This window comes from Nuphar pumila, chromosome 8 (assembly GCF_984573655.1).
Source record: "Nuphar pumila chromosome 8, dmNupPumi1.hap1.1, whole genome shotgun sequence".
NCBI classification, from domain to species: Eukaryota; Viridiplantae; Streptophyta; class Magnoliopsida; order Nymphaeales; family Nymphaeaceae; genus Nuphar; species Nuphar pumila.
The window spans coordinates 100,168,506-100,240,594 of NC_143256.1; the positions used below are offsets into that span (position 1 = coordinate 100,168,506).

Here is a 72,089-nt window from a genome sequence, read left to right on the forward strand (position 1 = left end):
TATATATATATATATATATATATATATATATATGTGTGTGTGTGTGTGTGTGTGTGTGTGTGTGTGTGTGTGTGTGGAAATGCATATGTACATGAAAATAAAAAAAATAAAAGAAATGCACATGCAGATACATGTACTGTAATGAAGATGCTGCTAAGATGAAGGAAATTGCATATGCTGTCAGCATATGTATGTTGCTGAAATGAGAGTTGCCCACACTGTTGGATCGAAACATGATGTATATACCAAATGGAATTATTACATACAGGAAGCATAAGTGAGGAAAAAAATTGTATCTGCAGCAAATAAGCAGGTGACTGAGGTGTAAGCGCAAAAGTGCAAGTGCAGAGGTGGCAATCTGTTCTGTGCAAATGCAGGAGTGCAAGTGCAGAGGCGTGCGAATGTGCTATGTGCAAGTACAGTAGGTGTGCAAATGAAGGTGAGGCTATAGGTGCAACAGTGATGAAGAAGGTGTTGGTGTTGTGGAAGAGGTGTGTTGGAGGGCGCGATTGAAATGATGAAGTATGGTGCAGGAAAGTGCAGCTGGAGGCTGTTGTAGGTAGCATGGAGATGGTACAGTGCAGTGAGCTGATGGTGTAATGTTGTGAGTCAGCAAAGGAGGTGGGTGACAGGGGATGATTTCCTACAAAATGGTAGCAGCAATGCTACTGTAAAATGGGGATGGTGCAATACAGGGGTAATAGGAGAAGAGGGATTGGTGTAGAAGTGACAGTGTGAGTTTTTGCTGTGTAGCAGAAGGTAGAGGAAGTGTGGATGTAGTTGTTGTGACATACATATGTTGTGTAAATGCAAGTGAAGAAGAGCATGAGAAGGAAGGTGGACTTAGATTGTGGTGTGTTAGTGAAGCTGGAAGTAGGTATGAAGAGAGCACACTATTACAGTTAGGAAATGGGGCTGGTATGTGAGTGAAGTGAGGATGTAGTGAATTGATGTACATATGGGGAAAGGGAAATGACAATGCTATGAAGACTTAGCGACTGGAAGTGATAAAGTGTCAGTGAGAGTGTACTATAGCTTGTGATGGTGTTGCTGTAAAGGGGGTAATGAAGTGGGTTGTGGGTAGGTGCTATGTGGTGTCTAGTAGGGAGGTGGTCAAGGTAATGAGCCACAACAATATTTGTTACTGCTGTGAGTACATGGGATAGGGCCACATCAAGTTAGAAAGGTGGTGAATATAGAGGGGATGTTAGCAACTATGCAGCAAGTAGTTGCTATGCTGGATGCAAAGTGTGGCACCAAGACAATATCCCATCAGTGCAGGGGGGCGTAGTGACATACAAGTGGGATGTAAGGGAACGTATACTGTGTGAAGTGTACATGCAACAGTGAGTAAGTGCACAGGTAAGTGGGTGGCAATGGTGGCAAGTGCAGAAATATGTGAGATGGAACGTCTGCACAGGTGTTGTGATCTGGCATAAAGAGCTAAAAAAAAAGAATGTAGATGCTATTTACAGACTATAAATTCTTTGAAGTGGAATTCAGTGAGCAGGATATCTATTCTTGAGTCACATATTTAGTTGTAGGCACACGATCTTTGGAACCATTAACCACAGACCATGATGCTGCATGAAATGTTTGACTTTGATTCTCTTTTTTTTATCACTTTCGTGGAGATTGTTGCAATTTGACCCATCAATTGTAAAGGTGGTTGTTGATCCAGTTTCCCAATAACGATGTCTGAGAATTTTTGACACCCAAACAGGTGCATATCTTTTCAGAAATTGCCAAATGATCAAATCTTAGTCTTTGAAGTACCAATGCTACTTGATGGATCTTGATCCATAAGGGTCAATACCCATATCTTGCCAGAGAGAGTTTCCATCCATCCTCTGGGACGATGGCTTCATCTAATCCATCACCAGCTTCCCTTGAAACAACCTGAACTGCTTTACTGCAGATGAACTGTAGAATAACAATATGAAACTTCTTTGGATTGAGGCTATAGTACCCGCCAAATTCCTGTATGTGCACCAAAAGCTCTTTTGCACATGTTACAGAAGGCAGTTCTGACAGCCCTAGAACCTTCAAGATCTTCACAAATGGCGGATGTAGGGTGGGGAGCTCAAATACATCGCGATTGATACAAAATACAGCATGTGGGGATGATATGGTGAGACGAAAATAGGAATGATACATATAACCAATAGATTGAACAGGTGAAGCATCCCTAAATCACTAAGCAGAATATGATGAAGTATATGTCAAATGAGATGCATAATACCTATTATCAACATGAATTAAATCACATTCAACAACAACTCATTTTTGAAAATATAAGAACAAGATGGAAAGAGGACATTTATGCTATGATTATCTAAGTGCTGCGATGTCAAAAAAAACATAAAGGAACGAATTAGGGAAATGAACAACAGGTGGTGTTAGCTAGAGTGCTGCAAGAACCATAACCTATGGGTCGTGTGCTGCTACAGGGGATTAGTGGCATAAGGGGTAAGATGAAGGGACTTCATAACCATTGGAAATGCCTTCACGATGAATCAGGTTTTTCTTTCACAATAGCTCAAATCAACTGTGCAAATTCGCCTTGGCAACAAAACAGAATTGTCCTCACAACATATCAGATTGGTTATTCGTGTTTGCTCTAACAGTGACCCCCCATCTGCTGCTTGAGTTGGCTTATCTGATGGATTAGAAATCCATGGAGTTGGTCAACTGGTACATTTCAGTAAATCAAGAATTAAACTGCCGAAATATGGATGTTACCAAGAGGATGATATTAACAAAATGCGATGCAGAAGATATAATGAAATGAAAATGGATGATCTTATGAATGAATGGAGGAAGAATGTGATGGAAACAAAATCTTAGAAATCACAAGATGTAAACAAAGTGCAGAAAATGAAGCAGAGACGATGCTCTAAACAGGAACATAACAAAACAAGATGACAATAATGATAATCAAAGCAAAAAAAAATCAAACAGGAATGGGTAATCACAAAATAAAAACAGAAAATCCGAAAATCAAATGATGATCAAAATGCAGTCCAATTATCAAAGGAAATTCGACGTGAAAGAAAACTGAAACAAGGCAGAATGTAAATTGAAATCGCTAAAGACACAGTGATTCAGCTCACAATGAGGAAGTATGACAAAATTACAGGAAGAAACATGAGATCGATTGAAAATTTCTGCCAAATGAACCCGATCTGATACTGGATCAGATCGGATGTTATTGAAGAAGCCATTTCTAAAAACTAAAATGAAATTGAATTGAAAGGGACTGATAAAATTACATGGATGAAAGAAAGGAAGGAACGATGTACTGAAGCATAGAACATAAAATGTAAATACAGAAAATAATATAATGGTTCACAAAGGATATCAGATTTAACAAAGTAAACAGAAATTAAAATCAAATGGATAAACAAATGTTGGAATTGTTCATTTTGTTTGCTGTTGCACAAGAGAGGGGTTGATATTGCTATAAGCAACCCAACTTTCTCAAGGGCGCGTTAATGGAAGCCAAAACCAGAAAATCAAAAGTAAAGCAGAGAAAGTAAAGGAGAAAGAGTAAAATGAATGCAGAGATAAAATCAAAATCCAGATGAATCGGCGATGCCATTGCGAGGCATCATCAATCATCAATACGTAAGAAAAAATATTCACCGAAAAGAAAAAATCCACAGAAATAAACACTAGAAATCAAAATGCAAGTGAAGAATCATATGTAAATAGATGATGAAGAAAAAAAATAGAGGAAAATCAAACTCTAAATATGCGTTAAAATTCAAAGAAATCCGTGGATAAAAGATAAAAGGGGGAGGGGGTTCTTACCTTGGTTTTGCAGGAATTCTGAAGGAAGGAGGAGAGCTCTCTCTTCAGTAGCTCAAAGGGGAAGAAATTTGAGGGAAAAGGAGATAAGCGTGATTAGATGGAGAGGCGAAAGATGGATGAAGGCGCTAATCGATCTCTCGATCGTGAAAATGGATGCCTGACCCCCCTCCCTACGGTCTCTCTTTATAATGAGAGACCGTTAGAAAATTTTCATATTTGGTCCTAGAGCCTTTTGAAATTTTTTGAAATAGCGGTCCTCCCAAAAGTTTTTCTCAAGAGAGTGGTTTTCTCAAAACCCGATTTTCAAAAAGGTGCTTTTAAAAACTATATTTTTTGTATTTTCTTTTTTCTTTTCATTTTTTGTTCTTTTTTTTTGTATTTTCTATATTTTTTATGTTTTTGAAAATAGAAACTCTAAAACTATGGAAAAAATAAGGGATCTTAAACTATTTTGGTAAAATTTGAAAATATTTACAAAAGAAGGGTTTTCTGAGAATTCAAGGCTATTCTTTGGAAATTTCTTCAGAATACGGGTTTAGATCTGGGATTTTGGAGAATTATTCAAGTTTTAAACCTCGAATCGAGAAATACAAAATGGTGGATCCAAATGGATATTGGATGAACTGTCTGAGCCATTTAGAAAATATTTTTAGATTTTTATAAATTCGATTTAAAAATTGGATAACGAGGCTCAAATTTGAATTCTAATACTGGATCCGGATCTAAAATTGAGTCAGATATAGAAAATGGGTTTGATTTCAATAAAATCTGAGAAAAAACTGGAATTTAGATTGAAACTGACTTAATTATTCAGAAAATGGGGGCCAAGGGCAAAAAGAGATTTTTTTACAAAATTTTGAAAAATTTGAGGTGTTCACACATGGGCAAACATGTGTAGCAATATTATGGACACCTTAAATAACATAACCTAGGTTGTTGGGCAATAGGCTACAACCATGCAACAGATGAACGCCAATCTACAATAAGTGGCGCAAGAGAAAATGATTGTAGGAGGAGCTCCTAAAAAAAGTTCATGAACATGGACCCTCCTGCCTTTCTAGAAAAGATTGATCCAGAAGCAACTGAGAACTGGTTGAGAGAAATCAAGCGGATCTTTCAAGTGCTCAAAGTTTCAAAGGACCGCCAGGTCAATTTTGGAACGTACTGCATGAAGGAGCATGAACAGAAGTGGTGGGAGACCACTCGTGATGTAAGGTTCCAAAATGGTCTGGTGACTTAGGCTCAGTTCGTAGAGGTATTTAATGTCATGTATTTTTTGAAGCACAAGCAAACCAAGAAGATACAATAATTGTTGGACTTGCAGCAGGGGGAGTCATCGTTGGCGGATTATAGCACTAAGTTGCATAGCTTGGAACAATATTGTCCGGATGTGTACAAGACCGATGAGGACAGGGCAATAAAATTTGCCCATGGACTGAAGGTGGGTTTGATGAACCATCTATATACCAGAAGGCCAAAAACTCTGAATGAATCCATACAGGTAATAAAGGCATATATTTTAGCCTGTTAATTCCAAATTGTTCGAAGGGAGTTAGTAAATCTAACCCTTAAGCCTTATGTTGTTTTGAGCATGTTGCTACCCTGTTGGACGATGACTGGAATGAGGGATAGAAGCCCCAAAAGAATTGAACTAGAGTACAGAAATCTGCATTTAAGAAGAGATTTGGAGAAAAAAAGTTTACCCCACCGGCAAAGAACCAAAAGCATAACGGGGAAACAAGCTGAGACAAGTGTAGAACCAGAGGTACCGGAATTGCAATCACTTCCACCCCGGACAATAGTGTCCCTGAGAGACTAGTGCCTGTCTCTAATGTGGGAAGCTGAGACACTACATGTGACACAAGAAGTAAGCTTATTTTAAACTGTTTCAATGTCTCTTAAAAGCATATTTTATTCACCAAAAGAAGTCTTTCTTAAAATCCATTGAAAAAGAAACGCCTTTCCCTAAAAAAACAATTTTTTTTAAACCATTGAATTAGAACATCTAAAATAAAAACATGTGAACAGAAATACATATATTATATAATGCATGCAAATGTCACAAACTCCACGTGAACAACTTGGAGAGACAGGCATGTTTTTTGTCGACCTCGTGACATTCACACATATATCTTGTGCATTTTCATATCTTACTAATCTAGTAAAGATTCACAAGCTATAGACACAAATGTTAGAGGTCCACATAAAACACTTGTGAAGGGTAAAATGGGCTTCTAAAGTTAGTTATCGATGTTTTCATATAGGCAATTTTTTTTAGCAAATTAGTAGGTATTTGAGAAAATGCACCAAATTTTGAGAAAGTACAATCATTTTTTATATAAAAAATTTGATTGATGGAGTTAAAATTCTTGATAAAAATGAGAGAAAGATGAGTTTATCATTGCTTCTCAATAAAGAACATGTATTTGATTAAGCATCCTCGTACTCATGTATATTTTAAAGAAATAAACAAATAGGCAGTGGACATTGTACTAAAATTTCATAATAAAATATTCTCATTTTCACATCAAATAATTTTGAAACATAGCTCGTTTCTTCATAAATAACTAATGATAAATACATCCAACAATTCCCATCGAGCGTAAAACACATAAAACTCTGATTGTTGGAGAACGAAAGTAAGAGCAGGAATCTCTAAAGAGATATATTTTTAAAATAAAAATGTACTAAAATATTGTTTTTAAATAATTATACTCGCAATTAAACCCTAACGATATTTTCAAAATATTGTCGATATCCTAGAAAACCCGTTCAGAACCTCTTCTTTTCAATATCCACCTCGAGGGGTGAAAATGCAGAGCCTTCCTCTCTTCTCCGTCGCTCTTCTTCCATGGCGAAAACTCCACCCCACCAACGTGTCCCTCTTCCCTTCCAAAACCCACAACTCCTTACCATCCAAATTCACTCTCAGAGTCATCACCAGCGCGATTGCTTATTCATACCAGAAGACCACCATCCAAGAGCATAGCGAAGGCGAAGGTGGTGATGGCGAAGTGGATTTTGACGATGATGACGGCGAGCCCTCGGGTAGATACGGAGTCAGGGGAAGGCAAAAGGAAGAAGAGAAGGACCACGATCGAGACCCGGAGATCGCCGACATCATGGGCAGTTTCATGGAGGATCACCAGAAGGCCCAAGCTCGCGTACGGCCAGTTTCTTCTTTACGGAGAGGCTTCAGTTGGGGTTAGGGTTTCTCGTTTCGCGACGAAACTAGTTTTTCTGATTTTCTTATGGTTTAAGCCATGGTGTGACCAGGTGGAGGAGAGGATAAGGAAGAAGAGGGACAAAATCCTCCAGTCCAAAACTGGCTCTGCAACTCCAATGAAGGTCACCTTCAGAAAGTAATGCGTGTACACCAATTTTTTCCTGGAAATTTGTTTCTTTTCTGAGTTTTTGAAGTTTGATTTGATTCATATATATATATATATATATATATATATATATATATATATAGTAATGGGTAAGTGCTAAATGTGTTTTTCTGCCCTTCAGGTGTTTTTTTAGAAGTTCTCACCCCATAAATGTGTTGGGCATGGTAGATTTACAAGGAATCCACACCTCGATCATGTGTTTTCCATTGAAAAAATGATATTTGGAGCCTCTAAATTTTACAAAGGTTTTGGACCGTTGAGTTTTTAAACTTATAAAAACCACCATGTGTCCTAATCTAACACTTCAAAGAGCTGATCCCTATAAAATCAAGTACATATTATCACATCTGTGCGGCCAGAATTTAAAAATAAAACTAAAAAACCCTGAAAAACTCATTTAGCACGTATCATTAGCCCTTATCATTGCACCTACCAATTACTCTCTCTCTCTCTATATATAGAGTGATGGGTAGGTGCCTGACTCATTTTTGTGCCTGCCGCATGCCTACAGAGCTTTGGAAAGATTGCTTCTATTTTTTTCTAAAAATTGACCATTGGATCCTCAGATTCCAACACCAAGTTAGGTTTTTATAAGATTCAAAAATCAACCGTTTACAATTTAAAACAATATTCAATGCTTAAAAATTCATTTTTTTCTCAAAAAAAAAATGATCCAAGTGTGATTTTTTAGCAAATCCATCATGCAGAACACATCTGTACGGTCAGTTTTTTGAAAAACAACCTCAAAACCCCTATCCAAGCTCTGTAGGCACAAAAAGCGTCAGGCACCTACCAATTATATATATATATATATATATATATATATAGAGAGAGAGAGAGAGAGAGAGAGAGAGAGAGAGAGAGAGAGAGAGAGAGAGAGAGAGAGAGAGAGAGCTGCACAACCCTTAGGTGCCCAACTACCTACAGGACTATGCTGGCTGCTGATGGACGACAAAAAAATGGACTAAAAAGTGATTTTTCTGCTTTTTTAGGTTTTAGTGACGGTTTATGAGACCTTTAGCAGCAGTAAAAAACTGTCACTAAAGGCCCCAATAGAAACTAGAACCTTTAGTGACATTTTTTTATCACGCTAAAGCCTAAAAAAGTGGGAAACTTGCCTTTTTTGTGCTGACCGTCCATCAAGCCCGCGATGGACGACCACTGAGTCCCGTTGGTAGTTGTGCACATAAGGGTTGCACAACCACCACTTTCTCTCTCTCTCTCTATATATATGTATATATATATGTTTTTGGACCTTTGAAAAAACATAAAAAAAACATAATAAGGTGCTCTGGGTGCATTCAATGATATATCGTTTCCTATATATATGCATGTATATATATAGAGTGATACGTAGATGCGCAACCCTTAGGTGCACAACTATGGGTGGAACGCTGCTGAGCGTCCATCATAACGGAAAAGCGCGATGGATGCTTAAAGTATTTTCTGTTGCGATGGACGCTCAACGTTTTTTCCTTGCAAAAAATGTTGTTTAGCATCAAAATCGTGCAAAAGACCTTTTGTGGCGGTTTTCGACAACCTCTATTTCCCCACTGGGAGCTTTAGTGGTGGTTTTTGACTGTCGCTAAAGCATTTTTTAAAAAATGATGCACATATCCCTGAGGGCATTAGCGTCGGTTTCGACCACCGCTAAAGGTCCCAACCAGAGTTACCGAAAGTGCCTAGGTAAGTGGGGAAGCGCGAAACGTCGCGCTTCCAAAACGCATGGGGAAGCACTTCCCTTTTATGGGAAGCACACTTCCCTTTAATGGGAAACACACTTCCCTTTTATGGGAAGCACACTTCCCATCCCGCTTCTCCCATTTTTTTCAATTTTTTTTGTATTTTTTATTTATTTTTTTCGCTTCCCCCTCGCTTCCTAGGTTGCTTCCGAGACGATTCTCTGTTCGCTCCTAAGTGTTCCCACGCTTCCTGCTTCCTAAAATTTTGAAAGTGCCTCGCTTCCCACTCCTGCTTCTCGTATCACTTCTTGCTCCCGCTTCCTCAACTGGCAACCATGGTCCCAACTAAAAAACAAAAGTTTTTTTGCGCGATTTTGACACTGAACAACATTTTTTGCACGGAAAAGACGTTGAGCATCCATCACTTGCACGATGGACGCTCAACAACGTTCCACTCGTAACACCTAAGGGTTGCACAACTACCACTTTATATATATATACACACATGATACAATATATCGTTGGACGCACGGCCGAGTGCCGCACTAAAAAAATAATTAAAAAGATAGTTTTTAGAACCTTCGCTAAAAACTATTTTGTGCAAAACCGCTGATCGAGTGCACGATCAGCGGAGCAAATGATTCCGATTTAGTGTCAGACATTTTGGGTGTTTGACGATCCACCCTACTCTCTCTCTCTCTCTCTATATATATATATATATAGTGAGTGGTAGGTGCTTGATCCATATGTACTTGATAACAAACTTGATCTTGCTGAGTGTCCATCGCGCGTGTGATGAACGCTCAACATTTTTTTTTGCGCAAAACACACAAAAATGACATTTAGCGATGCTTTTGAAGTGCTGCTAAAGGTCCCAGTTCCTCTGGGACCTTTAATGGCACTCAAAACTGCCACTAAAAAAAAATACCGGGCGTATCCCCAGATGACCTTTTGCGGCAATGTTGAGTGCCGCTAAAAGTCCTAACGAAAATTGGACCTTTAGCGGTGCTTCAAAATGGTCACTAAAGGTCTCTTTTTTTGTGCAGTTTGCATCTTTTTACTGTTTTTTGCGTGCTGACCATCCATCAAATTCGCGATGGACAGTCACCGCAATCAAGTTTTATCAAGAACATAATGGATCAAACACTACATATTTCTCTCTCTCTCTCTCTCTCTATATATATATATATATATATATATATATGAAAACACGTATCATTGAATGCCCAATCCTCGAACGCAGATTCAGATACATGCTGCCTCTCTGATTCTACATTTTTTCTTTCGCTTTTTTGATTTTTTGGTCTTTAGCGGCGGGCGAAACCAAGGTTGCCAGACTAAGAAGCAGAAGCAGAAGCAGAAGGGAGAAGCGGTGCATTTTAAAATGTATAGGAAGCTGTAATGAAACAAGGTACAATAGAACAATAGGGAAACAAACACAATGCCAACAAAGGGCTTTAATAAACTCACTTAAAGTTGGTCACTAATGGACCAAATACAATCTCAAAAGAGATAAAAATACCAAACAACACAAGAGGCATACAAGCCTATAAGATGGGAAAAAACTCTAGAGAAAACCCTCAAATGCTTCTAAAAGCATTGAGGAATAACAAGGGACAGTCCAACTCTTTGGACTGCCTTCCAACAGTCATTATTATGACTGTTGGGTGGCAGTCCAACGTCTAGTTGGACTGCTGCCCAACAGTCATATTTTGACTGTTGTGCACAACAGTCATAAATATGACTGTTGTGCCTAGGCTGTACAGTTTATTTATTATAATGTTAAATTACATTTCAGTCCTTAGTGGATTGTACTATATGATAAAAGATAAAAATACCCTTATCGGGTATTTGGATACAATTTTATTTTTAACAAGAAGTGAGGTAGGCTACAACTGTTTGAGTTTATTTTTAACTAGATCATGAAAGTTTTTAAAACATGAAAAACTTCGGATTTGAGTTTTAGAAAGTAAATCCAAGTATGTCTACTAAAATCATCTATAAATGTAACATAGTACGAATAACCACCTTTTGACATAACAGGGGCGGGACCCCACACATCCGAATGCACTAATTCAAAAATTTTATGTGTCACAGAGGTTCTAAACCCAAAAGGTATCATTTGCATTTTTCCAAGTATACAATCTTCATATACAAAATTTTTATCTTTACAAATTTTTTCCAAAAATGGAAAAAGAGATAATTTGGATATACTTGGGTGTCCTAATCTTTTATGCCAAAGATCTATATTAATGTCTTTGACATGATTACAAAACGAGTATTTTGGTAAACACAGGAAATCCATGTAGTAAAGGTCTCCTCGTCTATGGCCTTGCCCAATCAGCTTCCTTGACTGGAGATCCTGCACCCAACACGCCTTAGATGAGAAGAATACTTTACAACCATAGTCAACAATTTGAGAGACCGAAAAAAGATTCAAATCCAGTTTGGGAATGACTCTCACTTTTGGAACAAAGAATTTTTTTGAAATATCATCAAGGTTTCCTAAGCTTTTGACTTTTAAAGAGGTACCATCGGCAGTTGACACACATGAAAAATATGATTTAGTGCAATCAGATAATAAAGACTCATTATGAGTCATGTGGAAAGAAGCACCTGAGTCTAGAATCCAAGAGGTCTTACCTGGAGGAGACGAGGAAGAGATGGCAGCTCCGGATGTAGAAGGTGCAGCCTTAAGAAGTTGTGAGACGGCTTCTGCTATTTGAGCAAGATTTAATTCATTGAAGCTGCCCCCTTTTCTTGATTCTTGAGGTTCTTCACTTAAGGCGGCCACCTTTTTAAATTTGGGACATTCCGGTCTTATATGTCCGGGTTCCTTACAATGATGACAAATAATTTTTCCTTTGTATCCTCCTCCATTGTGTCCTTCTCCATTGAACTTCTTCTCAAAGTGAGGTGGTTTATATGTTTTCACAAAATTTCCGGGCCTTGCCATGGCAAGGACCTCATCATTAGACTTGTGCATTCCAAGTCTTGTCTCTTCTTGACAAATTTGAGCAAGGGCCTCACTTATAGAAGGAGAAGTGGTCCTATGAAGTAAGAAAGATCTTACTTGCTCAAATTCCGGTCGAAGGCCATAAAGAAAGGAGAAAAGATTTTCTCTTTCGATTTGGGTCCTTCTCATATCAATAGCCGAACCTTCCCATTTTGGTTCCAACATGGCTAATTCATCCCAGATAGGAGATAAAATACCGTAAAAATCTCTTACACTTTTATCTCCTTATTTTGAATTACGTACCTTATCTTAGAGATAATAAAGTCTAGCCATATCCTTTTGGATAAAAGTACTTCTTAGAAAGCTCCATGCGTCACATGCCTTCTTGAATTTGATGATATTGGTGGCGATCTTGAACTCCATGGTATTCATAAACCATGAGAGTATTTGTGCATTGCTTGCCTCCCAATCTTTCAATTTATTTTGGAATTCTTCCAAGGCTTTTTCTTCTTCTTCTTCGGACAAGGCTTTGACTTGATCTCCTTCTCTTCTAGTCAATTTGAGTTGTGGTTCACTAATAGAACCACTAACAAAACCCCACAATTTTTTTCCTTTGATATGATTCTCCATAGCCGTCGCCTACATCAAGTAGTTGTTTTCATTGAGTTTGTAGGTGATGACGGTGGCGAACTCTCTTTCTCCCATAATGAATACTTGAGTTTAGACTAGAGGAGATAGGGAATGATCAATGATCGAATAACACTTCCTTCACGAGATTCTCCTTCTTTCAAGAACCTCGCTTTGATACCATGTAATGAAACAAGGTACAATAGAACAATAAGGAAACAAACACAATGCCAACAAAGGGCTTTAATAAACTCACTTAAAGTTGGTCACTAATGAACCAAATACAATCTCAAAAGAGATAAAAATACCAAACAACAAAAGAGGCATACAAGCCTATAAGATGGGAAAAAACTCTAGAGAAAACCCTCAAATGCTTCTAAAAGCATTGAGGAATAACAAGGGAGTGAGGCTCTATTTATAGAGCCTCACTCCAACACATGGGAGGCAGTCCAGCTCTTTGGACTGCCTTCCAACAGTCATTATTATGACTGTTGGGTGGCAGTCCAACGTCTAGTTGGACTGCTGCCCAACAGTCATATTTTGACTGTTGTGCCTAAGCTGTATGGCAGTTTATTTATTTATTATAATGTTAAATTACATTTCAGTCCCTAGTGGACTGTACTATATGATAAAAGATAAAAATACCCTTATTGGGTATTTGGATACAATTTTATTTTTAACAGAAGCGGGAAGCAAGGAATAAAAAAAAGTAATATAGGAATTGAATGAGAATCAAAATAAAACACAAATAAAAACTAAAATAAAAGTGACTTCTTAAATTTCATGATTTTTTAGTGTAAATATTTGGAGCCTCAAAAATTTACAAAGATTTTGAGCCGTTGATTTTTTGAACCTTATAAAAACCAACCCATGTGTTGGAATCGAATACTTTAACATCTGATCCCTGTAAAATCAAGAACATAGATCACATTTGTACGATCAAAATTTAAAAATAAAATGAAAATCCCTGAAAAACTCATTTAGCACCTATCCATTAGTATCTCTCTCTATAGAGAGAGGATGGTCCACCCACTAAATGGTCCACACCCTTCAAAATGTGCATGTTAGATGTTGTTTTTGGCAAATCTGACTATATGGATGTGATCTCTATGGTGGAAAGCATATGAATAGACTCTTGGATCAAACTTTTTTGATGTGTAGATAGGATTTTACAAAGATCTAAAAATCAACTGAACTTTGTGAAAATTCCTACGTCATAAAATCTTGCATACACATAAAAAAAACTTTGATCTAACAGTCTGATCATATGTTTGCAACCATAGATATCTCATTTATGCGATCAAATTTGCCAAAAAATATATCCAACATACTGATTTTGAAAGAGAGGACAATGGGAGGACCATCCCTCTCCTATATATATATATTGATGGGTAGGTGCTGACCCACGCTTAATCATGCTGACCATCCATTGCGTGCGTTGGACGGTAAAAAAAATCATGTCAAAAAATGCTAAACGCAAAAAAAACCTTTTAGCGACACTTTTGAAGCGCCACTAAAGGGCCACATGGACGCACATGACATTAGAAATTTGTAATGCCACATGCATCCCTATGACCCTTTAGTGGCGGTTTTGAGTGCCACTAAAAGATTTTTTGCATCTTTTGGCACTGTTTAGCATTTTTTTCCATTTTTTGCACGCTGACCATCCATCAACACGCACAATGGACGGTCAACGCGATTAAGCAACCCATTTCTCTCTCTCTCTCTCTCTCTCTATATATATATATATATATATGAGAGCTGAAAATATGAAAACTATTGTGTGAACTGCGGTTTTCATGGATCTTTTGTTATTTTCTCTTGAATCTAACCGTATGGATGTGATCTACATGTTTGATTTTATAAGGACCAACTCTTGAATCATCTCATTATGATGCGTAAACAAGATTTTTTAATGCTTTAAAATCAATGGCTCATAATCTTCATAAATATTCAAGCAACTAAAAATCATATATTTCATAAAAAATACAAGATCAAAAAGTCGATTCCTAGCAAATTCACCATGCCAAACATATCTACATGGTTGGATTTGCGAAAGAAGTATTAAAAATGCCAAGTTCACACAATAGTTCTCGTATACAAGTGATTCATATATATATATATATATATATATATATATATATATATATATATAGACACACTATATTTTAGGGGAAATTTGATTCTTCTATGAAATTTGGGAATATGGGTAATGACTAACGAGTTTTCATTTTCCTGTGATTTATTGTGTAGCAGGTTTGATTTCTTGAATTCGTATATATGGTTTGAGTTCTACCATCCTCCATTGTCAAAAGATGTGGAATTAATATGTGATGTAAGTGATGGTTTTTCTTTGTTTGTGAAATTTATTTCTATGGCGGATTGCTGATTGTTTTTATTCGTATAGGCGATTCGATCATGGCATATTGTTGGGCGTCTTGGTGGATGCAATTCGATGAACATGCAGGTAAGAGTTTGGGACCACTGGTTTTTAAGTGTTTTTATTCATAAACTCGAAGCTAAGTCACATGGACACAGCTAAAGGACATGGGACACACTATTCTTGTGAGTTTTTCATTAATATATATTATATAAAGGGACACCATGGGAACGGTTAATATTTACTGTATGCTTGGGTATTTGTAGTTTGTCAAGTGTAGAGATTTGAGACATAGTTTTGGTATTTATGAGTATGGTTAACATGGATATAATAATTTCTTTAAGGCTCTGCTTAGGAGCCTTGAATCCAAGGTATGTTGCTGTTTCCCCCAATGCTCTCATGTTCTCTACTGTTTGGGATTTGTGGTGTTGAGAATGGAGGTGGCAGCCACAACACCACATTTCAGCACCATTCATAAGAGAATGTTTTTGGCTTTGTCAAAACTCAAAACCACAATTTGGCAACACATGGAAATGTTGTTTCCATTTCAATGCAAAGCTTCCAAAAAGAACCTAAATGAGCATGTGGTGGAAACCAAACGTCGATGTAGTGGATAGTCACATGCAAGTTGTGGGTACATGTAGAGTCAATATAGTGATTATGCATGCATGTAGTGAAAAAGGTGTATAGTGTTTCGGGTCCATTCCATTTATGTATAAGTGTATAATTTTAAGTGTGTTTTTTTTTTATCTGGGTTAGGATATTTCACTAGACCCGACCCGACCCGACCCACTGTGTACACTTAAGTGTATTTATACAAAGCATTAGGTCACGATTTCTTATATACAGAAATCGTGACAGCCGTAGTTGCCCCTTTTGGATTTCTCTTCTCGTCTGTCTCTCTTTCTCTCCCTCTCTCTCTCTCTCTTTTCTCTCTTAATGCAAGTACAAATAAAATTCTATCATAGTATCAGAGCGTAGATCCATCTAGAGGCAAAAAAAAACTCTGGCTAGTGACAACGATAAAGTATTTGAGGTTTTCGCTTCTCTCTTTCTTTCCGTTCTTCTTTCTCTTTTGTCTCTTTTCTGTCCCTCTTTCTGAATTTTCCTGTGTACTCACATCTCACGTTTCATCTTTGTGAATCTGTGATTCACGGGAACTCTATTCACGTGAATCCAGATCGTGGATTGACTGCATTTCACGTGAACTGGTTCACGTGAAACATCGGTTTTCTCCCAGATCGTGGGTTAACAACTTTTCACGTGAACTCGTGAACTGATTCACGTGAAACATTAAATTTATTTTTGTTAATCATTTGATCCTCTTTTACTCCATCTTTTCCAAAGTCTCTCTGCATATTCGGATGCTATAGTGCTTCCCTTTGATTCCTTGTGTTCTGCTGTGCATTATTATTCTTGATTATCCTTTGCTGTCAAAAAAACAAACAAAAAGGGGATACTTAACGTGTGATTACCTTTTCGCGCAAGCCCCTTTCGGTGCACAGAAAATCCCAAGTTTCTCCATTTTCTGAATTTAACAGTCTATTATTCTCTGACAGCCGGAAAAAAAGGGTGTTGGGCGAAGGTTAAACTTTTTTTGTCTGTTGATTCTTATTTTCTATGGATCCCTATCACCCTCAATCAAATCTTTCTTCAAGTTTTCTCAACGAACTTGTTTCTGAGAAGTTGAATACCTCAAATTTCTTGATCTGGAAGAGGCAAATTATTTCTTTCATAAGGAGCCAAGGTCTCTTAGGTCACCTGGATGGAACCACTCCAGTTCCACTAGAATTTAGCCCGAGAGAAGAAAAAGATGATAAAGGGGAGAGTTCAATCGTGTATGTCAAAAATGCTGAATTTCTCAATTGAGAAAGAAAGGACCAATCAGTTGTTGCATACATCACATCCACCCTGTCTCAAGAGATCCTTCTTGCCATTCCTGACAATTGTACAACTCTGGGAATGACTGGTTCAAACGTATTCGCAGGTTTCTCAAGCAAGAGTAGTTTTTCTAAAAAGGGAATTTCAGTTGTTAAGGAAAGATTCCATGGCCATCATGGAATATTTGAACAAGATGAAACCATCACAGATCAACTTGCAGTTATAGGGTGTGCCGTTAGTGACAATGACATGGTGCAACAAACCCTGAGTGGATTGGGATCTGACTACAATATGATAGTCACTTCACTATTGTGTCTCCCTGTTCTTTCTACCTTTGATGAGCTACGAGCGAAATTGATCCAGTATGAAATGACTCTGAAGGGATTCTCTGAAGAAACTCATAATCATTCAAATTCTCAAGAAGTTTTTGCTACAGGAGTGACTTATGGTAGAGGACAAGGGCGAAGTGGACACGGAGGGCGTGGTTTACTTCCCACTCCAAACATGTTTACTCATGCGTAGGGAACAAGATCCATTCCTACTTGCTTCCTTTGTAACAAACAGGGACATATCAAGGCGAATTGTTGGCATAATCCAGAGAATAAAGGAAAGAGTCCACATAAATCAAGAGAAAGTTCACAAATACCAGAGACAGTGGAGAGATTAAAGATTTGCTGATATCTGCTTTGTCAGAGTTAAAATTGAAGCAGAGTGATGAAGGCACTTGGTTTGTCGATTCCGGGGCAGCGACTCATGTGACTGGCGATGCAGGTAAAATTTCTAATCCTATTCCTTATTTTGGAAAAAGTAAGATTGTCACTGGAGATGGATCCCACCATCCTGTTTCCCATGTTGGAAAAACTGTCATCCCCATGTCACATTCTACTCTTACTCTTTCCGACGTTCTTCATGTCCCTGACATTAAGAAAAATATTGTCTCTGTCTCCAAACTTATTGATGATAATAATGCTTCAGTTGAATTCACTCCCTTCTCTGTGCAGGTCAAGGACCTACGCACGAGGGAAACATTCGCTGAAGGAAAGAGACGAGGCAACATGTATGTCTTTGAAGAAGCTCCATGTCGTGATGTTCTCCCTTCTCACCTGATTTCAAAGCCTTCATCAGAGTCATGTTCATCCTCTTCTGCTAGTTTTTTTAGTATCTCTGAATGTAATAAGCCATCCTTGTGGCATAGTAGGTTAGGACATTGTGGGAGTCATTTTATTGAAAAACTTGTTTCTAATAATCTCATTCCAAAAGAAAGTCTTAAAAGGGATGAGAACAATCATAAATGTTCCAGTTGTCTTTTATGCAAGAGTCATGTATTGCCTTTCCATTCAATTAATAAGAGAGCTTCAAAACCTTTTGAGATCATTTGTTCTGATGTGTGGGGACCCACCCCAATTGTCTCTGGGTTTGAAAGCAGATATTATCTAATCTTTGTTAATAGCTATTCTCGATACACTTGGATATATTTCATTAAAAATAAGTCAGAAGTCTTCTCTTTGTTTCAAAATTTCTTTTCCTTGGTCAAAAATCAATTTTCTGAGTCCATTCAGTTTTTCCAATGTGATGGAGGTGGGGAATTTTCATCCCATGATTTTATTTCTTTTCTTCGAGATAATGAAATAGGAAGAAGAGTGTCCTGCCCTCACACTCCTCAACAAAATGGGATTGCTGAACGAAAACATAGACATATCGTTGAAAGTGCCATGAGTATGCTTCATGACAACAATCTTCCCACCAACCTATGGATAAAAGCCTTTCATTCTGCCGTGCATGTGATAAATAGATTGCCGATGGTCGTTCTGGAAAATAAGTCTCCTTATCACTGCCTCTTTGGAGCTTATCCTAGTTATCATGATATGCGTGTTTTTGGATGTGTTTGTTATGTGCATGTTGATCGGTCCCTGAGAAACAAGTTTCAAGACGAGGCCCAGAAGTGGTTTGTGGGATACGCAGATGACTACAAAGGATATAGGTGTTATGATCCCACCAACAAACGTATCAGAATCTCAAGAAATGTTGTCTTTGATGAACAAAATTTTGATGACAAAGCTGATGCAACGAATATACCAACTGAAGTTTACTATCCTTGGTTGAGTTCAGAACTTTTTGCTAGCTCCAGCGAAGCATGTTCACCAGATTGCGTGCAGCAAGAAGAAGAGATGTCTGAAAACACTGAGACGTCGGGGCCACAGAATTCAGAAAAAATACCTGGCAGATACAAAGGCATTGTCTATTCCAGACAGAGACCGATGACATCAAGCCATTCAGATCATACTTCAATCAGCAATCCGTCCCCTTCTCACACTCTTGAGATCAGAAAATCGAGCCGCATACGACATCCCATTGACAGGTGGGTTAGCTATAATAACTTCTCCTTGGATCTTCAGCTGTTTTTAACTGCTCTCAATAAAGAAGATGAGCCCACTATGTACTACCAGGCAGCCACTTCTACCAAGTGGGTAGAAGCCATGAATGATGAAATGCAAGCTTTGCATGAATGCGGAACTTGGGAAGTTGTTCTCAGACCGCCTAACAAAAATGTTGTCGGATGTAAATGGGTCTACAAGATAAAGTACAAGCCAGATGGAACTATTGAGCGATACAAAGCAAGGCTCGTGGCAAAAGTATTCACTCAAGAAGCAGGGCAAGACTATGATGAGACCTTTAGTCCGGTTGTAAGAATGGGAACAATTCAGATTATTATCTCTCTGGCTGTTGAACATGGGTGGAAGTTAAGTCAGCTTGATGTAAAGATTGCCTTCTTGCATGGGGACTTGAAGGAGGAAGTGTATATGGAGCAACCCCCTGGATATCAAGAACAAAATTGTAAAACCCATGTGTGCAAGTTAAAGAGAGCTATCTATGGTCTGAAGCAAGCATCTCGCTCTTGGTTTGATAGCTTCTCACTAGAGATTCAGAAACATGGATTTTCACGTTCCATGCTGGACCACTCATTGTTCTTTTTCAGAAGCGAGACTGTGACCACTCTGTTATTAATTTGTGTTAATGATATTGTTATCACAGGAAACTCTGCGGTCCACATCCAAGAAGTGAAGGACTTACTAGGTCAGAGGTTCAAAATGAAAGATCTTGGAACTCTACGCTATTTTCTTGGTGTAGAAGTTGATAATCAAACTCATGGCTTGACACTCACTCAGCATAAGTACACCGTAGATGTTCTCCGCAAGGCAGGCATGAAAGACTGCAAACCTCTGGGAACTCCGAGTATCCTGCATCACAAACTTAGTGTCCATGATGGAAATCTGTGTGATGATCCTGTGAGAAATCAGATGTGGGAGTCACCTTACTATCGTAGCAAGAGATAGAGAGAGAGGTAAGAGGGAAGAGAGAAAAAAAAATGTTGGGCGGCAATAATGTCTTCTCCCCTTTCCATTGATATTTATATGTTGTACGAGTGGTACAATACAGTACAATACAGTACAGTATGCTGTACAATACAGTACAATACAGTACAATAGTACAATACAGTATGCAGTACAATACAGTACAATACAGTACAGTACAATACAGTACAGTAGTACAATACAGTACAGTATGCTGTACAAGTGGTACAATACAGTACAGAAATATATTCATTTACATATACATATTTAACAACCTCCCTCAAGTTGAGGATGATCTTCAATCATGCTCAACTTGCCCTTAAGTAACCAAAATTGATGACTAACCAATCCTTTGGTGAAGATGTCTGCTACTTGGTCTTCTGATCTGACATACGAAGCCTCAATTTCTTCTGTTTCAATCTTTTGTCTAACAAAATGCTGATCAATCTCAATGTGCTTCGTGCGACAATGATGAATAGGGTTAAAAGAAATATTAATGGCACTTTGATTATCACATAAAAGCAGAGAGGAAGAGATAGGTTCATTCAACTCTTGAAGAAGATGCCGTACCCAAGTGACATCAGCTGTCCCTGCTGCCATTGCCCTGTACTCTACCTCAGTGCTGGATTTAGCAATGACCTTTTGTTTCTTACTACTCCAAGTGACAATATTTGGGCCAATAAAAACACAATATCCTGAAACCGACCTACGCTCATCAGGGTCCCCACCCCAATCTGCATCACAATATGTAAGTAAACGGTGTCCTGTAGTGAAGCTTTCATCTTTGTGATAGAGCAATCCATCTCCAATAGTCCCTTTCAGATATCTGAGAATACGCTTAATACATTCCATATGACAATCAGTGGGAGCATGCATAAACTGAGATGCTTGATTTACAGCATAAGCAATGTCAGGTCTTGTAAATGTAAGATATTGCAACATACCAACAATGCGGCGATATAAAGTGGAATCATGATATAATTGGCCTTCTTTTGCACTAAACTTATGATTTAAGACAGATGGGGTGCTGAGAGGTTTACAATTAATCATACCAGTGGTGTGAAGAATGTCAAGAGTATACTTGTGTTGACTTAGAGTGAGTCAATCATCTTGTCTATCGACTTCAACTCCCAAGAAGTATCGCAATGGTCCTAAGTCCTTCATCTTGAATTTGGCCATGAGTAAAGACTTGATCAAGGCAATATGTGCATCATCACTCCCAGTGATAATGATGTCATCAACATATATAAGAACCCAAGTAGTAACATGATCATTCTTATACATAAATAAAGAATGATCAAGTATACTCTTAGAAAAGCCATGCTGCTGAATTTCCATGGAGAAACTCTCAAACCAAGACCGAGATGCCTGTTTTAAACCATAAAGAGACCTTCTCAATTTACAAACCCATGTAGCCGCATCATGTTCACTATATCCAGGAGGTTGCTCCATATACACCTCTTCCTTCAAGTCCCCATGTAGGAACGCATTCTTGACATCCAACTGGCTAAGAGACCAACCATGCTGAAGTGCCAAAGTGAGGATCACACGAATAGTGCCAATTTTGACAACAGGGCTAAAAGTTTCCTCATAATCTTGCCCATATTGTTGTGTGAATCCGCGTGCAACAAGGCGAGCTTTATATCTTTCAATGCTACCATCTGGTTTACGCTTGATCTTGTAAACCCATTTGGAACCAACAACATTTCTATCAACAGGTCGAGGAACAATATCCCATGTATGACATTCATGAAGTGCTGCCATTTCTTCGTTCATAGCTTCAACCCAAGCTCGAGAATGGGCTGCCTGATGGAAAGTAGACGGCTCTTTCTCTTTGGCCACATTGGTTAGAAACAACTGAAAGTCAAGAGAAAAATTATTGTAACTAACCCAACGATGGATAGGATGCCTTTCACGTGTGGATCGTCGAAGAGGGGGAGCCTCGTGAGATGGAGTTGAAGGGGCTCCTCGACGGGCATAAACCAAACCTGAAAACCGTGAAGGTGCATCCTGGATGATGGAGTTGTCTGCTTCAAACTGAATTGGTTCATCAACAACAGGATCTCTGATAGAGTCATATAGCAAAGTATCACAAAGCCATGGATCATAAGTAGTTTGCTCATATACCTGAGAAGTATCACAAGTGCTGAAATGGTCATCATCAAAAACAACATTTCTAGACACCTTAATCTTACCCAAAATAGGATCATAACATCTATATCCTTTATACCCATCGGCATATCCCAGAAATCTGCACTGAAATGCTCTGTCCTGAAACTTGTTACGTAAAGAATGATCCACATGGACATAACAAATGCATCCGAAAGCATGCAAATCATCATAAGAAGGGTGAGAACCGTGAAGCAAATAATAAGGAGACTGATCTCCTAATAATTCCATAGGCAACCTGTTAATGATATGCACTGCAGTGTGAAAGGCCTCAGTCCAAAGAGAGAAAGAAATATCAATATTGTGCATCATACTTAACGCGGTTTCAACAATATGCCGATGCTTACGTTCTGCTACTCCATTCTGTTGTGGAGTGTAAGGACAAGAGGAGTTACGTGTGATGCCATGGTCCTTTAAATATTCACTAAAATCATGAGATATGTATTCTCCACCACCATCACACTGGAAATAAGTGATATTTGAATTGAAAAGGTTCTGAACAAGAGCATGGAATTGTTTGAAAAGTTTGAACACTTCAGATTTAGATTTCATAAAGTAAATCCAAGTGTAACGAGTGAAAGAGTCAAGAAATAACACATAATAACGAGAGCCAGATAGAGATGAAACAGGAGCTGGGCCCCAAACATCAGAGTGAATAATTTCAAATGGCTTGGAAGCTCTTTTATTGATACTTTGAAAGGGAAGTACATGACTCTTGCAGACATTACAACTAGGACACTTATGATCTAATTTGACTTTGGGAATAAAACCCTGAGAAGACAATTTGTCAAGGAACCCTTGACTACAATGACCTAACCGACGATGCCAAGAAACTGGCTTATTATATTGCATAACAGAAGAAGACTGACTCAAATAAGCAGGAAAAGATGGAGACACGGTAGATGACGTCTTCAAAGTCCCGGGGGCTGCTTCGAAGACGTACATGTTTCCGCGTCGTTCACCCTTAGCGAGCATCTTCTTGGTTCGAAGGTCCTTAAGACAAACAGAAGACGGAGTAAATTCCATGGATGAATTTGTTTCATCAACCAATTTAGAAACAGATAAAATGTTTTTCTCAATGGCAGGAGTGAGTAAGACATTTTTCAATGGTAGTGTAGATTGTGACAAAGAGAGAGATGCATTTCCAGTATGAGAAATAGGGTGGTGGGAACCATCTCCCGTGACAATAGTGCCAGTGCCAATATAAGGAACCATGTTGGAAAGTTTACCTGCATCAGAAGTAACATGTGCGGCTGCTCCAGAATCAATATACCAAACTCCATCATCATTCTGATGCAAATTCATGTTGTTAAATGCAGTCATCAGAATTTGTTGCACATCATCTGGCACTATTGTCACGGGAGATGGTTCCCACCACCCTATTTCTCATACTGGAAATGCATCTCTCTTATTGTACTGTATTGTACAACATACTGTACTGTATTGTACTATTGTACTGTATTATACAGCATACTGTACTGTATTGTACTATTGTACTGTATTGTACCACTCGTACAACATATAAATATCAATGGAAAGGGGAGAAGACATTATTGCCGCCCAACATTTTTTTTTTCTCTCTTCCCTCTTACCTCTCTCTCTATCTCTTGCTACGATAGTAAGGTGACTCCCACATCTGATTTCTCACATGGTATCAGAGCCAAGGGCGTGGTAATCACGATCATCTGGAAGGCCCCTAAGGACCTTGACGTGCGTTTTTGGGCGTTCTCAAGGAAAGTGTTTTTTTTTTTTTTGGGCGACTCTGTCCCTGATCAGTACCCTGATGTGCTCGAAAATTTGACATTTTTCAATGGTAGTGTAGATTGTGACAAAGAGAGAGATGCATTTCCAGTATGAGAAATAGGGTGGTGGGAACCATCTCCCGTGACAATAGTGCCAGTGCCAATATAAGGAACCATGTTGGAAAGTTTACCTGCATCAGAAGTAACATGTGCGGCTGCTCCAGAATCAATATACCAAACTTCATCATCATTCTGACGCAAATTCATGTTGTTAAATGCAGTCATCAGAATTTGTTGCACATCATGTGGCAACCCTGCACTCTGTCCCTGATGAGTACCCTGATGTGCTCGAAAATTTCCCTGCGGCTGCCCCTGAAACTGTCTAACATTCATCTGTCCAGCTCTTGGTCCTGGCCTCCCTGCCTTGTTGCGATTCTGTGGGTTGTGCCAACAATCTGCTTTCACATGGCCACGCTTGTTGCAATGGAAGCAAGTAGGGACACGGGTACCTCTAGTGGCAGGTGGAGCAGTAGGAGTAGGAAGGAGTCCTCCACGGCCCATATGAGCAGCAGGTGGACGAAATGAGGTAGACCCAGATGTAAACATGACAGGATGAGGATCATCAATAAGATGATCTTGAGTCAAACTAACTTCATACTGTAGGAGTTTGGCCTGTAAATCCTCAAAGCATGGAAGTGTAGAGGCAACCTGTAATGCAGTGCAAAACATACGATATTGGGGCCCAAGGCTTCCCAATACCTGCTGAACAACATCTCTGTCAGAAACAGGATATCCAATAGCGGCCAACTGATCAATGATAATTTTGATATCCCCTAAAAATTCAGTAATGATCTTAGTTCCCTTTCGCATAGATTGGAACTGCCATTTCAGTTGAAGTGCACGTGATTCAGAAACCTGTGAATAAGAGTGAGCAAGATGTCTCCATAGTTCTGCAGCAGTAAAATGGTCAGAGATAGTTTGTAATATACGATCAAATAACGTGGCAGTCAAATAGGCAACCACAGATTGGTCCTTCTGAAACCAAACATCATACGCAGGATTTGGAATAGCAATGCAACTCACCTTCCCATCATTACCAGTTACCTCTTGCGTAATAGTCATAGGTGGGGCGGGTGATCCCCCATCCAGATGCCCGGAAAGACCATGACTTCGGATAAACGGCAGAATTTGGCGTTTCCAAAGTAAGTAGTTATCATGAGTTAATTTGTGAGAAACAAGTTGAGAAAGAAATCCGGAGCTGATTTTAGAATCCATAAGGAAGAAGATCAAAGATGAATCAAACAGCACGACATAAATTCGTAGGTTGTACGGACAGAACCGTACGGACAGAAATTTTTGAGTTTTGGAAATCACGATTTTTTTTTTAGTTAATCGTGCAGAATGTACGATTTATCAACTATATTGCAAGAAATAGATAAGAAATCACAAGAAGTTTGAGAAAAGAGGCACTTTTGAGAAATGAGGGTTCCCAAATTTGGGGAAAACAGAAATTAGGGTTGATAAAATTGGGGATAACAAAATATGTAAGAAGGAAAAGATGCACGATATGAGGAAATGAAGAAACGACGTCGAAATATAGTGATTCAACGGAGAAACAACAGAGAAAAGATGAAAAAAAAAAACACTTTCCTTGAGAACGCCCAAAAACGCACGTCAAGGTCCTTAGGAGCCTTCCAGATGATCGTGATTACCACGCCCTTGGCTCTGATACCATGTGAGAAATCAGATGTGGGAGTCACCTTACTATCGTAGCAAGAGATAGAGAGAGAGGTAAGAGGGAAGAGAGAAAAAAAAATGTTGGGCGGCAATAATGTCTTCTCCCCTTTCCATTGATATTTATATGTTGTACGAGTGGTACAATACAGTACAATAGTACAATACAGTACAGTATGCTGTACAATACAGTACAATACAGTACAATAGTACAATACAGTACAGTATGCTGTACAATACAGTACAGTAGTACAATACAGTACAGTATACTGTACAAGTGGTACAATACAGTACAGAAATATATTCATTTACATATACATATTTAACAGATCCCACCAGGTATCGAAGCATAATAGGAATGTTACAATATCTCACCTTCACTAGACCTGATATTGTTTATGCAGTCAATCAAGTATCTCAATTTATGCATGCGCCACGTACTGGACATATGGAAGCTGTTAAGAGGATCCTTAAATATGTGAAAGGGACTATTGGGGATGGATTGACATACTCACCATAGTCATATGGCAAAGATGAGCATGGGCTTACTGTATATTGTGATGCAGACTGGGCTGGAGATCTTGATGAACGAAGGTCTACATCAGGATATTGTGTCTTCATTGGAAGAAATTTAGTCTCTTGGAGCAGTAGAAAACAAAAAGCTATCGCCAGATCAAGTACGGAGACTGAGTATAGATCTATGGCTGCTGCTACTGCCGAAGTCACATGGATCAGACATCTACTGACTGAAGTAGGAGAAAAGATCTCCCACACTACCTTGCTATGTGACAACCAAAGTGCTATTAACATGTCATTCAATCCAGTACACCACAGTCGTGCTAAGCACATTGAGATTGACCAACACACTTTGTGAGACAGAAAGTTGAAGAAAAAGTGATTGAGCCTGAGTTCGTCAATACTGAAAAACAAGTTGCGGACCTGTTTACGAAAGGGTTAACAAAGGATCGTTTTTGGACACTCAAAGGCAAGTTGTGCATGGTCCATAACCATGATCAACTTGAGGGGGGGTGAAAAAGGTGTATAGTGTTTCAGGTCCATTCCATTTATGTATAAGTGTATAATTTTAAGTGTGTTTTTTTTATCTGGGTTCGGATATTTCACTAGACCCGACCCGACCCACTGTGTACACTTAAGTGTATTTATACAAAGCATTAGGTCACGATTTCTGATATACACAAATCGTGACAGCCGCAGTTGCCCCCTTTTGGATTTCTCTTCTCGTCTCTCTCTCTTTCTCTCCCTCTCCCTCTCTTTTCTCTCTTAATGCAGGTACAAATGAAATTCTATCATGTAGTAGGTATATGGAGTGATGAATATCTTTAGTGTGTCATAACTATGGAAGTTTGTGCTTAGTGTTAAGACCCTAATAAAGAGGGCCAAACCTCAACACTATATATATGCATTGTGAATGTAATTTCCATGAGAAAGAGTGAAAGATGTAAGGAATAAAGAAGATTTCTCCACTTTTTCTCCTTTTGTTTTTGAGTTGTTGCTTATCCTCTTGATCAAAGGTTGGGTTGTTCCCTATAAGGAGATTAAACTGGAGTTGTGTGACATAGATTTGAAGTTTAATGCAAGGTTGTAAGTAGCATATCGTTACCCATATGGGTCGGGTCCAAAGTTAGATATGTAGCTCAGCATATTGTAAAAAATCGTATTTTTTAATTAAAAAATTTCCAAAATTTTCACAAAAAATCAAGAAAAATCAGAAAAAGTTAGCAAAAATTTTAAAAAATCATAACAAATGAAACTGATGATATGCACAAAATACAACTATAAAATCACATATGAAACATTTATGTCTCTATGAGCTGCATAAGACCAAGGTTGTAAAAAGTTTGCATAACTCGTATCAGATAGACTCAAAATAAGATACATATCATAACAAATCATATGTTTTAAATAAAAATTAAAAACTCCAAAAAATAAGGAAAAATCTAAAAAAAATCATTACACAAAAAACAATGATGAATAACATAAGATAATACTATAATATCACATATCAAAGCATTTATGTGCAATGAATGACATGCATAAGACATCGAAGATTCAATAATCAAGATAATATGCTATAAATGGCATGCATATCTCACAAGAAAAATGCAAACTATGAAATAATATGAATATTAAATAATGAATACAAGCTAATAAGTCACAACATTCATAACAATGTTTGTTTATATAAAAAAAATCATAAATTTTTTTGTTAATACTTCAAAATTTTATATAGACAAATTTATTTAAAATTTAAATAAAAATAAAATAGATAACATCGATCATGAGTATCATCATCATCCTTCTCTTCGTTTTTTCGCAAAAAATCTTCCTAAATCATTCTTAAGCTCTTTAGGGGTGAATATGAACTAGGCCCAAGGGGTCTTATATGTTTTTGAAAAAAAATTGAAATGAGTACACATAAACTGCATTTATAGCGTATCTTAAGATACACCCTGTATCCGAGTGTATCGTAAGATACAGGGGCATATCGTAAGATGTAGTGTTAAAATATATGTATATATATGCATATATATATATATATGAATATCATATATATATATACTATTTCTTTGTTACCTTTTGTATTGTCCACTAGGGACATTTTTACCTTTTTTATTTTTATTTTATTTTTTTATTTGTGAAGGGGCAAAGGGGTCCAACCATAGAGTCGTTGGGACCTTCCCCAACTGTTGCAAATGTGACAGTGAGGGAGCTCCCAACGACTCTATGGGGCTCTTTTTGGTCCCATAAAGTGTATAAATAGGGGCTCTTGTCCCCCATCTTTTTTCAATGCTTTTATGAGCATTTCAATATATTATTTTTTCAAGCTCTCTCTCTTTCTCACATTGTGTGTGTTTGCTGCCTAGCCCTTTGTTGCTTATTGTATTTTGCCCATTAGTGTCTTTTGTTTTTTGTACTAGTGCATTCATTGTAGTCACTTTGTGACATTGTTATTTGCATTAGTACTTCATTACATGGTATCAGAGCCCCTAGGTGACTGTGCATTCTTGGGGCTTTCATTTATTTTTGTGTGCTTTTATTTTACACACTCATTGTTATCCTCTTTTCTTCCTCTCTTTCATGATGGCCAAAAAGGATGCAAAGATTGATCTCTTATTCAAATTGAACGGGACTAACTATAGGATGTCAGCGGTCGCTATGAAAAACAATCTCAAAGGTAAGAAACTTTGGGGATTTGTATGTGGTACGATTCCAGAACCTCAACTAAAGCTCACCAAGAAAGAAGGAAATGAGGAAAAAACCTTGAATGAAGAAGAAAAGGCAAAGGCCATTGATCAATACCAATTCAAAGTTGAAGATTGGGAAAGTAATCATGCAAAATTTATGCTAACTTAGCCAAATCCAAGAAGATAAATGAAGCATGGTTCTTCATGAATGGTATATGTACTCAAAGAGATCTTGCTAGATAATTTTTTTTGCAAGAAAAGGTGAGATCAACCAAGTAAGGAGATATGAGTATTAGAGACTCCTATAACACTCTATCTCCTCTATGGGATGAACTTGCTCTCCTTGAATCCCAATGGAAAGGAAGTGCTATTGTTATGAGGCAAGAATAAATGGAGAGAGAAAGATTCTTTCAATTTATTCATGGGCTTAGGCCCGAATTTAAACAACTACAAGGATCCCTAATTCATAGGGCTTCAACTTCTCTTAGTGAAATTCTTGTTGACCTATGCCAAGAAGAAACATGCTTTGGCTCTAAAAGGGATATTGATGAAGTACATGCGGTATCTAAACCGAGTAGTAATATGAGAACATATAAGCCTTCTCATTTTTAAAAAAATAACAATGGTGGTGGAAGAAAAATTGTGTGTCATCATTGTAATGAAGCAGGGTATCTTAGACCCGATTGTCCTAAGAGAAAAGTGACTTCCATTGGAGAGAACTCAAATGAAGATAAAAAAATAGATGGAGATATCAAAGACTCCATTGCACAACTTGCGGAAGCATTTCAACAATTTGTGAGGAACAACTCTTCCACACCTTCTACTTTCGGTGCCACACTTCATCAACTCCCGGTATGTCTTGGATTCTTTATTCGGGTGTTTCATTTCATATAATTTTAAATGTATCACTTTTAAAAAAACCAAGCACTAATTCCTTTAAATCTTTTGTTTATACGGCCAATGGTACATCTTTGGATATTAAGGGAATAGGAACTCTTGAAACAACTTTAGGTAATAACAAAAAAATCTTTGTTCCAAAAATTAGAATTATTCCAAAACTTACTTTAATCCTTTTTCGGTTTCTCAAATACCCGATTTTGGTTGGTAGTGTCTCTTTTCCATCTTTAAATTGCGGTGTCGGATCTCCAGTCCGGGAAGCGGATTGGGCAAGGCCATAGAAAATGAGACCTATACTATATGGACTTTTTGTCATTACCATCTAAGTCTTTTTGTAATCATGTTCAAACAAAAGATATGGCCACTTGGCACAAAAGACTTAGTCATCTTAGTCTCTCTAAGATGTATCTCTTTTTACTTTTTGAGAAATTTTGTAATGAAAAGGAATTTACATGCAATGATTGCATCCTTGGGAATATACATTCTCTCCCTTTTTCATATAGTAACTTTATTTCAAAAAGACCTTTTGAATTGGTATATTCGGATGTATGGGGGACCGACACCCATCATATCTAAAGGTTGTTTATTCATATTATGTTGTCTTTATTGATGATTTCACTAGATATACTTGAGTTTACTTTCTCAAAAACAAATCCGATGTTTTTTCTACTTTTAAAGAATTCTTTATTCTTATTAAAAATTAATTTCAACATAATATAATTATCTTTAGATCCGACTCTGGAGGGAAATACATGTCAAAAGAATTTTAAATTTTTCTTAAATAAAATGACATTATTCATCAAAGATCTTGTCCCAAAACTCCACAACAAAATGGTCTTGCCGAAAAAAAGCATAAACATCTTATTGAAACTACAAGAACTCTTCCCATCTCTAAAAATGTTCAATTTTTTTTGGGTGGAAGCCTTTTTTTCCGCAACATATCCTATAAATAGGATGCATCCTCATCTTTAAAAAATGTTTCCCCCTTTGAAAAAATTGTTTAAAATATCTTTAAATTTCAAAAGATTAAGAATCTTTGGTTGAAAATGATTTGTTCTCTTTCAAGGACAAGACAAACCCTCACCAAAGGTCCTTGGATGTGCTTTTATTGGTTATGGTGAAAATAAAAAAGGATATAATTGTTATGTTGTTAAAAACAACAACTTTATGTTTTAAGAAATGTGACTTTTCTTGAAGATCAAAATGGATTTGAAAATAAAAAACCTAAGGAAGATGATTATTTTTTTTATTTGACTTACTTCCTAGAGATTACTCTGAAAAATCTAATGATACAATTTGTGATAATGAGAATCTTTGTGATAGCCAGTGTGAATCCTAATGATATTCATGTATATACTTGGCGTGAGGGAAATGAGCATCAAAATGTTTTTGACATATACTCACAAAATCTCTTTTTAAATGATCAAGTTGAGCAATCCTTACCTCGATGATTTTCTAGGAGCATTAGACCTCAAAAATTTGTATCATGACTCCTTTTCCCAAATTATACATCTTCTATAATGATAATCCATTTTTATCATGAGCTTTCCAACTTTAAAGAAGCTAAGTAATACTCTCATCGGATAGATGCCATGCACCTAAAATTAGAAGCACTCAATAAGGCCGACACTTGAAAAATTGTAACTATCCCTTTAGGAAAAAAGGCTATTGGTATAGGCGGGTCTATAAAGTAAAGACTAAAAGTGATGGATCATTAGAAAGGTATAAGGCTAGGTTAGTCGCTAAGGGATATACACAAGAATATTGAATTGCTTACGAAGTAACATTTGCTCCGGTTGCAAGAATGACAAGTGTTAGAACTCTAATAACCTTAGCATTAATCAAGCAATGCCCTATCTATGAAGTAGATGTCAAGAATGCATTTTTAAATAAAGATCTTTGTGAAGAAGTCTATATGGATCCTCCATCGGGTCTTGAAATTGAAAAAGGAAAAACACTTAAGCTTAATAAAGTTCTTTATGGTCTTAAGCAAGATCCAAAAGCTTGATATGACTGCTTCAGTAATGTTGTTCTTGATAGCGGATTTGCTTGTTATACTGATACTGCTCTCTTTCTTAAGAACGCAAGGGATCACATAACTATCTTACTTTTGTATGTTGATATGATCATCACTGGGAATGATAAAAGGGACATTGAGTCTATTAAAAACATTCTTAAATACAATTTTGATATGTTTGACCTTAGATTTCTGAGATATTTTTTAGGGATTGAAGTTGCATATTCTCCTCGGAGATATGTTCTTTCTTAAATCAAGCTTGCATAAGATATTATTGCTAAGTCTAGCTTAACTAACGAAAAAAAAGTGGAGACTTTAGAAGTAATCAATGCTAAGATGAGAGTTAATGATGAACCTTATTTAGAAGATCCCACTCCTTATCGTCAATTAATCGGATCTCTAACGTATTTGTCTATTACCAGGTCAGGCATTGCTCATGCTGTACACAGTGCAAGTCAGTTCTAGAATGCTCCTACTACTATTCACACGACAGTCGTCATGCAAATTATCAGTTATCTGAAGAACACTATAACAAAATGACTATTCTTATCATCTTCTTCATCTCTAAATTTAATTTCTTATACTGACTCTGATTGGGACAGAAACCCCAATGATCGTATTTCTACCACAGGTTATTGTGTTTTTTTTGAAGAGTCATTAATCTCTTAGATATGTAAGAAGCATCAAAAGGTTTCTCTATCTTCTACAGAAGCCGAGTATAGGGCAATGGGCACCACTACAATTGAACTCGTTTGGTTAAGAAGTTTGTTAAAAAACATGGGAGTTCTTATTTTTATTCCCTTGAAGCTATGTTGCGACAACAAAAGTGTCATCTACATTGCTAGAAATCATATATTTCTTGAACGAACAAAGCACATTGAGATGAATTGTCATTATGTTCGAGATGAGTTTTTACGTGACACTATTGAACTTCCATATGTCACTTTAGAATACCAGCTTACGGATTTCTTTATCAAAGCTTTACCATCTCCTCGTTTTTTTTTCTTCTAAGCAAACTATCAATGATCACACCATCAGTTTGAGGGAGGGTGTTAAAATATATATATATATATATATACTATTTCTTTGTTACCTTTTGTAATGCCTATTAGGGGCAATTTAGCCTTTTTTTTATTTATGTCAATAGACATATCCACTAGAGACATATTTATATTTTTTATTTTTATTTTATTTATTTTTCTTTTTTTTATTTGTGAAGGGGCAAAAGGGTCCAACCATAGAGTCGTTGGGACCCTCCCTAACGGTCACAAATATGACAGTTGGAGAACTCCCAACGATTCTATGGGGCTCCCCTTTGGTCCCATAAAGTGTATAAATAGGGGCTCTTGTCCCCATCTTTTTTCAATGCTTTTATGAGCATTTCAATATACTATTTTTTCAAGCTCTCTTTCTCACATTGTGTGCGTTTGGTGCCTAGCCCTTTGTAGCTTATTGTATTTTGCCCATTAGTGACTTGTTTTTTGTAGTAGTGCATTCATTGTAGTCATTTTGTGTCATTGTTATTTGCACTAGTACTTCATTACAGTAGAGGTGTATCATACAATACACACCCGTATCGATATACAAGTGTGTATTGTATCGAAAAGCCCCATAGACATGATACTTATCATACAATATACTACGATACTTACAACACTGTTTTAATGGTTTACTAGATATGTGGTTGCTAGTCGGAAGAACTGAAGTGGACCTTTTTTGCAAAAACAATTGGCTGGCATTTACTTATCCATAATCTTGCTTTTGCTCCTGCCATTATTTCAAATCCTATATTGTTATATATAAGGGTGTTTTAGCAGTTCTATTAAAAGTATAACCGTTTGTGAAAAAAATCTTTTGTTTTCTATGTATTGCTAATATATAGTGTAAAATCTTTTTGCTTAGCTTAAATCTTTTTGCAAGCTACAAAGTTATCCTAATGACGACACTTAATGTAAAGCATCAACATAGGATTTCAAAAATTGTTAGGAGCAAACACTTTTGGTATAATTGCCAGTGTTTGCCAACGCCTCTCTCTCTCTCTCTCTAATATGCAGTTGTGTGTATTCTGATTCCTAACCATCTAACAGAGTGTCCAATGCCGGCACCTGTGCCTTTTTCTAGAAAACACCGTGTGAGCACCATAACATGTGCAAATATTAACAAAAAACCAAATGCGTTCAGCAGTGAAGCTGCATATGTGCTGACATGAAGCAAGGAATATAAATATCTACAGCCCTTACATTCTAAAGCATATTACACTGCATTCAACACAATGAGCATTTGTTTTGTTCAGACTTAAGACCAGAAAGAGATCGCCATGAAGGGACATGAAATCCATTCTTCTGTAACAGATGTCTCTTACTGCAAAGTATCTTAAGCATTTTTATTACATTCATAGTTGATACTAAAAGGTCTTGGATGGTAATGAGTCTGGAAATATAATTGAAAGGAGATATGTTAGACTGGGTTAATACATGTCTGTTGTCACTATAGAAGCAATTTGTTGTGTAACTTCTTCTTTTTCCAGTCAGATGCATTTGATCACTATCATTGTCTTGAGACCTGAGTTTCATCTGCTTATTCTGATGCATAAGGAAGCTGCGTTTGCTTCATAGCATTTAATCATGTTACTGCTACTGATTTCCTTTTCTCTATTGAGTGCATGATGTGATTCCATGTGCTGCTATTAAATTAATATCTTCCAGACAATTAGTGCTTCATTTATTTTCTCTGTGTTAAGGTTGATATCTTGATGTGGATTTAATAGGTTTTTAATGCCTGGGTTTTCCTTTGCTTTTGGATGATTCTTCTATATTCTTCTAAATGGTATTTCTCTGAGAGGAATGGTACTTTTCTGAAGGGCTATTCTTTGGGGCTCTTTTTTTTCCCCTCCCTGATTGTCTGTGATATCATTGGCAGCTGTCACAATCACCACTTGATAAAAGGCCTACATATGATGCTATTCAAGGAGCAAATGTAACACCAACTACATTCTATAACATTGGGGACCTTGAGATTCAAGAAAATTTAGCACGAATATGGTATATCCTCTTGTTCTGATAGCACCTTCATTGGCTTCATTTTTGTCTGGTGATTTGTACCCATCTTAAGCTATATATTTAAGTTGCTGGATATGATTCATGCTGATCTTTGTGCTGAATTCTTTAACAGGGTGGATATCGGCACAACTGAGCCACTGCTATTGGATGTGTTGATAAATGCATTGACAAATATCAGTTCAGAGTAAGCCTCAAATGTCTATATATGCTTTACCCTGCTAGTTAACTCTAATGAAGTAGATCTTCAAGGGGATAATAGCATTCAGCCACTAAGGGAAAATGTGCATAAACAGCCACTTAGGGGCAATACACAAACACTAGCCACTACGACAAAGAGAGCACAAGCCACAAAAGCAATAGAGAACACACAAATAATAAAATTATTATTTTGTTTATGTCTCACTACTGCACAAAGAATGCATTCTCAAAAAAGGGAATTAAGTCCCATGTATATACAAGAAGTAGGGGAAAGAGAGAGACCCCTACTAGCCATTGGGAGCTCCCAATGGCTAGAAAACTAGCTGTTGGGAGCTCCCAACAGTTAGTTTGGTCAAAATGACCAAACAACCCTCCTAAATATAAAAAAAGGAAAAAATATTTACAATAAATCCTAAATACATTCTATATAATATATATATATATATATACATATATACAATAAAATAAATAATATATATACACACACACAACATAGTTTAACACCCCCCTCAAACTTATAATGTCAACACCAAAAGTTTGCCTAAGAGAAAATGAAATCTTGGAGAGGGTAGTGTCTTGATGAAGAAATCAGCCAACTGGTACTCCGAAGAGACAAATCGAAGAGATATTATTCCTCTCAAATACTCTTCGCGAACATAATGATGGTCCATCTCGATGTATTGGCAATGTAAATAGTAGTCTTGTTATCACAATATCGTTTTGAGAGTTGAGCTATGTATACTCTATGTCCTTAAGTATCTGCTTCAAACATAAGACCCCTGAAGTAGTTGTTTCCATCGCTCTATACTTAGCTTCGGTTGATGAAAGGGACACCTTTTGTTGCTTCTTGCATTTTCACCAAACCAAGGAGTGACATACAAAAATACAAGGTCATTGAGCCTTTTGTGCTCCAATCTGTTTCTTCTTTTGGTATGAATTTGCTCAAAGGCACTCTAGTTTCTCTTGCATCTACTTGCGCTACATGTTTGGCTTAGAATTCGAATGACAAAAGCTTTCAGATTTGGAACATCACTTTCAAACCTGGCGCACTAGTCTGAAAAAAATCAAGAAAATGAGAAATCAATTATAAGACAATAACGTATATACAATCATACGAAACATCATAACTAAATAACAAATTGAAATAGACAAAATAAATTACCTGGATGCATTATGGCACGGTTTCGCACTGCTGCAAGTCTCTCAATGCATTATCATAAGTTTCCATTTCCTTATGAATTTGATCTTGAATGCTATAATCAGTGTTCAGCCTTTCAATGCAATCCAAAAAGTCCCTTGTTGACTTCCCTATCTATTTTAAAAGTAAGGGAATATCTAAATGCATGATTTAAATAGTATGTTGCAGCGTGAAGATGTTGATTAAGTTGCCCTGTCCACCTATGATTAGTAATGTTCCATATAGGTATGTGATTTTTTTTTTCGCCTTCAAATTATCTCTAATGACCTCTTTTGCTGCCTTATCCATGGCCTCATAGAGATAACCCATAGCTGGTCCGTCTTCACGTCAACCAATCAAAGTACCTTCACCAAAGGTATAGTTATTCTCAACTTCACACATTAATCTCAGAATTCACTTCTGAATACAATATCTACAATTTCTCTAGGCTTTCTTTTGTATACACGAGGATATGCATTCCACTCGTATGATGAAAACATTTTTTTCATTGTAGCTTTATTCTTTACTAAACTTTGTTGTGTCAAAAAATTCGTAGCAAATCTAGTAATTGCACTACGAATCAACTCAGAACCACTAGTGTATTTTATCATTAGGCTCAAAACTCATGCATGATTATAAATAAATTTAACAATTTTTGGTTTATACAATGGGCCGCACACAAAATTCAAAAGAATGACCCAATTTTTTTTGCCAATTATTTACCTATTGTCTTATAATTTGCTTCGTTATCAATAATGAATTGCAAAATATTTTGAGGTTCAACCTCTACAAAAACCTGATAAAAAACTCTAAGCAATACATCTGATGTTTTGGGTGTATCAGATAAATCAATTGATTCCTTTGGAGCAATATACAAGAAAATTTATCAAGGTCTTTAACTTTCTATCTGTCTACCTATCTGCCATGATGCTGCACTCAGTCTGTAATGCCCTGAAATTTTAACCCAAATTTTGAGGATTTTCTTTTATAACAACGAAAACAAGTAATACTATAAGGTTAAACATTCCGGAACATTATAGTGGAGAGCAAGCCATCATATTTATTTCATTTCATTATCAATGAATAATAACATCAAAGTTTTAATGACATGTTCTAAAAATGAACTCAAGCTGTCCCGGGAACAGTAAATCCAAAATCTCGATCGAAGCCTCATCCCGCAGTCGCTCATAAACACTACTCTTCACTTGAAAAATGGTAAATTTATAGGAATTAGACTACAACTGTCTAAGTAGGAATTACTGTAATTTTTCTTGCAGGTATATCATGTGTCAAGTATGTGAGGTGGGTGTCGTGTGTAATTTTCAACATATACAAAGAAAAAGTAAAGATCTATGCCACGACAGTCAATAATTTATAAGAAGCTAACTAGCAAGTAATATCGTTAGCAAAATTTAAATATCACATAGACACAAATTTCATTGCATGCTGAAATTAAATATTCACATGTCACAAATAACTGTATATGTATAAAATTATAAATCTATCACTACCTACTCAGATGTGATATCTAAGATGATCTAATTCAAATGTTTATCTTTAATTATCCCACGGGTACACGCGGGCCAAATCATCCGTAACGGAAAAGAACATTCGGGGGTTTATTACTCATGAATGTTTTATTAACCCGAACGTTCTAACCGAAACTGTAAATCCTAAGAGAGCGGTCAGTGACCGAGAGAACCTCCCAAAGACACAAACCAAAACATGATGCATCCCTAACTTCTGCAGAAGAACAAAGAGCTACCACCTAAGACACATTGGTAGTCTGGGTCTCTCAACTCCGAGGACTCGGAACCAACGAATCATTTTCGCTCGAAACAGTTAAACATGTCCCCAGAGTTTTGTACCACCTACCCTCTCCAAGGTAAGCCCGAATCTGAGTGGGTTAATCTTTTATTTCTTTAAATTACCCAAAGTACAGGGGCATTTCCCCAAACTACTATCATAGTAGTAGGTCCCCAACCTTAGTTATTTTACCAAGGCATACACGTTCCGATTTTCTTTTCATATTGATTACACAAACCCACTCAGAGTGCTCCGATACCTTTAAACCAGTCAAGTACACAAGCCCCGATACCTTTAAACCAGTCAAGCACACAAGCTCCAGTACCTTTAAACCAGTCGGGCAACTTAATTATATTCTCATTTTCACGTGAATTCACATTATAATTTCAATGGTCCATGCATGACCCTCAACACACTGACTTGACCCTCATATGTCCACAACAAGTTACCGGATCATCATTCTTCATTATATATATATATATATTTCAATAGTAAATTGCCACAACCTACTAATAGGTTTTAGATGATATACAACTTAATAAGCATTGAGCATTAAAGCATCTGCTGCTTAACAGTCATAAGAGAATATGCAGCAGCTTAACAGGTAAGAACATCGCAGGCATGATCAATATTTCAAATTCAGATTTTGTGATAATGTAAACATAGAAACCAAATCAGCAATCAATAAATTAAGTATGGACCGATCAAAACATTACCATAGTTTGAGTATTTCAAATTCAGAACTTGCAGTAATCTAGGCATAGAAACTAATTAGAACATGGTATAGTCTGAGTATTCCAAATGCAGAGCTTGCAGCAAATTATACATCGAAACTAATTAGCAACGAATAACCACAATATGCCCCACAGGTAATCATTTCGAAGTAAATTTCCTTTTATTAGCAGAATTCAGTATGCAGAGGTATATATAAATATATATCTATATTTGAATATCGCAGACAAGCTATGCCAATGACTAATCCTTTTTTTTTCACAGCATAAAGTATAATATGATAACCTATGACTTTTCTGTCAGGAGCAGTCTGTATAAGTCACTATGTATAGAACGATGCCAGTTCAACCCCTAATATTAATAGCAACACTCACCCCTACCCTATCAGAACTGAGACAATACCATGACCGAACTTCCTTGTTAAGCATACAAATTAGTAATTAGTAGAGCTAACATTGCATCCAAAGCTAGAGCATGTAAAAGTCGAATCTACAAGGCATATAGTAACACAAACTGTTTCTGTTAGAGAAACTGATACAAAAAAAATAACCCACCAGACCTACAGAAATACAAATGAAGATACATGCTAGATTCCCTTCTCTTGCCGGCCCGGATTCAAATCCTTTTTTTTTCTATCCTTTGATTATTTCCAAAGACTTAGTACACCCGAATGTTACTGTTATATGGTCTTGCTCACAGGTACATTGAAACAGAAAAATGATATCAAACGAACTATGCAGTTATACCCAATTAAGGGGTTTCAACACAGATTACCACAGACTAAAACACACGATTAATCTAAACCTAGCATCGAGTTAACACACAGTGTCATCTATCGTATTATTGGCTTACACATAATATTTCAACATGGCAGGCATTAGCTCGATTGAATCCCTCTTTTAGGTATCCAAAATCCCCAACTCAATCGATTTGGGATTTTCGGCACCATACGCCCAAAATCCCCTTTTTCCGTTAGTGATTTTTGGCCACCGACACAACATGCTCGAACCATGACATACCAAACAAGGAAAACAACAGAAAATCCTACCTCTTTCGGCGTGATGGTGGCTGCCGCCGCAAGAGGAGAGGTCCCGGGCTTCGGTACCTCCATTGCCGAGTTCCCCTGCCGTCATGCGTTCTTCCTCAAGTCGTGCGACAGAGAGAGGAGGAAGGTAATGAGTGAGGGAGGAAGTTGGGGAAACAGAGAGAGCGTGAGAGGAAGAGGAGAGTGGGAGGAAGAGAGAGGAGCGTGCGTGCTTTTATAGGAGGGTGGCCTCCCGAAAAGGGAGGAGGTCGTTACTGTGAAAAGGGAGTCCTTGATCTCTACGCAGACCTGTCACCATGAGAGAGAGAGAGAGAGAGAGAGAGAGAGAGAGAGAGAGAGAGTGCGTCAGACCTCTGTGGCTGCGCCCTTCATTCTATTAATATGTTGAGTATAAAAAATACTAGGGTACAAAAATACCCCTTAACAACATGCTAATTTACATTATACATTGATTGGGTTTGGACCCGATCCAATATATAAATCGGGTCGGGTCCTGCATATACATAATGACGACTTCTTTTCAGCCTCCCTCAAGTTGTGCATGGTCCTGAACCATGAACAACTTGCCTTTCAGAAACCAAAATCTGTCCTTTGTCAACCCTTTAGTAAGAATGTCAGCAACTTGTTCTTCAGTCGACACATACATGGGCTGAATCTCTTTATCTTCAACCTTTTTTCTAATAAAATGTTGATCTATTTCAATATGCTTTGCTCGACTATGGTGGATGGGATTGAAGGACATGTTGCTGACACTTTGATTGTCACACAGTAGCAGTGACCGAGCAATCAGTTCTCCCATTTCTGTCAGGAGATGTCTTATCCGTGTAGCCTCAGCCGTGGCAACAACCATCGATCTGTATTTAGCCTCAGTGCTTGACCTAGCAACCACTTTTTGTTTTCTACTGCTCCAGGATACCAAGTTTGGTCCAATGAAGCTGCAATAACCGGATATTGATCGCCGTTCATCTGGATCACCCGCCCAATCAGCATCAACATAAATGACGATCTCATGGCCCCCGCCTGGATCTAATTCTCTTTTCTTGTATACCAGCCCATCACCAACTGTACCCTTTAGGTAACGAAGTATACGTTTGACTGCTTCCATATGTGACATACGAGGTTCATGCATAAACTGATTAACCGAGTATACTATATCAGGTCTAGTAAAAGTCAGGTATTGCAATATGCCAACTAAGCTGCGATACTTAGTGGGATCTCCATATATATCCCCTTCCTTTGAACTCAGTTTCTGATGGATGACACTTGGAGTTGTTAACGGCTTACAATCTGTCATGCCCGCTCTGCTGAGAATGTCCAACGTATATTTGTGTTGAGTTAGGGTGAGTGTATCACTTCTTTTATCAACTTCTACCCCAAGAAAATATCGCAGCTCTCCCAAATCTTTCATCTTAAATCTCTGATTTAATAACTTCTTCACCCGCTCAATGTGACTTTTACAGTTCCCTGTGATGATGATGTCATCTACATATATCAATAGAAGAGTAGTGACACCTTGTTCATTGTGAATAAATAATGAGTGATCTAGAAGGGACCGTGAGAAGCCATGCCTTTGTATCTCTAGAGAAAAGCTGTCAAACCAGGAACGAGAAGCTTGTTTCAAACCATAGAGTGCTCTCTTTAACTTGCATACATTTTTTGGCGTCTCGTTCTGCATATCCAGTGGGTTGTTCCATGTAGACCTCCTCTTTTAAATCCCCGTGCAGAAATGCATTTTTTACATCCAGCTGGCTCGATGTCCATCCATGTTTAATGGCTAGACTCAACACAATGCGAATGGTCCCCATTTTAACTACAGGACTAAAAGTTTCATCGAAGTCTTGTCCTTCCTCTTGTGTGAATCCCTTGGCTACAAGTCTAGCCTTGTACCTTTCGATGCTCCCATCTGGCTTATACTTTATTTTGTACACCCATTTTGACCTAACAACATTTCTGTTTAGTGGTCTAGGTACAATCTCCCATGTCCCACATTCATGTAAGGCCTCCATTTCTTTATTCATTGCTTTTACCCATCTTCTAGAGCTCGCAGCTTGATAGAACATGAGGGGCTCATCCTCTTTACTTATGGATGTCAAGAACAACTGAAAATCCACTGAAATTTTTTTATAACTTACGCACCTGTCAAGCGGATGTCGAATCCGTGAGGATCTTCTGATATCCATCATCTGTGAAGCGGGATCAGATGGGTCCGTACTTGTACAAGAAATGAATGAGGGCTCTTTCTCTCGCCGGGTGTACATAACACCCTTATACCTTGTTGGCTCCAAGTAATGTGTAACAGTCTCTTCCGTTTGAGTTTCATTGGTTGATTCCTCGTGTGTCTCCTTCTGACTGCAATTTGCTGGACAGTCTACTTTACCATTGGAAAAGAGTTCTGAATTTAACCATGGGTAATATACCTCAACGCTGGGGCTTGAGTTATCAGCATGAATGGTTGAATTAGCAGTCTGATCATCAAAATTCAATTCATCGAAAATAGGTAGAAGCAAGTCTCGGCTAACAGAAAAGTAGAGAAAACAAGTTCACGTGTTGGATCAATTTCACGTGATAGAACTCAGCAAACAGAAAGAGAAAACAACAGAGAATAATGTATTAAATCAGCAGAAAATAGTTTCAGAACCCACAAAACAGCAGAGAATAATGTATTGAATCAACAGAGAATAGTTTCAGAACCCACGAAATTGCAGAGAATAATGTATTGAATCAACAGAAAATAGTTTCAGAACCCACGAAACAACAGAGAATCTGTCACCGTGAAACAAAAAATAGTTTCAAAACCCACGAAACAGCAGTGAATCTGTCACCGTGAAACCGAGATCAAGCTTTTCAAGCAGAGAATCTGTCATCGTGAAACCAAGATCAAGCTTTTCACACCCAGATTTGGTTAGATCCACGCTCCTGTCGACTTTCACGTTGATGGGATGAAAACGAGACAGTTGTTCACTCCCAGACGTCACGCTGCTCTGATACCATGTGAAAAGGGAGTCCTTGATCTCTACGCAGACCTGTCATCGTGAGAGAGAGAAAGAGAAAGAGAGAGAGAGAGATTCCAGAGAAAGTGCGTCAGACCTCTGTGGCTGCGCCCTTCATTCTATTAATATGTTGAGTATAAAAAATACTAGGGTACAGAAATACCCCTTAACAACATGCTAATTTACATTATACATTGATTGGGTCTGGACCCGATCCAATATATAAATCGGGTCGGGTCCTATATATACATAATGACGACTTCTTTTTAGTTACCCCCCCCTCGCCATCGGCGGCTGCGCATCCCCCACCCCCATCTTTTGGCATGCGTCTAACAATTTTTTATCGGGCAGGCCCTGTAGCGGCCCTGCCCTCTTAACTTAATTTTTTTTCTTTAATGAACTCTTAACAAGGGGCGCGACCCCGGATCCAGACCCGAGACCCGGGATCCAGCCGCGGGTTTGGACCTGCGCCACCTTTGCGATGTGGGTCTGCAGGTTGGATCCAACTGTGGATCCAAATATATTTTATTGTTATATTATTTATTATTTTATTTTTCTAATACATGTGTATGATATTATATATATATGGACCTCCAATTGATATGGATCCTGGATCCAAAAATTTTCTCTTCATTACACGATTGAAACTATGGATCCAAATGATGTAATTTGGATCCAAACCTTCAGTAGATGAATATGGCTCCAAAATAAATTATTATGGATTCTAATTAGGGTTTTTCTTAAGACCCGTTTTAAAATTCATGGATCCCTACAATTCATCCAGGATCCAATATCAATTCTAACCCGGATATTGAGGATCCGAAATCAGAGGTCCAAACAAGAGATTGAAATTTACTGTTAGATATCCACATAATATATTTGTGATCCAATATCTACGATTCGAATAGAATATTAGGGATTTGACATTGAAGATCCAAACAGGATATCCGAGATCTAAATACAAATAAACAATAAAAATAACCTCGTACCAGCTTAACGACCTAAATTTCAAGTTTATTTATCTGATAAAATTCACGGGTATTACCAAGTCTCTCTCCATTACTGCCTCATTTCATCACAATGTACCTTAACTTCTTTCGCATTAGCATCTAAAATATTTCTTCTTAACGAATGATATGAAGGCATCTTGTATCCAGGCATACTGGTTATGACATCTGCCGTGGGGTTGTCATCAACCTCTTGCTCCTTAAAAGCAATCACATATACATGCATGCATTCCCATGCCTTACAATACAATATAAAACACATGCCACACATACTTATGTACACTATGTCACTACATAGGTTCCTTGAACCACCCACTCCTTTTTATGAGCATCAATGAGTGCATATGTGCATTTTATGCCTTATAGCACCACATAAACATGTTATATCATGCTTCATGCCATGAAAACGATCAATATCATGACCACATTAACATCATAGTCACATTACAATCTCGTGATAGCATATCATCTCACATCATGCTTCATTATTATGAGCACATTCAATATCGTGACAGCAAATACATCATGCTTAACATAAAAAACACATGACAACCTCCTGATAGTGTATCATTGTAAAAGTATCTCCAAACAAGATACTAAGATCAAGACCTTAATATTCTTGATAATAAACCCGGCACACATGCACAATAAGAACACTTTAGAACACTTGTGCACAAAAGCACAACTCACAAAAACTCACAAATGCACAAAGGCATAAAAAATATTGGAATCACTTTATTGAGCACTTGGGCTTTGACTCAAAGCCATGAGAAATACAAGAGGGGGAAGCCCCTATTTATAAGAGAGAAAAGGAGCAACATAGGGGGGCTCCCAAGAGAGTCGTTGGGAGCCCCCAACGGTCACATATGTGACCGTTGGAGGCTCCCCAACGACTCTTTGAGGAGCCTCCCTATGTGGCACAAAAAAAACAAAAAAAGCAAAAAAGAAAAAGGAAAAAAGAAAAAGCAAAAAGAAAAGGAAAAAGCTAAGTTACAAGCATATTCCAAAATGGAATATGCGTAAAACAGGAATTTACAGAAATACCTTTTTGGGTGAATAAGAATATATATATATATATATAAATTTATATAAATATATATATATATACATATATACATAGTATATATGTATATATATCTATATAGATATGAATATAAATATATATGAGATTACAAATATCGATACATAATTTAACATCCCCCCTCAAACTTAGGGCAAGATGACCGAGAGTTTGCCAAGGAGAAAGTTGAATCTTGGGGCACATAAGGCTTTGGTGAAAAAATCTGCCAACTGATATTCTGAAGTAACATAAGGTAGATCAATGACTCCTTTTAAGTAGGCTTCATGAACATAGTGACAGTCTATTTCAATGTGCTTCGTCCGCTCATGGAAAGTATGATTTTTGGCAATGTATATTGCACTCTTGTTATCACAACATAACTTAGTGGGCCCTTCAATAGTGATCCCCATGTCTTCAAGCAGCTGATGAATCCATACAATTTCCATGGTAGTAGTTGCCATGACACGATATTCAGCTTCAGTCGAAGATAGAGAAACTTGTTGTTGTTTCTTACATCTCCATGAAATTAAAGAATCACCTAAGAATACACAAAAACCAGTGGTGGAGTGACGGTTATTTAGGTCATCTCCCCAATCAGAGTCAGTATAAGCAATTAATTTTAACTCAGAAGAGGATGACAAAAAAACTCCCTTATTAAGAGTATGCTTTAGGTATCTTACAACACGTAAGACGACACTCATATGAATAGAAGTTGGTACATGCTGAAACTGACTTGCCGTATGCACTGCATGTGAGATATCTGGTCTGGTAATACTCAGATACATCAACGATTCTACAAGTTGTTTGTAAGGAGTAAGATCGGAGAGAAGAACACCATCATCAATCTTCATTTTAGCTCCTACTATAGCAGGAGTTTCACAAACTTTATCGTCTGTAATACCTGACATGTCAATAATCTCAGATGCAAGCTTAGTTTGAGACAAAAAATACCCTCTATGAGAGTATGCAACCTCAATACCCAAGAAATAAGTTAAAAAACCCAAGTCAGACATTTCAAACTTATCCTTTAAAATCGATTTTATGCTTTTAATCCCTTTAGAATCACTTCCGGTTATAAGCATGTCATCCACATATAGAAGTAGAATAACAATTCCTGCATTAGATTTTCTAACAAACAAAGCAGTATCAGTAAAACAGGATGAAAAACCATTTTCTAACATTACGGAGTTAAACCTATCATACCAAGCCTTGGGGGTTTGTTTCATACCATAAAGTGCCTTTCGAAGGCGAAACACTTTTCCTTTAGGAGACTCCATTCCAGGAGGAGCATCCATATACACTTCTTCGTTTAGATCTTCGTTCAAAAAAGCATTCTTAACATCCATTTGATAGATGTTCCATTTGTTGATTGAAATAACGGTTATAAGACATCGGACGATAACCATTCGAGCTACCGGGGCAAAGGTCTCTTCATAATCAATCCCATATTCTTGACTATATCCTTTTGCAACTAAACAGACCTTGTATCTCTCGAGGGACCCATCACTCTTAGTCTTAACCTTAAACACCCATCTACACCCTATTGCTTTCTTATCTTTAGGGAGGTCTTGAAATTCCCATGTCTTTGCTCTCTTTAGAGCTTCAAGTTCATTATCCATAGCGACTATCCATTCCGAACATTTTCGTGCTTCCTCGAAGTTTCTAGGTTCTATGTAAGAGTGAATGGCGCTTAGAGAGACTCTATATTTAGGTGAAAAAGACTCATATGAGATGAACCTAGAGGGGGATTTTCTCTGTCTTTCGGTCCTACGAAGGTTTTCCTCACTTTGAGGAGTAGTCCCACTAGCATCATCATATCTTTCGAGGGCACTTCTGAAAGTATTCCTATCTCTATGAGTGTAGGTTATGGGATCTCTATGCGGTTCCTCATTGACATGTTGATGAAACGTTGGGGGCACAAAATTGGTTTCATTATTACTTGAGTCATTTTGATTTGACTCATCATCACTAGTATCATCATCTTCAGTCAATAGATCAAACAAAAAAAAAATAGTCTATATTCTCGTCATTAAATTCAAATTTTTCGAAACCACTGATATTTTCCAAGAAGCTTACATTTCTGGAAACATATAGTTTATCATTTTTAATATCATGACAACGAAAACCTTTTTGAGTTTCGGAATAACCAAGAAAGGCACAAGGAATGGCCTTGGGGGAGAGTTTGTCATTTTTATCAGTAAGGACAAAACATTTACATCCAAAAACCCTTAACCTGCTATAATCAGGTTCTTTTTCGTATAATTTTTCAAATGGGGAAACCTTGTTCAAGTTTTTTGATGAGAGTCTATTTATGAGATAGACTGATGTAAGGGTTGCCTCAACCCAGAGTCTTTTCAGAATATTTTATGAAATGAGCAAAGTTCGTGTTGTTTCAATAATATGCCTATGTTTTCGTTCAGCCAACCCATTTTGTTGTGGGGTTTTAGGACAAGACTTTTGATAGAGAGTACCATGATTTTCAAGATAACTTTTGAATTCATTGGAAAGATATTCGCCACCCGAATCGGTTCTAAGAATTTTTAAACTTCCATTGAATTGAGAAAACTTCATGTTTATGTTTAAGAAAATATATCCAACTAAATCTAGTGTAATCATCCACAAAGATAACATAGTATGAGAAACCTCCTTTAGATATCACTGGAGCCGGACCCCATACATCGTAGTGAATAATTTCAAAAAATTTTGTTGTAAACATGGATCTTTGAGAAAAAGGAAGACTTCATTTTCCCAAGAATACATTCGTTACATACAAAATTTTCATTACAAAGATGCTTAATAAAAGGCAAATAAGAGATTTTAACAATGTTGGGATGACCCAATCTCTTATGCCATACATGAATATATTTGTTTTGAGCAACATTACAAAATTGATTCTTGGGAATTTTGAGAAAATCAACATAGTAGAGGTCTCCTCTCCTAGAGCCTTCCCCAATCAACTTCCCGGACTGGCGATCCTGTACCCAACATTTATCAGAAGAGAATTTTATATCGCAACCATAGTTCGAGAGTTGAGAAACCGAGAGTAAATTTAAGTTTAGTTTTGGTATAAGACGAATTTTTGGAATAAAGAAGTCTTGTTTTTCAAAATTGCCTATTCCTTTAATTTCAAGAGGTGTTCCATCCGCCGTTGAGACAAAAGATGGAAGAGAATTTTTAGAAAAATCAGAAAGAAAACAAGAACTTGGAGTCCTGTGAAATGAAGCACCGGAATCTAGGAGCCAAGATGTCTTACCAAGAGAGGAGGAGGATGACATAGCGGCTTCGGAAATGCCTCCTTTGAGAAGAGGTTGAAGAGCATTCACAATTTGTTGAAGGGAAAGAGACTCATTTGATGAAGAAGGTCGTTTCTCTGGTTGGGATGCCATAGCCGCGGCAAGAATTTTCTTTCATTTGGGGCAAATGGGTTTGATATGCCCGGGTTCTTTACAAAAATGACAAGTTAATTTGCTATAGTCTCTTTTGCCATATCGGTCATTTCCTCCTTGACCTTGATTTTCGAAATGAGGAGGTTTGTAGGCCTTCATATTATTCCCAGGTCTTGACACAACATTAACTGCTTCATAATCATTTTGAGAAGGTGCAACAAGGATGCTAGGATTATTTTTACTAATCTCTATACGGGTTTCCTCACCACTTAGCTTAGTGATAACATCTTCAATAGAGGGAGATGTGAAGGCGGATAAAAGAGAGGACCGAATTTGTTCAAATTCGGGTCTAAGACCATTTAGAAAATTGAAGAATCGATCTTCCTCTAGTTGTTTGTGTCTTAACTCGATTGCTTCTCTGCTCCATTTTGGTTCGAGCATAGCGAACTCATCCCAAATAGATGATAGTTCGGCAAAATATTCCCGAATAGACAAATCGCTTTGTTGAAGGGTCAATGCCTTCTTTTGGAGGTAATATTTGTGAGATAAGTCCTTAAAGTATACATTTTTTCAAGGTACAACCAAGCTTCAGAGGCCTTTTTAAACTTAATGATGTTGGCGTTGATCTTGGTTTCTACGGATGAAAAAATCCAAGACAAGATTTTGAAGTTCTTCATCTCCCACTCATCATGCCTTTTGGAATAATCTTCAAGGGCCTTTTGTCTATCTTCACCTTCAAGAATCTTAATATCCCCCTTTTCTATGATTGTAAGTTTGGGTTCGGGTTCCAATATCGAACCTTGAACGTACCCCCAAAGACCTTTCCCTTTGATATGGGCTTCCATATTGCCGGCCCAAACATGGTAGTTCGAACCACTAAGTTTAAAACCAAGGGAGAAGTGAGAGTCTTTTTCACCCATTAGAGAAGGAAGAGGATAGAAAATAACGCGTACCTCAAATGATTTTCAAACCTTTCTTGACAAAAGATGCTTCTAAAATATTGCCCGAAGGAGATGATTCACTTCAAAACTTCAATAACTTGAAGGCACATTTTCCGAGGCACTTCAAAAGTAAAGAGATGCACAATCCTCCTTCTTCAACGAGGCTCTGATACCATGTAAAAGTATCTCTAAACAAGATACTAAGATCAAGACCTTAATATTCTTGATAATAAACCCGGCACACATGCACAATAAGAACACTTTAGAACACTTGTGCACAAAAGCACAACTCACAAAAACTCACAAATGCACAAAGGCATAAAAAATATTGGAATCACTTTATTGAGCACTTGGGCTTTGACTCAAAGCCATGAGAAATACAAGAGGGGGAAGCCCCTATTTATAAGAGAGAAAAGGAGCAACATAGGGGGGCTCCCAAGAGAGTCGTTGGGAGCCCCCAACGGTCACATATGTGACCGTTGGAGGCTCCCCAACGACTCTTTGAGGAGCCTCCCTATGTGGCACAAAAAACAAAAAAAGCAAAAAAGAAAAAGGAAAAAAGAAAAAGCAAAAAGAAAAGGAAAAAACTAAGTTACAAGCATATTCCAAAATGGAATATGCGTAAAACAGGAATTTACAGAAATACCCTTTTGGGTGAATAAGAAAATATATATATATATATATATTTATTTATATAAATATATATATATATATATATATATATATATATATTTATATAAATATATATAGATATATATACATATATACATATATACATATATACATATATACATAATATATATGTATATATATCTATATAGATATGAATATAAATATATATGAGATTACAAATATCGATACATAATTTAACAATCATCTCATGCTTCAGATCATGGAAAACATGTAATATCATGACAACATATATTTAATCTAAAATTCTATGCACATTTTATAGTACACACATAGGTATTGAATCTGAAATTATGTGCTCATAATGATGGTACACATCACCTTACCACAAATTTGATTCTTGGTGCCCACAAGCATGGCACTTAATTCACATTCATAACTGAAATTAAATGCTTTATAAACATAGCACACACGTGTACTTTTAATCTGATTTTTGGTGCCCATAAGCATCACACTCAATTCGCATTCCTAATTGAAATTAAATGCTTCATAAACATAGCACACACATGTGCTTTGAATCTGATTTTTTATGCTCGTAAGCATGACACTCGATTCACATTCATAACTTAAATTAAATGCTTCATAAACATAGCACGCACATATGCTTTGAATCTGATTTTTGATGCCTATAAGCATGACACTCAATGCACATTTATAACTGAATTTTAATGTTCATAATCATGGCACAAGCATGTGCCTTAAATCTGGTTTTTTGTTGCTCATAAACATGACACTCAACGCACATTCATAACTGAATTTTAATGTTCATAATCATCGCACAAACATGTGCCTTAAATATGATTTTTGGTGCCCATAAGCATGGCACACAATATGTTCCTAAACTGAATTAAAGTGCATATAATTCTTCCACAAAAACCGATTTTTGGGTTTCTCAAAACACCTTTGTAAAACTGATTTTTATAGTCACTTTCAAAAATTCAGATTTTCATAACCATGATTTCGCATGCATATAAGATGCATGAAGACATGATTGAAACCCATGTATACATGTAGAACATTATTCCAACACTTATTAAGATTTCGGATTTGCATGTAATCACCTTAACCATGCATGTATAATTTAGATTTGGGAAAACCCCCAAATCCTACACATGTACATGATCTAATTCATGAAATTTAACTTTCCTACATTCATATAAAATTCAGTTTTGCATGAAAAAATAGTTAATCATGCATATAAAATTCAGATTTAGGAAAACCCCCAAATCTTACACATGTACATGATCTAATTCATGGAATTGAACATTCCTACATTCATAATTCAGTTTAGCATGAAAACATAATTAATCATGCATAAAAAATTCAGATTTCGGCAAACCCCAAAATCCTAAACATGTACATGATCTGATTCTTGGAATTGAACATTCCTACATTAAAATTTAGTTTTGCATGAAAACATAGTTAATCATGCATATAAAATTCAAATTTGGGAAAACACCCAAATCCTACATGATTTAATTCATGGAATTTAACATTCCTACATTCATATAAAATTCAATTTTGCATGAAAACATAATTAATCATGCATATAAAATTCAGATTTGGAAAAACCCTCAAATCCTACACGTGTACATGATCTAATTCATGGAATTTAACATTCCTACATTCATATAAAATTCAGTTGAGCATGAAAACATATTTAATCATGCATATAAAATCTAGATTTGGGAAACCCCCAAAATCCTACACATGTACATTATCTAATTCATGAAATTGAACATTCTAACATGGAATTAAAATTCAGATTTACATGAAATTCTAATTCTAATATGTAATTAACCTAGATTAGCATGCTTTGGAGCTCTACAACCATGCAAGGTTAGAGTATCCCCTACCTTTTGTTGAATTCTCACAAAAATCAAGAGAGAATTCCCGAAATTGTACAAGAGAGAGCCTCCAAAACCGTGGATGTGTGGGAGATAGAGAGACTCCAAAGTCGTGGATGTGTGGGAGATAAAGAAACTCCAAAAAAAAATCGTGGATGTGTGGGAGAGAGAGAGCCTCCAAAATCGAATTAGGTGAAGCTTCTTCTTCTTGGGCACACCTTCAATCCGGAATGATAGAGCTTCCTTCCTCAAATTCGACTATGGTGAAGCTCCTCCAAAACTTGGATATGGCAACTCCTTGGTGAAAAGGTAAAACACTTAGCGAGTGAGGCAAAACTCCACTCCAAAAATTGTGAATGGGAGAGAGAGCACAAGAGTTGTGAGCTATGTCACATAGGTGCGGGTGCGGATGTGGATGTGGCAATGCGGCACTTTAAAAAAACTTGGGTGCAAGGGTGCAGGGAGGATATATATATATATATATATAATTTTTAACAGTTTTAAGTTAACAGTACGTGTATTTGTGTGCATTTATGTATTTATATATATATATAATATAGATAAAAATGAACTTGATTAGGGTTAACTGAATGTACTTTTGGATAGAAATGGACCTTAGTGTGGTTGACTTCACCTAAAACAAAGGAAGCTGTGTCCAAGTATTGCACCCGCCTGGGTGCAGGTGCGATGCGGGTGCGGTGCCCTGTTAGAAGAGTCTGTGTAACAGGTTGTGAGTGAGATTTGATGTGAGATGAAGATGGAGGGCTTCTCTCTTCCGAGATGATTCTTGGTTCGCTTCTAAGTCGTCCTCCACTTCTCACTTCCTAAAATTTTAGAAGTGCCTCACTTCCTGCTCTAGCTTCCTCGACTGGCTACTCTGTTTATAATAAAGAATGAGTGTATTTTTCTATTCCTTTCCATGGGTGTTATATTGGATTTGAATAAGATTTTAGATCAATCTATATTGATTGAATTGTCTCTATTATGTTGTTGCTAGCAAATACCACTATTTTTTGTTTTGGATTTTCCAGACCATTCTTGCAGGAAATAGGCCTTGAAGATTTTGTTTTTGTCATATATTTAACTCTAAATTATGGCATGATGAATTTTGTTGAAGGTATGCTGTATCATCAATATGGCACCTGCAAGATACTTTATGTTTGTTTTTCCTATGTGCTTGTCTTTTGAATTCATTCATTGGATGCATCCATGAATCAACTGATGATGTGAGAGTAGCTGATTCACATTTCAACTGGTAACACTCTTACAAAATGTTCCTGCCAGCTGATGGCAACTGTGATTTCTTTGGGCAGCTACATTGGGATCAAACAGGTGGTATTTGGTGGCCAAGAATTCGAGGATTGGAAGGAAGGGCTCTCATCCGATGATTCTGGTTATAGCACTCACAAGATATAAGGTCCATAATGCGTTAAATTTTGCACTGGATGTGTTGCATTAAGCATGCCCATTACTTTCTATGGATAGTGCAATTGAGTAGTTGAAGGATGGATGAACAAGCAAGCGGAAGCACGATGACTGCTTCAATAGATTCAAGCCTGTAGACCTGGTTACTATTACGACGACTGCTTCAATAAATTCAAGCCTCTAGACCTGGTTACTTGTTTATTTTCTGACCATGGCAGAAGTGGCACTCTAGTCCTATGAAATTGCAGTCAATGGAGCACACTGCTAACCTGAGCAATTTTTCTTTGAATCACCACCATCTGTGCGCAATTTCCATAGTGCAGGTGGTCGAAAAGGAACTTTTGGAAGTGTACACTAGCATAGTCTTGAGAACCACCAATCGGTGCTTAATTTCTCTTGTACAAATTTATAATGTCATCTCTCTCTCTCTCATGCCGGTGTATACAGGAACAAATTAGAGAAGAATAACAAGACTCAGAGAAACAATGCCTAATCATGTTCTGCACATGTGAAGAGCTGGAACTCTTCATGAAATGACTTATTTCTTTCTGTTGATGCATTTGTTCCTCATCATGCGTTTTCATCTTCATTGATGCAAGCCTATACAGCTACACCAACTTTGTGCTAGATTGTTTACGGTCTGTATATGTCTGCATTTGGGGTGTTTTTTTTTTTTTGTAGACGGGAAAAACCTGGCGCAAGCCAGGGACTAGGTCCGGAACTGGTTGTCTTGCCAAATAACCCCTGCACCGCTGCCTGCCCTCAGGAGAGTACTGCCTGCATCAACTTGCACACATGTATATGTAAATGGCTAGTTTCAAGCTGGGGACGTGAGGTTAGTACAACTGTGATTGTATACTATCGCTCTATACATGAACACGTGCGATGCCGTTCCACACTAATCAATAGAATTTGTAGTTTGGTATGAAGAATTCGCTCGAGAGTTTGAGTTCATTATAGATTATTAGGGCCCGTTTGTTTCAAGGTTTGTGGGTTTGAGAAGCGTGCCCTTCTAAACTTTCATCCAGCGTGGATAAGTTGTGGGAAAAACCTTCCCCACGGGGGAATGATATGATTTGTGCAAAACGGCCCATGGTGCATGAGCTGGCTCCCAAGAAAGTTTATGGATTTGGAAAAATGAATGTCATCAGTTTCAGGAATCGGTGGCTACCGCTTCAGTTGAGTGCAAATAACAATGACAGGTCTCGCCTCCCCTCTGATTTTCGCAAGCTACCTACTCAAACACCATTCTGGCATTCTCTCTAAAAGCCACTGGCTCTGAAACCGAGCCTGATGGGTACCTTTTCTCCATTGCATTTACGTTGTGCTTGTTGAAAATTTTATATGGCCTTGGCATAACTTTTGATGAAATTCATGAATATTCAAATATTGACGTGATTATGTTCATAAACTGTTGTTAGGGTATTGCATGCAACTATAACTTATATAAGACCTTATCATTGTTTTATCAGTTTTGGTTGGGAAATGAACTCATTTAGACATTTGTATAAGTAGTGTCAATTTGGACATGGGGAGAAAACCACTTCTTCAGAACTGCTTTTGATGTCTCACAAATCAGGTTAGGAGTATAAGCTTGAATGAGTTAGGGTGATGTAGTGTATCTTATTCTTTTTCTGCAGTAGGGTCTCATGAAGATGAGGCCTTTAAGAGATAGACTTACTCACGGTGCCAGTGTGAAAAAATTATCCAAATACGTGACAGAGATTGTGAAGCATGCGATACACATGCTTACGTAGGCTTGACATTGTCTCTTTGTTAGTTGGGCAATTTGATATGGGTGGGGCAAGTAGCCCTATTGAGAGGCAATAGTTAATAATCACACTCGTTAGTAAACTTTGAGATAAGTATAGCTACGTGAACTTTAGTCTTAGACAATCAACATGTTCTATATTAGTAATGTATGTCTATATACTAGGTGAGCGAAACTTTTCTGATGCTTGTAATAGTAACTAGCGTGAGCGCATTATATTAAGTTCAGACCTTTAGTACGTCTTTCAATGTAGTACGAGTTAGTATATTAGTAAATATGCAAATAATGAGTCAAAGTTGTAATTTGCCAAATAAGTTTTTTTTTGTAAAATCTTGTTTTGGGAACATGCTTATAATTATTGTGTTTGTCAAATTTAGTTTTGGTATCCTTAAATTCTCTATAACTTTTATAGTCTTATTTTAATTAAAAATATTACTTAATGAGAGATGACCTTATCAATTAAGAAAGTATGGATGGAGGTTGATATCAACTGGGACTCTTTTTCTTAATAAAAGTGGAATCACTATACTGTATAAATAAAGGGTCTCACCCTAAGAAGGAGCAATGGAGAAATCATTTTAAGTACTTTTGTGCTATGTAGCCAAGAAGCAATCATATGTTTGCCCCATTCAGTGTGCTCATAAACCTATGGTGGACATAAAAGCTTGACCTCAATTTTATTTTGATGGTAGTTAAAGTTAAAGTAAGTTGATTTAGCCTTGTGTCTTATTTTTTCTTTCTTTTCAATCGACATATACCTAAGAGTCTTTCACTGATAAGATATACTTTATTTTTTCCTCTTTCTTGATGTTATTATTAATGTATGCATATTATTTATTAAAATTCATACTTGGATCTTATACATATATTTGGATCGAAGACTACCTGAAATCGGATAACACTTGATATAGTTAGCTCGCGAAAACTATAACCTTGCAACCGTATATCAGAATTAAATGATTTTTAATGTATTGTAAAACTTATTCAATTATCTAAATTCTATATTTTTAAGATAAATTTTTTTAATTATTTTATGTTCAAAATTACATGACAATCAAACAATTTTTGTTTTGGCAAATTCGGTTGCTTATTTAAATAAGTTTGATATTATTTCTAATCTTGGCTAAAATCATATTTTTTATTGTTGATTATAATTATAGGTTATTTATAATTGCAAGTATCTATTATTTAAAATTTGATCTATCTAGATAAACTTAGATATTTTAATTGATTATTTATTATTATATATACTAATTTAGAACATTGATTTAGTCATAGAGATTTTATTTGCAGATTTAAATTGATATCTCATATGGATCATATATAGAAGTGCATAGCTAATCTCATTATTATGATTATTTTAAATATAAAATAAATAAATAAATAACAGGAGGATATTATTTTTTATAAAACAAAGTAATGAAACTCCATACTTAAATGCAATCATATTACATATGTCATATTCAATTGATAATATTTCTTATAGTATTTGAATTTCATAAAGTTTATAGGTTATTTTTTATACGGAAAATGACTATATTGTATGACCAATTTGACCCAATTTTGTAAAAAACCCTATAATTTTTATATTATTTCGATATCCAAAATTGTAAATATCCATCATTAGGACCTTTTTACCCTTCATAACTACAAATTTAGGTCTTATTGTGATAAAATTGTGCCGCCCAATTGGCTTGGTCCAACTCTTTCTTAAATCCAAAATCATAGGTTTTTTAATGCGCAACTCACAAACTCGCATAAATTTATTTGTGAATTTTCAGCAAAACTGAAACCACAAAAACCATAAATATCTTACACTTTCGTACATACGTCAGTATTTCACATAAATATATTTGAAAAAGCCCACTTAAACTGAAACCACTAAAATTGCTTTTCGCATAAATATATTTGTGACAATCAAAAGGGTTTGTGGAAATCCTTTTATTTCGCAAATGAATTGGGTATTTGTGATTTTAGTAGTTTCAACAGTTATGCGAAATAATAGACTTTACAAAATAGTTAGATTTTTGCAAATGAGTAGGATTTTTGCAAATATATTTATGTAAAATAATGAATTATATGCAAAAAAGTATGATATATGTAATTTTAGTGGTTTTAGTTTAACTGGATATATGTTTAAGCAAATTTATGAAGTATTTGCAATTTGAGTGGTTTCATTTTTTAAAGTAGAGTTTCTCATATAACAAGCCAAATAATAGTGAATGTAAGCAAATAAGCATTCAAATCATTTAAACATTCAAATGATTTGAAAACATATAAACAATGACATTATATACAAATAATTTAAGAATGCTTTCAGTTTAAACATTCAAATCATTTAAACATTCAACAGTGCTTTCAGTTTAAACATTCAAATGACTTTATGTAAAAATTTATTCATAGAAACGATCATGCATATAATTTTATATTTTATTCATATTATTTTATGCATGATCAATAAAAAAAATCACATTAAAAATCCATTTTTATCGTTAGTTTTGAGAAATCGCTTTCAAATGGAAAATACAGAAAAATCGTATATTTCAAAGCTTGCCCTTCATTTTTCAGCGTTTTGTTTAGTTTAAGATTTTTCTAACTTGTAGTTTAATTAGATTAAGAGTAATTAATTAATTATAGTTAGTTTAGAAGTTTTACTTTCTGAAAAACACATTTTCTATAAGAGACCTTTTTTGAAATTTTCAAAAGCTATTCAGACTTTCATATATATCATGTAAACCTAATATTTTTAATATAAATAGTATGTTTTCAGCATGATCACATTTTTGCCTCTGAGAAAAATGCCCCCCTCCTCTGCTTCTCTCTCTCTCTCTCTTCTTACCGGTTCCTTCCCTGTTCTTTCTTTCTTCTTCTCTTCTTCTAAACCCTTTCATCGCCGGTATTTTCGTTCTTTATTCGTCGGGGAGGTGTTTGCAACTGAAGGAAAAGTCATATTTTTCTTCTCAACCCTTTCGTCGGAGGTAAGCCGAAAGGTAAATCTCTTCTCCCCCATCTCCCTAGTACTTAGGATCATTGCATGCATCATAGTTTATTTCCATCATCATCATCATCACATATAACATGATCTGATGTTTTGTTTTTTCATATTAGATTAATTCATATGCACCTTAAAAGTAGTTTCATTAAGTTTTGTTTCTTCTGTAGTGTTGAAATATTTTTTTATTACTCTAGATAGCGTAGATTGATTTTTTTGCAATATTGTTACAAATAACATAGAGTAAAAAGTAGTGAAGAGTTATTTTGTTTTTATTAAGTAAGGTAGGTCGTTTATTGATTTTTTTTTAGAATACGTGCTGTAGCATCGTATGCGTGAAACTGGGGTGAGTAAGCGACATGTATTTATTTTCTGAAAGGCACCATCAGCAGATCACGTTTTTTTTTAGTCTGTAGAAACCAGCAAACAAGTTACATAAAATATCTCTTATTTTCTGAAAGACTTTGTGCGTTACGCTGAAACGATTCCATTCTCTGTGTGTCTGATCAGACCGCACGCACCATCAACGTGATCACACTGATCGTGCTTGGTGTGACTCACCGTGATTCTCATAATCACGTTTTTTTATAGTTGATCAGGTTCACGACTTGCATGTTCTGTTTGACCATTACATCGTGTGAAGATTTGATCATGTGCAGTGTCTTGGTAAGTGCAGTTGCAAGTGCGCGATCCAGCGTGACTGAACCTGGTTAATTTGTTTTGACCTACATAGTTCATTCCCAGCAGTTACTTAATTAAGTAAATTTATTTTAAAATTTAGTTTCTAGTTAGTTTAAATTTTTTTTGTGTGTGTGTCTATTTCTTTCTGGTAATTAGTAGCTAGATTGCTTCTACGTTTGTGCAGGTAACCAGTTCGTTTAATGATTTAGCATTAGTCATTTTTGAGTAATTGTTTTTAGGTCAATTAGATTAGATCAGAATTTGTTTACTTGTTTCACAGTCATTCATTAGTTACTTTGTTTAACGTTTTCTTGATCATTAGTTAGTATAGATTTGTTTTAATTTGTTTTGTAGTTAGTTGGAGTCTTAAGCAATTACTTAATTGATTAACTAGTTCTAATAAGATCTTCTGTTTAGTTAAACATTTTTTTCTGTCCAAGATTAGCTAGTTTGTTAAAATAGTTGGTTATAATTCAAGTTAGTTTGTTATTAATTTGTTACACGTTAGTTTCTAATTTGTTGCATATTAGTTAGTGGTTTGTTAGAGTAGTTTCTTGATTTTGCTTAATTAAATTATTAGATTTTAGTAGTTTTTTTTTTGTAGTTTTGCTCATTTTTATCTTTTTATTCTTGCAGGAAAGCGTTTAGACGTGCGGTAAGCCCTCAAAAGTATTCTAAAAAAGGTTCACTCAAAAGGCCCCTCAGGGAGCCCTTAAAAAAGAAAAAAAAAACATAAGTTAATATTCAAGCAACAAAGAAGAGACTAAAAGCTTAAAGCACTGAAGACCTTTTCTTTTCTTTTTAGCTTAGGCTTTTATTTTATTTCAATTCAATTAATTTGGGGTTTGTAATAAGGCACTTTATTTTTATTTGTTTAAGCCCTCTGCAGGGGGCCATACTCTTTTTTATTTAGTTAATTAATTCTTTTATTTTTTAAGGCAATAAAGAGTAGTTTAGCTTTTCTGTAGAATACAAAGTATTTTTCCCGTTGTCTGAGATGCGAGCCAGTTTTTATTTATTTGGCGCCTGGCTTTCACATTGTTTTTACAGAAAATATTGTTTTAAAAATTATTTTCATAAAATTCATACCAAATTTTTGGTGTCGTTGTCGAAGAATGAAGATTAAAATATGAGTATTCACTTTATTGTCAGTGTGTGTTCTCGTTTACTTAGGTTGCTAGTTTTCTTTCTGTTTTTTACTTAAGATTGCTAGTTTCTTTCCTTGTTTAATTGTTTAGGATTGCTAGTTTCTTTCAATACTTAGAATCTAGAACCACGTGTTTGCAAACCCTAGATACCAACTTAATTTTCTTGCACGACCCACCTATTAGGCTTTCCCTAGGAGGTGACTGCACATGATTGGTACTGTGCTCTTAGTTTATTTTTGCAAAATATCTATTGGGTGCAAGTGTGTGGTGCCATGTTTATTGCTTTTTAGTTTTTTTGTTTTATTTACCTGCTTTGTTGTTTGCTATGGTTTGGCCACTTTGCACGTTAAATAGATAGAAAACCAGTTCCTTAGTACGGTTGCTGCACCGATCTACCTTCAGATGCATGCAAGGGCGACACTCGCTTGACCCCGAGCTTATGGAGACTTTAGAGGACCCCGAGTCCCTCATTAGGAGAGCCTGTAAACCTGACCCCATGACTGAGGATCAACAATTGACCCGTCCCCTCAAAAAGTACTTTATTCTCAATGTTTACACTCTCGTCTCCTGCATCACTAGACCTGATGTAGGAGTCAATCATTTTGAAATCAAGGCCAGTGTCATTCAAATGTTATCATTATTTTACGGCCTTAGCAACGAAGACCCTTATTATCATCTCGATGAGTTCCTCGAGATCTGCTCGACAGTGCAGATCAACAATTTTGAGAATGACCCGTTGAGGTTGACATTGTTTCCTTTCTCTCTGAAGGATAAAGCCAATAACTGGCTAAAGGCCTTAGATACACTTTAGATTACCACTTGGGAACACATGCAAAGAGAGTTCTTCAAGAAATACTTCCCGATTGGTAAGACAAACCAATATCGAAAAGCCATCACCAGCTTTTCACAAATTGAGGGAGAAATGTTTTATGAGACGTGGGAGAGGATGAAAGATCTTCTCCAAAAGTATCTCCACCACCAGGTGCCCCATTGGCAACTGGTGCAATATTTTTATGACGAGTTGATTGAGAAGAACCGTCAAATGGTTGATGCTGCTTGTGGGGGGCACTTTCATGCTGAAGAGTGATGATGAGGTGTGGACCCTCAGTGATAATTCGATGCACCATACTTCAGCCTCACGATCTGAGAGGGCTACACCTGCCCCTATTGAAGCCAAGAAGGCTTGTATCTTCGAATTAGGGACAAACCTTGAGTTGCATAACAAGGTCGACCTCTGACCCAGAAATTGGATCAGCTGTTGTCGAATCCCTCCCTAGCCATGCAGGTGTGTGCGCTGTATGCTAGCCCAACACACCATATTTTTTACTGTCTCGTAGCACTACAATACCCTGAGTTTGTCCAAGAGCAAGCTCAGATGGCGCAAGGTTTCACCAAGCCCACATCCAACTCATTTTTCAACACCTACAATCCGGGTTAGTGTAACCATCTTAATTTTTTATGGAGAAATCCACAATTCCAACCCCCCATCCCTTCCCAAAACCAACCCAGGCAATGCGGTTATGCGCCTGATTTTTAAAGATCTAGCTACCCCTTAGCCCAACCTTTCTATAGTCAGCCTCTGTCCCAGGAGTCTGTTTCTAGCCAGTCCTTCGAGGACAAGATGTTGTAGGCCTTCTCGGATCGCAAGGCGAATTTGAGTTCCCACACACACTTCATTGCAAAACTTGAGACGCAGATGAGATAGCTTGGTGAGGCGCTTAGCAGGCGAAGCGAGGGAGCGTTACCTAGCCAGCCGTTGGTTAACCCTAGGGGTAAGGAGCCGATACATGACCTGCATATGATAGATGCTCATCAAGAGGAGGCTCAAACAGTTATAATCCTTAGGAGCGGGAAGCAATATACAGCGAGAGGAGCTACAGAAGAAAGCGAGAGATCTAGTGAAAAGCAGTCAGTCCTTACTGTCATACCTCAGAAGAGTGAGAAGGCTTCTCTATCTGAGCCTTCCAAGTCCTATATTCTCAAAGCCCCATTTTCAGAGGTGTTAGAGAGACCGAAGTCGTTAGGCAAGCAGAGAGTGAGCATGCAAGAGATGCTTAAAATTTTCAAGCATATTCAGATAAACCTCCCCTTGCTAGATGTCATCCACCAAGTCCCTGCATACGCAAAGTTCTGGAAAGAGATTTGTACGTAAAAGAGGAAGTTGAGGTCCTATGTATCGAAGAAGATTTATCTGACTGAGCAGGTGAGTGCGGTGCTATAGCACCAAACCCTACTAAAACTCAAGGACCTAGGGACTCCTATTATTTTGTGTGTCATAGAAAACATCACTGTTGAGCGTGCCTTGCCCGACCTTGGGGCAAGTGTGAATATCTTGTCGGGTTTCTTTTATGACAAGTTCAGACTAAAGGAGATGAAGATGACACCTATGACTCTGCAGCTGGTAGACAGATTGATCAAGGTCTTGCGAGGAATTTTTGAAGATGTTTTGGTCAAAGTGAAAGACTTTTATTTCTCTGTTGACTTTATTATCTTGGATATAGAGGGAGTGGATGATATGAGGCAGACTCCATCATTTTAGGTAGCCCCTTCTTGGCCACTGCCAATGCGTGCATCAATTACCGCACAAGCGCAATGAACGTTTCATTTGGCAACAAAAAGATGAGGCTGAACATTTTTCATGTTGCGATGGGCTCTACAGGCGATGAGGCTTCTTTCGAGGTTGATCTCATTTAGGACTTCATATAAGCGAAGCACGTTTAGATGTTGAGTGATCCACCTCAGGAGGAGGAGGATGAATCTCTCGAGGGAGATTGCCCTTGGATTGATTGATAGACGGTTAGGTGAGCTGAATTGGACCTAGCACTTCGAACCACTCCTTGAGTTGGCAGAGAAGCCTGCCCGACCTTCCATTGAGAGCCAGCTCGAACTTGAGTTAAAACCCTTACCGGCTTCGCTTAAGTACGCCTTTTTGGGCAAGGATCAGACTCTCTCCATCATTATTTCCGAAGACTTGATTGACACTCAAGAGTGTCAGCTTCTGCAGGTCCTGCATAAGAAGGCGATTGGATGGTCGGTGGCTGATCTAATTAAAGGGATAGACCCATCCTTTTGCATGCATCAGATTATCATAGATGAGGGTGCCAAGCCCTCTAAAGAGATGCAAAGGAGGTTGAATCCCCACATGAAAGAGGTGGTGAAGAAGGAGGTAGTGAAATGGTTAGACGCAAAGATCATTTATCCAATCTTCGATAGTCAGTGGGTGAGCCCCACCCAGGTAGTCCCCAAGAAGTTTGGGCTCACAGTTATAGTTAATGAGAAAGGAAAAAACGTCCCCATGAGGACTACTACGGGGTGACGAGTATGCATTGATTATAGGAAGTTGAACAGTGCAACGCGGAAGGATCATTTCTCGTTGTTGTTCATCGACCAGATTTTGGAGAGACTCACATGTCAGCATTATTTCTGTTTCCTAGATAGTTATTTAGGATATAATCAGGTAGCCATGCACCTCGAGGACCCGAAGAAGACGACGTTCACCTGTCCTTATGACACCTTTGCATTTAGGAGAATGTCGTTTGAACTCTGCAATGCCCTGACAATATTTCAACGGTGCATAATGACGATCTTTTCTCACATGATGGATGACGTCCTTCAGATTTTTATGAATGACTTTTCAGTTTATGGCTCTTCATTTGACGATTGTCTCCAAAAGTTATCGAGAGTGCTAAAGCATTGTATAGAGACAAATCGTGTGTTTAGCTGGGAGAAGAGCCATTTTATGGTGTAACAGGAGATTGTTCTTGGACACATTGTGTTCGAGAAAGGGATCGAGGTTGATAAGGCAAAAGTGGAGTCTATTGCGAAATTATGTCCACCGACCTCAGTACAGCAAGTGCGATCATTCCTAGGGCATGCAGATTTCTATCGGCGGTTCATTAAGGATTTTAGTAAAATCTCGAGGCCATTACGTAACCTGTGTTACGACAATGAAGCCATACATGATACTTCAAGTACAAGGTTTTGATAATGAGCAAGTGGAATCAACTGCATTTCAGCTAAGGCTATGAAGAAATTGAAGAATTCAGTGAAGAATCTTTGAAGACTAGTGTGCAAATGTTTAATTCATTAAAAGTCTTAGATTCTTGTAAGAGCCTTACTTAGAGTGCATATTTAGGTTGCATTTCACCTTAAAAGTCTTTAGAAAAACTTTTCTAAAAAGAACCCTCATGAAAATCTTTTTAGAAAACTCTTTTCTTAAATTTTTATGTTTATTAGTCGACCAATAGACTTACCAGTCGACTAATCCTTTCGCGCCATATTTTCTAAAAAGTCATTTTTGTCAAATTAGTCGACCGAAGTTTTTATCAGTCGACTGGACAGAATGTCTGTTTTCTTAAAAATTAGCAGCAGTCGACTAATGGTTTTATCAGTCGACTGAACAGAACATGTGTTTTCTGAAAAATTTAGCAGCAGTCGACTAATGCTTTTTATCAGTCGACCGAACAGAATGTTTGTTTTTCAGAAGATTTTAGCAGCAGTCGACTAAAAGGTTTTTCAGTCTACTGGTGATATTATCAGTCGACTAACTTTTCTCAAGTCGACTAAGTTTCAAAAGTTCAGATTTTCAAACGGCTCGATTAACAGATTAGTCGACCGACGATAACTGTCAGTCTACTAATAACTAACTATTAGTCGACTAACTGATGTTTCAGTCAACTAATTTTATCGTTTTCCTGAAACTTCAAAAAAGATGTATCTTTTCATTTTTCAAACGTTTTGATCGTTCGAAATGGACAGTTTTGATACCCTTTCATACCCTCAACGTATGAAAAACTTTAACTATAAATATGAGTGCATTGTACACTAAAAAACAACAAGAATTCAATCGATTTGAATCATTTACTTATTATTTTTCACTCTTATTCATTCAAGTATTTGTTTTCTCACTCACGTGATATTTTCACTTCAGTTTTTCACTCAAATCACTTTGAGAGATAGTGAATTCGTGAGTAGAGTATTTGAACAACCTCAAAAGCCAATTGCATCTCATTTGCATTCAAAAGGAAGGCTCATAGGTTGTTTTGTAAGTTGTTACTTATTTTCTGTAAAAGAAGGTCTCCTTGGTGTAAAGGAGTTGTTTGCTTTCAGTAGGGTTGTTACTGAAAGTGGGACCAGCTATGGTTTGTGTGATCTTGTAGTTTACAAGGTTGATAGTGAAAATCTCAAGCGGGTTTTTCTTGGGGACTGGATGTAGGTCGGGTTAGACCGAACCAGGATAAAATCTTGTGTTCTTTGTGTGTTTGCTTTGAGATTTGCAAAATCATTCAATATTCCGCATGCAATTTTTTAAAAGCACTATTCACCCCCCTCTAGTGCTCGTTGCCTAGATCCTAGTGCACTTTCATTTGGTATCAGAGCACATGTTTGCTATTACTTTGATTTGACCATCATCTAGCATGGCAAATACAACATCTCAGCACAAAGAAGGAAGCTCCTCTGTTCGTCCTCCTCTCTTCGACGGAACAAACTATGGATACTGGAAAGTAAGAATGACAATATTCTTGCAATTCATGGATCTCGATATCTGGAGAGTTATTTCAGAAAAGTACCAAACTCCATCAACTGATTTCAGCCGATAGACCGATGATGAAAAGAAGACTGCTTCACTGAATCCCAAAGCCATGAATGCATTATATTGTGGCGTTGACAAGGTAGAATTCAATGGCATCTCTCAATGCTCTACAACAAATGAAATTTGACATACTCTTCTAGTAACTCACGAAGGTACGTCAAAGGTAAATGAATCTAAAATTGCTTCTTTAGTTCATAAATTTGAATTATTCAAAATGAAGCAAAATGAATCTATATCGGACATGGTAACTAGAATGACCGATATAACTAACACTTTGAAATCTCTTGGAAAAGAATATTCACAAGTGGATTTAGTGAGAAATATTCTAAGGTGTTTAACTTCTGAATGGGAGATAAAAACCACTGCTATTGAAGAAGCAAATGATCTCAATTCTCTCACTCTTGAAAACTTAGTTGGTAACCTAATGGCATATGAGGTCCAACTTCAAGATAGACAAGAAGAAGAGCCTAAGAAGAAATCTCTTGCTTTTAAGGCTACTTCTGACTCAGAAAATTCAGAAGAAGAAGGAGATGAAGATGAAGATATTGCCCTCATCACAAGGCAATTCAGAAGATTCATCAAAAAAGGAAGATTTCAAAGAAAGGCAAAGAAAGCAGATTCTTCCATTCCCAATGAAGTAAAGTGCTTTAACTGCAAAAAGGCAGGACATATCAAGAAAGATTGTCCTCTTCTCAAAATCAAGCCCAAGGACCAATTCAAGAAGAAAAAGGCATTTCAAGCATGTTGGGATGATAGTGACTCCTCTTCCGATGAAGAATCAAATGAAGAAGTCGCCAACATGTGTTTTGTAGCACAAGAAGATTTGGTAAGTCAATTTGACTATGATGAGTTATTTGAAGCATTTAATGATTTATATGCTAAATTTAAGAGTCTTAGTTTTAAAAATAAAGAGTTAAAAACTGAAAATTTAACTCTTGACTCTCAAAATAAAGTGTTACTTCAAGAAATAGAAGATCTCAAGAAGGAAAATTCTTGCCAAGCACTTGAGATAAAAGAAATTGGAGTTAGAACCAATCTCTTACAAAAAGAAATATCTAGTCTTAAAGAAAAGTCAAATGATCTTCTTTCTATAGTGACCAAATTCATAAATGGTCAAGAGAATCTAGAAAAACTTCTTGGTTCTCAAAGATGCTCGGTTAATAAAACCGGATTGGGATATAGCTTCTTTGATACTCAAAATAGACCAAACTATGTGGTGAAAAATCAAAGACATTATTCTCAACCTTTTGTTCATAGAACTAAACTTTCTAGTTCTAATAGAAATGCATCTAGATATGATTATTCTAGACATGTTTATTCTAAATCCTTTTATAGAAAGAATATTTATTATCAAAGGAAACCAAAATCCAAATGGATATGGGTTCCTAAGACTAACTCTCATGGACCCAAAAATAGAAAGGGGTCAAATGCTCTGTTTTCTGATTTTGTTGTAGGTACACAACATAAGGAGCAAATGGATATTGGACAACGGCTGTTCCAAACATATGACTGGAAGACCGGAGTTATTTTTCACCCTCCAAAATAAGGATGGAGGAACCGTCACCTTTGGTGACAATAACAAGGGAAAAGTGATAGGTATTGGTAATATTGGTAATCCAAAATTTTCCTTGATAGAAAATGTTCTTTTAGTAGATGGTTTAATGCATAATTTAATATCTATTAGTCAATTATGTGATAAAGGTTTTCATGTTTCTTTTGAAAATGATTTATGCTTAATTTCTGATTTTCAATCTAAAAATATCATTTTTAAAGGTAAAAGAAGAAACAATGTGTATGAACTATATCTAGATGAATTACCCTCTTTTAATGAAAAATGTCTTATTGTTTCAAATGAAATTCAATGGTTATGGCATAAGAGACTTGGACATGTTAACTTTAAAATTATTTCAAAGTTATCCAAGAATGATCTTGTAAGAGGCCTACCTAGAATACCATATAAAAAGGATCACTTATGTGATGCTTGTCAAAGGGGTAAACAAATCAAGAGTTCTTTTAAAGCAAAAGATATAGTTTCAACAAAACGTCCTCTTGAACTTTTACATTTAGATCTATTTGGACCATCTAGAATTCAAAGTTTGAATGGTAACAAATATGCTTTTGTTATAGTAGATAATTATTCTCGGTTTACATGGGTGATTTTTCTAAAAAGCAAAAGTGATGCTTTTTCAGATTTTTCTAAACTTTGTAGAAGAATTACAAATGAAAAATCTACATCTATTATTAAAATCCGTAGTGATCATGGTGGTGAATTTGAAAATGAATCTTTTCTAAAGTTTTGTGATTTACATGGTATATCTCACAACTTTGCTTTTCCTAGAGCGGCTCCACAAAATGGAGTTGTTGAAAGAAAGAATAGAACTTTGCAAGAATGTGCTAGAACCATGCTTCAAGATAAAAATTTACCAAAATACTTTTGGGCTGAAGCAATTAATACAACATGTTATGTCTTAAATCGTGTTCTTATTCGACCAATTTTACATAAAACATGTTTTGAATTGTATTATGATCGTATACCAAAGATCTCATATTTCAAAATTTTTGGTAGTAAATGTTTCTTGTTAAATACCAAAGATAATCTTGATAAGTTTGATTCAAAATCAGATGAATCAATATTTCTTGGATATTCTTCTAGAAGTAAAGCTTATCGTATTTTCAATAAAAGAACATCTTGTATTGAAGAATCTGTACATGTTGCATTTAATGAGAATTGTGAGCATATTATACCTCTAAGCGAAGGAGAAGAAGTAATACTTCAAGAAGAACCCTTGATAGAGAGTACTTCTCAAGAAAATATTTCTCTTCAACCGGTTTGGAAAGAAGTTCCTAATCATCCACATGAACAAGTTATTGGTGAAATTAAGAGTGGTGTCCAAACTAGAAGGCAGTTAGAAAAATATATTGCAAATGTTGCTTTCATATCTAAATTAGAACCAAAGAATATCAATGAGGCTTGTGTTGATGAATTTTGGCTTTTGGCCATGTCTGAAGAACTTAACCAATTTACTAGGAATGATGTTTGGGATCTAGTTGATAGACCAAAGGATCATTCGGTAATTGGAACAAGATGAGTCTTCCGAAATAAGCTGGATGAAAATGGTGAAGTCATTCGTAACAAAGCAAGGCTAGTAGCACAAGGCTATAATCAAGAAGAAGGCATAGATTTTGATGAAACCTATGCACCAGTGGCTCGATTAGAGTCAATTCGAATGATGCTTGCTTTTGCTAGTTACATGAACTTCAAGTTATATCAAATTGATGTTAAGAGTGCATTCTTAAATGGATACATCAATGAAGAAGTTTATGTAGAGCAACCTCCAGGCTTTGAAAATGAGAAATATCCAGAAAAAGTCTACAAATTGAAAAGAGCTTTGTATGGACTCAAACAAGCACCAAGAGCATGGTATGAAAGACTACGAAATTTTCTAGAACAATCTGATTTTTCCATTGGTCGGGTAGACTCCATTTTATTTATTAAAAATCTTAATTCAGATATTCTTATTGTGCAAATTTATGTTGATGACATAATATTTGGTTCTACTAATGATTCTATATGTAAAGAATTTGCTAAAGCTATGCAGGAAGAGTTTGAAATGAGTTTGATGGGCGAATTAAACTACTTCCTTGGACTTCAAATAAAACAAACTGAAGAAGGAATCTTCATCAATCAGGCTAAGTATGCAAAAGAACTTCTCAAGAGATTTGGGATGGACTCATCAAAATCAAGAAGGAATCCTATGAGTACAACTACTTCTCTTGATAAAGATGAAAATAGTAAAAGTGTAGATACTAAGCTCTACAGAGGTATGATCGGATCTCTATTATACTTAACTGCTAGTCGACCTGATATTATGTTTAGTGTTTGTATGTGTGCAAGATTTCAAGCTAATCCAAAGGAATCTCATTTAACTGCAGTAAAACAAATTCTTCGTTATTTGAAAGATACTTCAGATTTCGGATTGTTTTACTCAAAATTATCTTCCTTTGATTTAGTTTCATATAGTGATGCAGATTTTGCAGGAAGTAAATCTGATCGCAAGAGTACTAGTGGAACTTGTCATTTCTTAGGAAATTCCTTAGTCTCTTGGTTTAGTAAAAAGCAAATTTCAGTATCACTCTCAACAACTGAAGCAGAATATATAGCGGCTAGTTTAGCATGTTCACAAGTACTATGGATGAAACAAACCTTAAAAGATTTTGGTTTGAATTACTCCACAACAACTATTTATTGTGATAACACTAGTGCTATAAATCTTTCGAAAAATCCTATTCAGCACTCAAGAACTAAGCATATTGAAGTTAGACATCATTTTTTAAGAGATCATGTGTTAAAAGAAGATATTTCGTTAAATTTTATTTCCACTAAAGAACAGCATGCCGATATCTTCACTAAACCTCTTAAAAATGAAGATTTTATGAGAATTAGGAGAGAACTAGGTATTTGCTCATTTTTGGATTTATAAAAATGCTGATTTTTGACCAAATCTCAAAATCGCATTATATTAGTCGACCGATAAAATTCTAGTCGACTGGTGTTTTAAATTTTGGAATGTATCGCACCATATTAGTCGACCGATATATTTCTAGTCGACTGATGATATTTTTAATGAGTCGCACATTCTTAGTCGACCGATAAAGATTTAGTCGACTAAAATTTTTTAAATTTTTAAATGAAGGGACCCGATACCCCTTGGATTTTTAAAACACCCATTCTTTTTAAAATAAAGCATCGTTTCACTTCATTTTCGTATCTTTTCGTTTTTCTTAAAAACGAAACCCTTAAAAAAAACGAAAACCCCTTTTGGTCTCTTTCCTCTCTCTCTTCCGAAAAACCCTCACAGTGCCATTCGATCCCATTTTCGCCGGGATTTTCTTGCCGTGACAGGGAAACACTGAAATCTTCTGGCCGTGATCTTAAAACGTCGGAATCCTCTTGTAGTAACTAGCGCATCTTCAAAACACGCCGGAACCCTCTTGTGTGACAGTGCATTGCCGGAATTCCCTTGTGGCCGACTTCTCACTCGCCGTCAGCCATTGTATCCTCCTCTAGTTCTGTTTCACATCGTCGGACAACGTTCTACTTCTGTCGGAAATCATTTGGAAGCCGTCATTGTTTTTGGTAACTCTATTTTTTTTTAACCATGCCTCGTACGAAGTCTGCATCTGCAAAATGTTTAGGTTCTCCTCCTCCTACACCTACTTCAAGACATGGTTTTTCACTAAGATTACTTCGCAATCCTCTTCTTTATGATACTTTTGGATCAATTTCTGCACTACCTATTTTACCAGGCCGAAATGTTCTATTTCACTTGTTTTCTCGTTACAAAATAAGAGAATTATTTTCTGGTATTTCACATCTTTTTGATGCTTGTGCAGATACCCTTCACTATCATTTTCTTATTCACTTGTTTTACACGAATTTACAAATGGATCATGAAACTGGAGTTTTGTCCTCTCTTGTTCGTGATGTTGAAATCGAGTTTGATTCGAAATTACTTGGAGAAATTCTTGAAATTCCACCTTCAGACACTCTTTTCAACACTATTGAATTGAATGATGAAAGAGTTTTTGAACAAATTCTTCTTCCAGGAGCACCTCACTGCCCTCCTTTCAAAAATACTAATCTTCAAACTCGTGCACGCATTGCTGGACGAATCCTTGCCCACAATGTTCTACCCAAAACTAGTTCTTTTGATTATTTTTCCACATATCTATCTACGGCTCTTTATGTTTTATTTGAAAATATTTCTGTCAACTGGGCCAATGTGTATTTTACAAATTTGTGGAAACAAAAACCATTTCTTCCTTATGGTTGTCTTTTAACCCGTATTTTTAGACATTTCAAAGTTCCTTTAACAAATGAAAAATACATTGAGCAAAAAGAGTTCTTTGATCAAACAATTTTTAAAAGAATGAAAATTAAATATCTGCCTCCTTTAAATGTTGATCAAACTGAACCATCTGATCCTAATGAACCATCAATTTCTGAACCTTCACCTTCTGCAACACCTTCATCTCATGCAAAAAGAAAGAAATTTTCGACAAGTCAAGACCATGATGAAGTTATGCAGAGACTGGAAGCTTTAGAGCTGCATCAACATACTTTTCGTGAAGATGTGACTCAGCAACTATCTTCGATTCAGAAAGAGATTACTTCAATCAAGGATTTGTTCAACTCACTTTTCTAATCTTTGTTGTCTGAACTTTCATACTTTATGAGTTGTAATATTTTAAACTTGTATCTTTATTTTGCTTATGCTATTTCTGCCCTTACTCTTTTTTATTCTGACAAAGGGGGAGAAAAAGATGATAGCAATTACATTGCAGGAGATCTTGCATGAGAAATGCAAAATTAAGAGAAAAAGAAAGGTTTGAATGAATGTATTTCTAAATGCATGAAGAAATGATGAATGGAAATGCAAACCAATCAATATGTGATATATGTGCTTTAAATGTGCTAACTTTTAATGTTTTGCAGCATATTGATAGGGGGAGTAAAATCTCCATCTATGCATCTAAATGCTTCATTTTTTATTAAGTTTGTCATCATCAAAAAGGGGGAGATTGTTACGACAATGAAGCCATACATGATACTTCAAGTACAAGGTTTTGATGATGAGCAAGTGGAATCAACTGCATTTCAACTAAGGCTATGAAGAAATTGAAGAATTCAG

At 36.7% G+C, this 72,089-nt stretch overlaps 1 protein-coding gene across 1 annotated transcript; it reads left to right on the plus strand.

Annotated features, from left to right (window-relative positions):
• Positions 1 to 6,611: 6,611 nt before the first annotated feature.
• LOC149830055 (oxidoreductase/transition metal ion-binding protein (DUF3531)) lies at positions 6,612 to 53,782 on the plus strand. Its single transcript, XM_090016284.1, has 7 exons — positions 6,612 to 6,977; positions 7,090 to 7,175; positions 14,727 to 14,805; positions 14,878 to 14,937; positions 34,769 to 34,890; positions 35,021 to 35,092; positions 53,101 to 53,782. Exons 1-7 carry the CDS (start codon positions 6,627 to 6,629, stop codon positions 53,201 to 53,203), a joined length of 873 nt encoding a protein of 290 aa, XP_089872410.1. The 5' UTR covers positions 6,612 to 6,626; the 3' UTR covers positions 53,204 to 53,782.
• The last annotated feature ends 18,307 nt before the right edge of the window (positions 53,783 to 72,089 follow it).

Bases quoted from the DNA above. Each gene is read 5' to 3' on its own strand.
- LOC149830055 (XM_090016284.1), top strand. From the start codon at position 6,627: ATGCAGAGCCTTCCTCTCTTCTCCGTCGCTCTTCTTCCATGGCGAAAA. The intron at 14,806-14,877 runs GTAAGTGATGGT...TTATTCGTATAG, and splicing joins ATGTGGAATTAATATGTGAT to GCGATTCGATCATGGCATAT. The intron at 14,938-34,768 runs GTAAGAGTTTGG...TATCATTGGCAG, and splicing joins GCAATTCGATGAACATGCAG to CTGTCACAATCACCACTTGA.